The sequence below is a fragment of the Nyctereutes procyonoides genome, unplaced genomic scaffold, assembly GCF_905146905.1.
Source record: "Nyctereutes procyonoides isolate TBG_1078 unplaced genomic scaffold, NYPRO_anot_genome, whole genome shotgun sequence".
In the NCBI taxonomy this organism is placed as follows: Eukaryota; Metazoa; Chordata; class Mammalia; order Carnivora; family Canidae; genus Nyctereutes; species Nyctereutes procyonoides.
The window spans coordinates 1,278,674-1,350,762 of record NW_026575147.1 but is presented as its reverse complement, the minus strand read 5'-3'; the positions used below and the strand labels follow the sequence as shown (position 1 = coordinate 1,350,762).

The window sequence follows — 72,089 nt, the reverse complement described above, 5'->3', positions numbered from 1 at the left end:
CCAGTCAATAACCCTTACTCAAGGTGAACCATTTCTGGTTTTGCTACTGTTGACTTTCATGTAAGTGGAGTGATAAAAATGCTGGTTTGTTTTTGGGTTTGTGCCCACTATGTTACTGTATATAGCAGGACTGTGTTTTGATAACTCTGTAGGGTCCCACTAAATTTGCATATTTACCCTACTATACTGCTCCTGGACCCCTGGAATCTTTCTATTTTGGGGCTATTGTGAAAAAATTGTCATGGGCATTACTATACACATCTTTTGTCTAGTTTTATTTATTTTATTTTTGATTCATTTCTCTTTGATCTATGCTTAATAATAGAGCTGCTGAGCTATAGGTTATTCTTATATTTTTAGTATTACTAGATATCTACAGTTCTTCCTAAGTGATTATAGAAATTGATACACTCACCATGAATGTATGAATGTTTTAGCCACTAGAAACCATAGCTTATCCTTGATGCCATTAGTCTTTCCTGCCATTCTGAATGCTATCATTGTGGTTTTAATTAGTATTTCATGATAAATAATGCTTTTCACCCAGTTTTAAGCTTTTTACCCATTTTTTTTTATTTTAGAAAATGTATGTGCCTGTGAGTGACATTTTTTATGGATTTGTAGGAGTTATTTAAATATTATCTGTAAATGAGTCCTTATGCACATACTTGTATTGTGAATAATTATCCCTCACTCTGTGGGTTAACTTTTCACTTGCAATGGTGACTTTAAATCAATAGAAGTTCTTAATTTCAACTTAGTAAATTTATCAATCTTTTATGTGTTTTAAGAAAGTATTGTCTATCCTAAGTTTATTAAGATACTCTTCTATGTTTTCTTTTGAAGTTTTATTATTTTACATGTCATATTCAAGTCTATGACCTATCTCAAGCTAAGTTTTATATGTGGTATGAGGAAGGGCCAAGTTTTATTTGTTTCTCTTGTTTCATACTCATATTCAATATTTAAATAAAATTTGTTGAAAAAGACAGGTCTTGTCTTTTTTAAATGGAATTATTACTTTGGAAGCTATATCTGGCATATCCCTGCAGTGTGCAATCCCAGATGGATGTAACATTTTCTCCAGCTAATCATGGATAGCTAAGTCCTAGCATGGTGTTCATGTTTTTAACATGAAAGTAACACTTTCTTATATCATCCCAACTGAAAATTTCATGCTTCATGCTACATTCCTAATGGAAAAGACATTATTAAATTAAACTTTTTTAAACTTTTTTAAAAAATTAAAATAGGATGTATTCCAATAAAAGATATGTAGGAAGGTTAATGTTAGATGGTTCCTGTAGTCTGATGAATAGATGTTTTCATTCTCCTCAGAAAGAATTCTATTCCTGGAATACTGCACAGAATACTGCACAGTTGCCTTCTCTTCATCTCTCCTCTCATATCTCATAGTTGCAGTTGTCTCAAAGAAGTGACTAAATCTCTATTGATTAGCTGACACACTGATAAATACGTTATCTGTTAGCTACAAAAAAGTTTCTCTAAGATACAGTGTGTATTTCCATGATTTTGAGCTTCCCTTCCTCAGCTGGTTGCTATCTAGCATATACAGTAGATTTTATTATTTTTTTGGTACAACCAGGAACTGTATCATACAGAAGAGGACTATGATGATTTGAAACTCATGGCCCACATCAGAGGCAGAGACAAAGAAATTATATCTGAAGTGAAAATGAAAAGTAAAGTGACAAGGGATGGCTGTATGATGCCAAATGAATAAAAGCAACCAAATACCAAAATAGTGTCTTAAATCTATACTATTTCCTAAAAACTTTCTACCTAATAACTTCTTTGGGTAACAGTATGCTGGTTTTGATGGAACTGCCAAAACTCCAAAAGGTCATAGTGTTCTAAGCCACTATCAGCTGTTGATATTGGCCTAGAATAATTCTACCATTATTTCATCATTTATTTTATTATTACAATATTAAATTAATGACATTACATAACAAAGGTTCGGTAGAAGAAAATCAAAAACAACCTGAGGAAGAAGGTGTCAGTGAGATTAATCTAAAAACTTGAGTCCCATAATGGGCAAGATAAGCATGGTGAAAGCTAAGAGTACTGCTAAAGTACATTTTCCTAGTAAACACCTTTCCTATGGAAGGAAGCCCCTCACACACAGAAAAAGATAGAATATGCATTCTCCTGTGACTTCTATCTGAGCTATTGTGAAATTAATTGGAGAAGATGGAGAAAAACCCATCCACTTTCACCGTTTTTTGTTGTTGTTGTTGTTAAAGAACCACCTCTGGTTGTTTAATGGAGATAGGCATCCATTCTCTCTCTCTCTCTCTCTCTCTCCCTCTTTCTTTCAAAAAATATTTTTTAAATTTATATATTTATTTATTTGTTTGTTTGTTTGTTTAATAGTGAGACAGAGAGACCTCAAGCAGGAGAAGGGAGAGGGACAAGCAGACACACATACACATACACATACACACACACAAAAGAGGGCATTTATATTTCTATCACCAGTTATGTTCTTATCATGCTATTTTCTAGTAAGATAATTATGGTGCCACATATAGAAAAATGGTGTCAAGAGTTGCATTGTTGGCTTTGCTTGCTGAAGGTCAGTGTGCTAACTGCATAGAGGAAAGCCCTCTAGTGGGAGCACATAACTGCATCAGGAGCAAAGAAGATAATATTAGCTTCCCTCTCTAAGCTTTTGTGATTGTTCTCCTGTGCTGGAAGGGGATAATCAGAAGAGGACATCTTTGAGGAAGTTAAATCAGCTTTGTCTTGGTTCATTTGTATCAGCTTTCAGAATGAGATGGTATTGCCACTGATGAGTTTCTTTTAAATGACTGTTTTCTCTAGCAGTATTTTATAAATGGCTGTTGCATTAAAGAGTAAATGAAACTTCCCTGAAGAACACACTCCACCATGCTGTTAGTGTCTTTACTGACACATCTGTGAAGACAGATGAAGCCTAAAGAGCTAGCTGCAAACTAAGTGAGTCATATTTGTCTCCCAGGGATGTTTTATATGCTGCAAAATGTGACAAAGGCCATTACAGAGATTATATTTCCCAGCAATGAATCTGCTGTCCATCCTCCACTATTCCAAACATGCAGACAATTGCTATGGAATTACTCATGGTCCAGAAAGCAAGCAATCATTGACTGGCTGCCCCGATATTTTCCCTGAAGATAGGGCAATGACAGTAAATTTCTTAGGTTGAGAATGAATGTTGAAAAAGTATTTAAAAATGACTTTCTAACTCCTAGTTTTGAAAAAAAATGTGTTCCGAGTTTATGTTGACAAGCAAGTATATGTTACTGATGATTAATTATATGAAAATTTTCAATTCCACAAAATGTGTATTGTTAGTTTTCCTCTAAAATGGTCATCTCTGCAACCTGTTTACAGATGTTGAATTGGTCAAGTGAACTAAAATCCTCTTACTATTTATTGAGAATTTCTTTTTTTTTAATTTTTTTAATTGTTATTTATTTATGATAGTCACAGAGAGAGAGAGAGAGAGGCAGAGACACAGGCAGAGGGAGAAGCAGGCTCCATGCACCGGGAGCCTGACGTGGGATTCGATCCTGGGTCTCCAGGATCACACCCTGGGCCAAAGGCAGGCGCCAAACCACTGCGCCACCCAGGGATCCCTTATTGAGAATTTCTAAGCTAGGAATGGGTATTTGACCTTGAGATTATGGTAGCAAAATAAGATCACACATATGCAGAAGTGTACAATTAAGTAGTAGGATATTTGATTGTATATCTGAAACCAATTCTAGTAGCACATTTGCCTGATGTAATAATTCCTAATTTTTCCAGGAAGTAAGTACAATTCAAGGTGGTTGTTAAAAGATGAATTGATTATTTGACAAGTACAAAATTGGGCTGTGCTTTTAAGACACTTGGATGCAGAAAAATGCATATGCTGCTTATTTTTTTAAAAATATTTATTTATTTATTTATTTATTTATTTATTTATTTGGGAGGGAGGGAGAGAGAGGCAGAGAAAGCGGGAAAGTGCACACACAGAAGCAGGGGGAGGGGCAGAGGAACAGAGAATCTTGAGCAGATTCCCTGCTCAGCATGGAACACAACCCTGAGATCATGACACATGATTCTGAGATCATGCCCTGAGCCTAAAACCAAGAGTTGGATGCTTAGTCAGCTGAGCCACCCAGGCACCCCTATATGCTGCTTATTAAAGCCACATCAGATCCAGGCTATGAAAGGGGATGTTTGGTCCAACATGCTTACCAGTTCTGACTGTGGTTTCTTATATTGCTATTGGTTTACATCCCAGGTGCACCTGGATGTGCAAACCTGTCAGTTTCCATCAGTCTCTGAACCATGACTTTTTTTTTAAGATTTTATTTACTTATTCATGAGAGACACACAGAGAGAGAGGCAGAGACATAGGCAGAGGGAGAAGCAGGCTCCATTCAGGGCGACTGATGCAGGACTTGATCCTGGGACTCTGGAATTACACCCTGAGCCAAAAGTAGGCACTCAACCACTAAGCCACCCAGGTGTCCCTGAACCATGACTTTTAATGTCTCCATGATATTGTCCTTTGTATCTTCCATGGAGTTTGACTCTATATTTCTGTTTTTTTATATGTATATTTTTACTGCAGTTCGATTTGCCAACATATAACACCCAGTGCTCATCCCATCAAGTGCCCCCCTTAGTGCCGGTTACCCAGTCACCCCATCCAATCATGTAGAGAATCTCCCATTTTCTCTTCATTGGCCTTTGGTACAGCCTTGATATGCTCTTAGAATAGGGCCATGTTGTATTTAGTGAAAAAAACTGAGAAATGGAATGCTAGTCACCCAAAAGTAACAACAACAACAACAACAAAAACAATAACAACAATGCATGTTTCCTCCTTGTCCACTAATTCTCCTGAAATTAATTGTCTACATATACTAGAACGTAAAGCCACTTAAGCCAAGAGAAGCCATGGTGCTTAGGGCAGAACCTGATGCATCCCCACCAGCAAAATTACATGAAAACAATAAAAAGTTGTGAAAAAAAAAACATTTTCTATAATAAAAAATGCCAATTAACTGATTCTAGGTACACTCATATTTAAAGGCCTTTGGGATGGGCATGGCAGGCAAGGGACAATGTAAAATGACTGAAACTGAATATAATAGATAATTGATCTTGCATTTCTAGGAAACCTCTATCTTCTGCATATCCCTTTATTACTGGAACATTCCAAACCTTTTACTTCTATCTAGACCTCAAGACTTACAGCCTCTAGACCTCTAGACTTACTGCCATGCTGTGTAGCACTTAGCTACTTAGAAACAATTAATATAGTAGTTCTCCTTCACCCTTACAAAAGTGTGTGTGTGTGTGTTAGTGTGTGTATTAAAAGCATAATATGTAGATATCCACTTTCATTAAGTAATTTGGCCAGTTCTGAGAAGTTACTAAGAAATAATTAATAATCAGGGCTTGGTTTGGGTGACAAAAAAAATACTGGTTGCCTGAATTGATTTGGAACACAGCAGAAAACTAGCAGTGAAGTCAGCAGCCCAGGAGGGCAGAATCAACTTGACAATTCAAGATATTGAATATGTAAGGTTATTGTCAAAGAACACTGAAAACAGACAACCAAACAAAAAACAACTCATAACTAGAAGTTCTCCTATTAAAGAATGCAGCAGAGGAAAACAAAGTATTTTTCCAGATATAATTTTTCATGTTGGGGATCCCTGGATGGCGCAGCGGTTTGGTGCCTGCCTTTGGCCCAGAGCGCGATCCTGGAGACCCAGGATCGAATCCCACGTCGGGCTCCCGGTGCATGGAGCCTGCTTCTCTCTCTGCCTGTGTCTCTGCCTCTCTCTTTCTCTGTGTGACTATCATAAATAAATAAAAATTTTAAAAAATCCATATTTAATTTTTCATGTTATGCTTAGCAAATATAATATTCATGATTTATCCCTAAGTATATAAATATATGTAATATCAAAATATCTTCTCATGTTTCATAATTATTACTGTATATTAATAATCTGTCTAATCAGAGAGAGAGAGGAAGGAAAACTTGAAAAGTGAAGTTTGGGGAAGTCTGAGAAATTCTGAAAAGGTATTATATGGGAAATCTAAATAATAAGTATTTTTAAATGATTGAGTTACATTTGAAATGGATAAACAGGTGCATATCACAGTGGGTGTCCATATCTTTATGTAGGTTTGAGGAATTATCAGATATGCTTCTGAAGATTGTCTTCACCAGAATCTTCTGGTGGATGAAAAACCATTCCTATGTATTATGTTATGTTACCTACTATTATCTCAGCAAGTGATCACCTAATTGCTCTTTGATTTAAATCTGCTGTTCATCATCCTGCCAGACTTTATTCTTAGTATTACAGAAGTATTTTCAGTGCAGACTTGTTCTATAGTTTTTACCCCTTAATATGAATTTCTTTGTATTATATTAAAATGAGTGATGTGGAATCATCTAATATATAATGTCATTTTGTTCCCACTCTTTAAGTCATTTAATCTTACTTGGAACATACTATAGCTTATTACTCTTGAATGCATGTGCATATGGAATATGTGACCCTATAGGGTAAATCAAGTTTACATGAAGACATTCAATTCTATTTTCTTTCATGAGGATATTATTAGGAAATGTTTTTGAATAGACTGACAGTACACAGTCTCTAGTGTTCAATGATGAGGCCAGTTGGTGAAATAAGCATCCAGCTTCCATTAGCGCTTCCTGTATAGTATTATCACTTGGCGGTTTGTTTTAGGGTCCCCTGTAGCTCCCTATGAGAGAAGGCTCTTCACATTTTGTTTAGGGTGTCTTCAATGGAGAGGGGGGTAATCTCTCCTTTTTCTTGGGTCCCATATTGTATTTATAGTCGACCTAGTCTAATTCTGGAGTAGAAGTGATATGTTTTAGGGACCATAGTTATATAAGATTATTGATTTTAGGAGTGCCTAAAATGGTTAAATTGCTGGAGCCACACTTGATTCCTCTTTTGTGAAACTTTTTCTCCATTAGGAGTCCTTTGCTAAAGATGTTTTCTCTTTAATATTTAATTTTTTCCTAAAATCCCATCCTTCTAAAATCCTTCTAAAAAGGGTCCCATGGATTGAGTAACCATATAATTTTGTTACTTATACCAAATGATAAGTGAAGGGTATGGGAATTAGTATTTATATTAGGGTCAAGATATTCCTTGTTGTACTTATACCTTTTGTGGAAGAGAGGGAGAGACACCCATTACAACCTATACATTCAGTCAAAGAATAATACATTATACAAAGTTACTGTAAAAAGTATAAAGTAAATATCCATGTGAACTATTATGTACAAATGTAAGTAGTGTTCTATGAATTCAGCACATTAAACCCCAACTTCCAACTGACAAATCAATTTAAACAGTTAGAAAATGAGTGCACTCTAAGATATTGAAATAGAGCCACAGAAAGAATATGGCTTTCAGGTTTGACCAAAGTTATGTTGGAATCATAGCTACCACATGGCTTTGTTACTTTGAACATGTCACTTTAATCTCAGGTTCCTCCTCTTAATCCATAAAATGTGAGGGATGGTAGATAAGCCAAATGTAGCTACAATTATTTCTGTGTACTCTGTAGCATATGACAAGTGCTCAGTGAAAGATAATCATGTTGGAAGAGGTACAATAGTGAGAGCTCTGGAAACATATATTGGTAGACAAGCAGGGTACTACATACTGTTGCAATTCAGCCTATTAAATACAAACCATCCTCTATACATAAACCCCTGCATCTCCAAATTGCCAATTAGGAGACAAAAACTGGAATTTCTGTCTTTCTATAATTTCAATTAGGAAAACTACTCTATACCTAGAGAGGTTATATTACTGTTTCAGAGGAAGCAAGCAAAGAAACAGAATAGTCAACAATTTGAGAATCAAGACAAAAACCTAATTGCTAAAATTAGGATTTTTTTATTCCTTAGTCAGAAGAAACAGAAAACCTAGTATCATCTTTATTATTATTAGCTCATATTTTAGAAAATATATTCTATACTAGGCATTGTGTTAAGAACTCTTGACTCCCACAACAATAAAAGGTAAATATTAGGATCATCTCTGTTTTACAGATGTGACTGCTGAGGCACAGTTCTCAGAACAGAAATCCACTGGGTAATTTGGGTAATAAATGAGCAGTGAATGAATTTATTAAATGACCATCCTTGTCAAAAACATTACCCAATGATGCACAGTTTGACATTTGGAAGTAATTAAAACTAGGTTTCTATGTAGGACTGGAAACAGAATTAATCCTGACCTGACAGAATGTCAGTGCCATCTATGAAACTAAAACAGAATCGATCAGTGGACCTATGCCAGGCTTAGAACTATGTGTGTACAGTGAAGGGAAGGCCAAGGATTTGAAGACAAGCGCCATTGAGGACTTTGCATCCAAGTACATTTAGTTGCACAGAGATTAATGGTGTGATGAGGTGATACCAATGTTCTTCTGTCTCCACATTTGGAATATTTTAGAGATACTGATTCCTGGGCCTCGATCCAAAGCTACAAAAGGAATATGTGAGGAGGCTAGGCCATGCTTGATCACCCAGAACTAGGAATAGCTGAGATTCTTACCTGCCATGAGGATAAGGTGATTAATGCTCCCCTAATACCTGGTCCATGCCTAGAGGACAGAACTCTGTTGGATCTTGTGACTAAATAAATGAGTGTGTGAATTAATTAACTGAATATCCCTAACAGATTTCCTAAATTAACATTTACATTTTTCATGTATAAGGTTAAACATACTGACTTCCTTCAACCACTCTGACAGTTCTCCAGTATCTTTTCAGCTTGGCTCAACCTCACACCCCTCCGTGCTCACAGTCCCCTAACTCCTTTTCTCTAGTCAGTATCCAGTAGGCAAACAGTAAGGAAAGGTACCATTCACTGGTAATTGCAATTATTCAAGTCACTTTAGCAAATAGATGCTATATGCTTAGTCTCAGTCCTCCCTTATAGCTAGCATATCTACGGTCTACTAACACCAAAGTATTCACCCACAGACACAACTTCAGACCTTCTAACCCAAGGCTTTTCCTTATGCTGGTTCCTCTGTAGGCCTCCAGCTGTTAATGAGACAAGCTGAGGATCTCTTGTTCTATCTCCAAGGGGCCAATATATGAAAGCTAAAAGGTTTTGGACTAATTGTCTTTATCAGTTTCATCATAGTGATCTGTCAGAGATAGACCACCATTAACCACATGCTTTAAGAAAATGCTCTCTGCTTAGGAAAACCTTCATGCAGCATGGTTACCTCACTTAATCACATCAGTGAATAAACGATATTTAACAGATATTTATTCTGCTTTGCAGGTTACCTCTTATTCTAGTTAAGTGTATGATTTTAGAAACTTATTTTAAGAGGGGAATTAGGGCTTCAATTAAACTTTTAAAATGCATCATCTCCAGTAGCATTGCTGTATTTTGAGATACTAAATTGCTCCTTTTTCTTTAGTCTTTGATTATAAGAAACATGGTAAAGAATCTACACTTACAAGAAAGCAGAACAACTGAATTTAAAAAAAAAAAAGATTTATTTATTTATTTGAGAAAGAGAGTGTGTGTGTGTTAGCAGGAAGGAGGAGCAGAGGAAGAGGGACAAGCAGACTCCATGCTGAGCATGGAGCCCGACTGGGGGCTCGATCCTATGACCCTGAGATTTTGACCTGAGCTGAAATCAAGCCTGATACTCAACCAACTGAGCCATCCAGATGCCCCAGAACAACCGAAACTTCTTTATATCTAATTAGCAGGATAGATATCATATTGAGGATAACATGTAGAGCTAAATCAACTTGCCATGATGTCTGAATCTAGTCATGTTTCCCTATACAACCTGTATTAGTTTGTGGGATAAAAGCATTGATATTTAGTGATAGTTAATGACACTAGTTAGTGGAATAAAAGCATTGATAGTGATGATAATGATGATGATGTGGGTAAAAGCATTGAAACTTAGTAATGATGATGATGATGATATTAACTGCTATAACTTTTGGCTTCTTTACTACATTCTTTTACCTCAAACCTCAAAATAATCATATAAATTTCATAATATTTTATTGTTGAGTTGAAGACTTTACTAATGCAAGTTAGTTCACTTAACTAATATTGCTGAACTGCTCAACAATGGCTCCACAATTTGATTCAAATATGGGACACTACCCAAAATAACCTACCATTGTATTTAATGCTCCACTTCTCTGTGGATAGAAATAACAACAATGAAAAAAGATATAATAATAATGTTTTAGTCAGAAATTTGCATGGTTCCTATCATAAATAATTGGAAGTTTAGTGTCATTTGATAGTTAATTGATTCTAAAATCCAGTTAGGTTACTGAGAAATATTTCTAAAGACTGTAACAACTAAAAAAAAATTAGTATCAAATATTAAAAATAACAGCTAGGTAGAGATCCTTTGTAATGTCTTTGTGAGATTCTTTCTTTTTTGTTTTGGTTTAAATCTTTATTCAGGTGTTTAATTTAGACAAATTTCCTTCAGCTTCCTAAAAATAGTAGAAGATAAAATTTGAAGTTTATGAGGTTGGTCTCAAATAAAACAAATGTCTTTGAAGAAGAAACATGAATTAATTATGCTCTAATTAACTGATAAAAAAGAAAAAGAATCATACAGTTAGTGGATTCATCAAAATAAAGTGGGTGGAAAAGAATTTTGCATATTTTTCTTTGTTTAAACTTAGGTAGTATAAAATATAAAAATTTGAATGAAAATTCTTATGGCTTTGGACTCAGTGAAGAAGAGAAGAACAAAAATAGAACAGAGAAGAATCCTACCAGTTGGTCTCACAAAATAATTTAACCTGAACTAAGAAAAAAAAAAAACTAAAATATAAGCTTTGAGGGAGAGGAAAGTATTTTCAGCTTTGTTCTCTGCTACATCGCCAATCCTAAGAAGAATATCTGGCATGTTTTAAGCAATAAGCATGTCATAACCGAAGGAGTAAAATAAATAAACTTAATTATTATAACATATAAATAAAAGTTGAATGTATTATTAAAAATGACACAGGAAATGTAACTTAATGAAAAGAAAGTTAAAAATTCATATCACTTGGTTTTTTGTTGTTATTGTTTTGTTGCTTTTGTTCTGTAAGGTTGATTACACTTTCCTGAAGATCTATATTCATACACATTTGAAGGGAGAAAAAGAAAATCTGGACTGACATCATTGTGATTTAGAGGAATGAACTCATCGCTCAGATTGTTCCCTGTGATTATTAATGCATTCTGACGAATGAATTCGTTAAAATAGTACTTAAATTCCCTTTTTTGTTTCACCTTTGTTAGAATCAGCTATTTTCTCACTTTAGTGATTCAACCTACCTAATTCTAGCAGAAATTCTGAATATAAATACGTATTAACAGGTTTAGTAGCATAAGCAACTTTAGCAAAGATGCAAAACCTCTTATGTGCTCTCTATATCTTGAAGCTGAAAGCGTTCAGTGCATAAAAACATGAATTTTTACATTGAGCATATATAGGTCTGAGCTGATATTCTCCCACAATATGCCCTTAGTCAGATAACTTAAAAACACAAATATCAATATTCTCCAATATTAAAAATGTGAATAATATCACCTTAAGCATATTTTTTGTGAAAATTAAATGAGATTTGAATACTTGGCATATACTAAGAATGCCATAAATGGTGCATCATTAAAAGCATCATCATTAAAAATATAAAAGGATATTTGTTAAGCACTTACCATATACTCTTCTAGGTGTTACAGATACAGCTGTGAACAAAACAGATTAAAATTTCTGTTCTTGTAGAGGATTTGTCCCTGTCATAAAGATACACAAATAGAAATTAAGAAGAACAGTATGTAACATGTTAGATGCCGGTAAGTACTAAGATAAAAATAAAATAGGAACGGTAGACCAGATCTAAGGAGAGGAGGGGAATGATCACAATTTAATGAGACAGATAGTAAAACTTCACTAAGAATGTGATATATAAAAATATGTATCTTCCCAAATTTGTATGTGTGTCAAAACACAAAATTTCTGGTACATAGAATTTTATATTTTATTCTATTATTATATAATTATATATAATTATTTATTATTTTATGTTCCTTATTTATATTGTATTTTATTTTTTTTGGTATAGAAAAACATTTGTCCAGTGTGAATTATATATAGGAAAGCTTTTTATATGTTTTATGTATATGTGTTTCCACTTTTTATGTCTTTATATATAATTTCATACATCTATTTTTTACATGTGTTCAATATTTTTCATAGAATTTTCACAAACATTACCTAATGTTGCATTAGGAATGAACAACCTGATTTTACATTTTAGTTTACTTTTTGCTAGATATAATTGTTTTCTAAAAGTAAGTATCAGCATTTTCCCATTAGTATTAAGGAAGTTCTAGATGTATAATGGTGCATGTAGAGGTACAGTGAGGCCTACTACTGTTACCTTTGGAGAAGCAAAATTGCACTGGGCTTTGAGCACTGGAGAAATGGAAGAACGAGAATCTATCTGAATCAGTTAGTGGAGGTCTCTAGACACCGTCCTAGGAAGCTACCACTCACTACAACTCAACTAGTTCTATGCCTGAAAGATGGAGGTGGGAAAGCCTTGAAACTCATTGTCAAATGAGTTTGATAAAGTGTATTGGGTAATTGTTTTTATTTTGTGTTCAGTACAAGAGGAATAGCTTTCAAAGTGATGAAAATTGAAAAGAAAAAAAAAAGGAAAATCCAGATGCAGTACTTTGTCCACCAGAAAAAGGTAATCAGCATTTTGCATAGCAATGCGGCTTTAATTATGTTAGTTAATGTAGGAGGTGAAATAGGGGACTAAGGTCTTATGTTGAATTAAAATTGATTGACTCCAAGATATGTCCTTAAGTTGAAGAAAAGAAATAACTTGACCTTTGAAGCCATCAAAGTTATAAAGCTTCCTTTAAAAATACAATTTTCTCTTGGGGAAATTTGATTGATCACTTCTAAGCAGGCTGTCAGCAAATGTTATAATTTTCCAATAATTTGGACAGGCCTCATCTAAAGATGGAGATTGTTGTTCAGACACAAGTAGAGGAAACATTATTTGTGACCCCATGGAGGGGAAAAGAATAATTTCCAATTTATATGCAAATAACAAATATATATGTATTTTTACATATAAAATAAATAAATAATTATTTCTGGCTCAATTAATAAATAAAGGAGAGTGAGTAAGACAGACTGACTTAGCAACACAAGATTATGAGTATATTATTGATGTTTCCAGAGGGATCCAACTAATTGGTCATATCAGTACTTTGCCAGCCTAGCAAGTCACACGTGAACTGTGCCATTATCTCTGACTGAAAAGCAAACAAGCCAAAGCTCATGGAAGACAATGAGAGTGGAACATGGAAACATAATCCCGAACATGTTTTTTTTAATAAATTAATTTTTATTGGTGTTCAATTTACCAACATACAGAATAACACCCAGTGCTCATCCCGTCAAGTGTCCCCCTCAGTGCCCGACACCCATTCACCCCTACCCCCCGCCCTCCTCCCCTTCCACCACCCCTAGTTCGTTTCCCAGAGTTAGGAGTCTTTATGTTCTGTACTTGAGGTCTTATCAGACACAGGATTAATTCAGATATTGGGTTGGCAATAAAGGAAAATGTTGATTTCTAGTTACATTTTCTATTATATTTATTGGAAAAGAATAAATATCACCTCTTTAATTTTTAATTAAGTCTCAATGAAGCTTTATGTGCTCGAGTTCTTTATGCTTGTTCTCTGTCCCCCCATCTCTTGCTCTCAGTCCCCCTCTCTCCTTGTCCTCTTCCCTCTGTCACACACACACACACACACACACATACACAAAAACAAAAAAACAAAATAAACATTAAGTTTATGGTTAAACTTAACTTAAATGGAAGGAACCTGATGTGCTGGCATCCATATATTTGAAAGTTAGTAGTACAATGCACCTCATTTACTCTTATGCAAGCATCCTGCACTTAAAAGTATTGCAGAAACAGAGCATCTTTACATTTTAATGCACAGGTATATATCTAAGTATCCTGTGATCAACTGGAAGAAGAAAGTAAGAAAGCTACAGTTGGGAAAATGAAGGTCTCAGCTAAACAAGTATCTTGAAATATTCGGTGGCTCCAAAAGTCTGCCAATAAGTCCTCATAATTGTGTTTGATCAAACTGGCCTAGGTCAGTTCCAATACTCTGAAATTTAGCATATTTTTGGGGGGTGTCCATTGTTTTTCAGTATCTGTTCTCCCCTAGTAGAAAGGTACATACCACACGATGCCAAGCCTAGAACTTTTTCTGCATTTACTGTATATGTATGAATGTTTATATATGTGTGTGTGGGGGGAGCTGTGTGGAGTAGTTTGGTGGGGGGGTGCAGTGATAAAAAAATTTTATTGCACCAAACCTGGCTAACATTCAATGTCTGTACCTGGTAGCTGGCATATCCTAGTCTGTAGTTTTAGTTATCCATCTTGTATGTTATTAATATTTCTTACACTTGCCTATAAGCCCCCTATAATATTTCTGCCATTGGTTATGCTCTCAAAACCCCAGCTAAAAATCTAAGAAATACATTCCTTGCATAATGGAAATAATAATGAACTTTGAGTATTAATATCATTTAGTAGATGATACAGTTTAAGAAAATAAAGTTCATATAATCATATGAAATCTTTGGATTTCTTCTTTTGACAGCTATTTGATGTGGGGGAAATAATTTAACCTTTCTCATCTATAAAATGAAACATTTTGATTAATTGTTGAAGCAATTTAATTAAAATGTGTTAGCATGTAAAGAATGTGATATTAACTTCATTCATTACATGGAGGAAAGTTACAGAAATCATGCCCTTTCATTCAGCAAATTTTTAATCTCTTAGCAAATTCAGATATACAATAGTATTAAGATGCATTGTACTTGCAGTTATTAACCATTAGCAGGATCATATCCACAGTGCATTCAATAAGGAACAAGAAAAACTTAGAGCATTAAAAAGCCTTGTATATCTTGATGTTCGTCAGCAATAAAGCAAGATTTAGGAATTTTTTTCACTTAAAATCAATCTGTTGCCCTTGGAATTAAATGCATTGTATGATTAAGATCTTATAATATTATTCAATTATGCTTCTGTTATACCTTCTCCTGGGTTAGTCTGTAAGTTATCAGTTCTTGGAAGATAGCTGAAGGTTTGCAGGAAGCAGCGTGCATTCTGAATTGGAATCTTATTAAATACATTTGCATTTGCTTTATAGCAAATATAGTTTCAAGAGTTTGCCTATTTGGGGTATATTTCTAGGAGCAATATTATTATTTCCTCTTATCAATGTTAAATAAAATCGTTATAACTATAAACAATTATCCGAGGGCTACCATAAGCATCATACCACATAACCATCGGAAGTCAGTAGGGACTGTTCCCATTGAATGTGTGAAGAAAATAGTGTAGTTTCATTTGTGTAAATAATTATTTGCTAAATGTCTATTCTATGTAAGGCATTATAATAGGCCCTGGGAAAGATGAATGCAGTGGTAACAAAGCATCCCAGGCTTTTAAGAAGTTTAAAATCACCTGCGCTCCAATGTTTATGGCAGCAATGTCCACAATAGCCAAACTGTGGAAGGAGCCTCGGTGCCCATCGAAAGATGAACGGATAAAGAAGATGTGGTTTATGTATACAATGGAATATTACTCAGCCATTAGAAACGACAAATACCCACCATTTGCTTCAACGTGGATGGAACTGGAGGGTATTATGCTGAGTGAAGTAAGTCAATTGGAGAAGGACAAACATTATATGGTCTTATTCATTTGCGGAATATAAAAATTAGTGAAAGGGAATAGAGGGAAAGGAGAAATAATGAGTGAAAATATCAGTGAGGGTGACAAAACATGAGAGACACCTAAGTCTGGGAAATGAACAAGGGGTGGTGGAAAGGGAAGTGGGTGGGGGTTGGGGTGACTGGGTGACCAGCACTGAGGGAGGCACTTGGTGGGATGAGCACTGGGTGTTATGCTATATGTTGGCAAATCGAACTCCAATAAAAAAATTAAAAGAAGTTTAAAATCAAAATATAAATTATATTTCTATTAGAAAATAGAAAATATAGAAAATATATTTGCTCCTATATTAGGAGCAAATAAAGGCTACCTTCATCTAGACAACTTCATATGCTTAGTGTTTGGTCACATCAAAGCTTTCTTCATCTAATGCCTTTTTGCCAGAAAATTACCCTCACCTTCTCCTTGGGACTTGTTTCTATTTTTTTATTTTTTTCTGTTCTATTTTTCCTTTTACCCCTTTTTCTCTATTATTACCCTAGTTTTCACCCTTTCATTTCTTACCAAGATTCTCTCTCCTGCAACAGGGCATATTTTGAGTATTGTTATATTTTTCGTAATAGCATGCTTGCTTTAAAAATTCACGTGTATATATAACATACCATGATGTATATCTCTAATATTTGAGGGGCAGTTTGTATGCAAAATTTTCATATCACATATTAACATTGCAGAAACTGAATTCACCTTTTAAAATTCTTTATCTAAATGTACATTTGGTCCTTCAACAACATGGGTTTTAACTACACAGGTCCACTTACATGCAGATTTTTTATCAATATGGTACAGTACTGTAAATGTATTCTCTCTTCCTCATGATTTTCTTTTTTTAAGATTTATTTATTTATTCATGAGAGACACAGAGAAAGAGAGAGAGAGAGAGGCAGAGACACAGGCAGAGGGAGAAGCAGGCTCCATGCTGGGAGCCCTATGTGGGACTCCATCCCAGGCCTCCAGGACCACGCCCCAGACCAAAGGCAGGTGCCAAACCCCTGAGCCACCCAGGGATCCCCCTTCATGATTTTCTTAAAGTATTTTCTTTTCTCTAACTTACTTTTTTGTAATACAGTATATTATAGTAATAAAGTATATTAATAATATATAATAAAATAATAAAGTAATACAGTAATAAAGTATATACATACAAAATATGTGTTAAATGATTATGTAATCACTAAGGCTTCTGATCGACAATAGACTATTAGTAGTTAACCTTTGGGAGTACCAGACGTTTTATTCGGATTGTCAGATGGCCAGAAAATTGGCATCCCTAACAGTTGCTTATGTCATTCAATGGTGAACCGGATAACAGAATTTTTGTCAACTAACATAATTAATTTTTAAATTATGTGTGTGTGTGTGTGTGTGTATGTGTGTGTGAGTGAAATGGGCAATGCTCAAGGAGAGTGTTTGGTAGAAACATAGTAAGGACCCCACCACTTTTCATGAAGTAGGTATGAAAATCTTGCAAGCCCAGTAACTTCCTACCATTGGGCAGTCACACTAGCTCTTCAGTCTCAGAGGACACTTTTCGTTGATCTACATACAAAACTTGGCACTCCCATCATCAGAATATTGTTGTGTTTTCCTTGGAATGAGCCCTTAAAATTGTGTGCTATTTTCAATGTCTAAAGATGTATTCCCTGTACAGCAACAGGTAACATACTTTTTAGTGTGTCCACTCCCTCATTTGGTAGAGTTTGGTCTAAGAATTGTTTCCATTATTGTTTATCCATGATGACAATGAAAAAGAGGAGGAGATTTGTAATATTTAACTACCTACAAAGATATGTGCTACCAATATGGTAGATTTTTATAGATGGCTCACCAGTTTTTACATGAATGTTTTCTCAGATGTCATCCCTCAACTCCACCTTTTTCCTCCTAAGCCAAAGGGCTGTCCTTACATAGTATCTTGGTCTGGACTTAGCATTTCAGGACACCACTTGCCAGGTTGTGGAAAATGTATAAGTGTTATATAGAATTAACTATGCACAATGTACTTTTGAAGTGAAAATATAAGATAGATTAATGAGAAGCTATAAACAGCTTCACAGATGAGTTAACTTGTGATAGGCCTAAAATAATGAATATGATTATTATGTGAGTGACAGTAGAGATCATTCTGGGCAGAAAAGCCAGCCTGAAAGTACATGATTACTTCTAAACTGTGATTAATACAAGTTTGCATATATTTGAAGATATGTTTGGAGTCTTGTTACATTCAGTGGACAATTCCATCTCTTAAGCACTACTGGACCAATATTTTTCCTATCTTTATAAAATATATAGTAAAATTGAATTAGTATTTTTTCTTAGTTTTGTCTCACATAGGGAATTTGTGTATAGGATTTTGAGGAACTGAAGGTAGTAGAGAGAATTAATGGGGGTTTTAAATGGTAAGAAACACAAGAGAGGTGTCAGAGACCTATACACTGTTATTACATCGGAAGCCTACACACTCAATAATGGAGAATAGATTGAAGGAACCCACTCAGATGTGTTTCAAGCTGTTCTGCACATCACTAAGACCTAAAATCTCTCCTATTACCATTTAAATTTTACCTATCTCTCAAGGGCCCATCCAATCCTACTTTTTTCTAAGCATCTTGCACTTTCTAATATTCTCATCATTGTCTTTCAAATTAGTTTTAGTATCCCTGATGTATCTGTTTAATACAGAATACCATGTACTATCACTTGGTAATTTCAAAGAACCTTATTTCTGTAAACACACTCTAAACTAAGAAGGATATGGGCCATGGTTGCTTTAAGTATAACCTCATAGCATATTAAGACTTCATCAAATATTTGTTTAGTAATAATGATTACAGATAATCTAGAAAGTAATATTCTAGTTCCTAGCCTATTCATGTTTTTTACCATTTAAGTATGCTTTTCAGTAATTCTCCTATTCAGCCCTCTTTATCTGAAAATATTGCATGTAGAAATTTAGGAAGAAAAAGTAACTTGGCAAATTGTTATGCTTGTGATTATAAATCCTTAAATAAATTGCATACATGCAGTTTCTTCTATGTAGTAATAGTTCTAAAAATTAAAAAAAAATTGAGGGAGTTGATTGTGTGCATTAAAGTAGCTGTTGGTTGATCAAAGCATTAATCCTTGTAGTGTTATCAATTCAAAGCCACCTGAGAGTTCATGTAGTCCAAACCTCAATTTTACTATAAATTATTATCCAGAGACGTAAAGTGAATCATTAAACATCATAAACCAAATTATTTGTGGCTTAACCTGGACACTTTGATGCATTACAGTGGAATGCAGTGAAAATTAATTGCATGCATAATGTTTGAATGACACATGACGTCATTTTATATTCCTGCCATTATGTACCTTAACTCTGAAGTAGATAATACAGAATTTAGTATTATTTTTAAAAACTCATTTTTTAGCATTGATGACTTGACTTAGCAATTTGTGTGAAGCAATATTTATTTAAGTATTTAAAATTGATAACTAACATGTAATAAAAAGAAAAGAAAATTTATTTTTTAATTAGTTTGGATGTTTTAAACGCAGATTTTTACAAATTGTACACCAGCATATTCCTTAAAGAGAAAAGAAATTCAGCTCTTAAATGCACCCATTTTCCTAGTTTAACATTAAATAATATATTATTGTAATTTCTTGGTTCTGTATACTCTTGATTTTAAAGGAATGTGACCCTTCAATGAGCCTGCTGTGATATTGCTAAGAGGTTTCTATAATGGCAGATAAGAAGCATGCACACTGCTATTCTGCTGAACCATGTCAGAGATACTGGACTGATTATTGTTCTCTTCACAACTAAATTAATGCAAAGACTAAGACTTTTGCAATACAGTAGGCTTGGAAGCCAGTGTTTATCAGTTTAATGATAGTTTTAACAGAAAATTACTTGTTTTTCTCTTTAATTTTTCAGAATCTAGCACTTGTTTTTTTATGTACTTAAGTTTTCAATAATAATTTAATGGATTTCAATAGCAATTCAATAGTAATCACATGCCATTTTGGGGGCCACCATAGTGCAATATAATGTAGCAGTTTATGTACTAGGTTAATATAAAAACTCAAATAAACAGGTTTTTGTTGTTACTTAGTATCCGTCAATTATTGTGTCCCTTTATTAACATCAGAGATTAGATTCTGGGACCAATATATGAATACACATTGATTGAGACACTAAAATTAATTTTAAGGTATATAAATTTTGTAAAAGTTCTAAGATGGGAAAAACACTTTGGCTTTAGCAATTTCAAAGGCTTTACAGAAAATATGGCACTTATATTAGACTTGGGAAGGTTGATAAATTTTTAATTTTCTACAAAGGTGGTAGAAAAGGATTGATGGTTGAGAGAAGACTATGTTTTATTTAATGTAAAGTAACTAAAGTCTAAAACATGATTTTGGATATATATAAAATTCAATTTCTTCAAAACAAGAGGAAATATAAGAAGGCACTTATTTATTCCATCTTTACTTGGGATGATTATTGTTATCATCTAGGAAGTAGGGTTTACCTCATTCATAATAGTTTTAGAAATTCTTGAAAAATTGTAAATACTTTCTTGAGTATAAAGCAGTTTGTTCCTATGTTATACACTTCTTCCTAACCTATATGTACCCTGAAAATATGAATCTACATAAAACTAGATTAATATGAATGGTAGCTTTGAACAATGGAAATAAAAGCAAAATGTTTTTGAGCAATTACTCTTGGCCATATACTGTTAAGTAGGTTTCATGCACATATCCATCTTCACAGCAGATGAAAAATTTGAAAATTAGAGATTAAATGATATGATCAAAATTGCATACTTAGTAATTGCCAAACTTGGGCTGGTTTTAGTAATTGCAAAAGTATCATAGGGTAAGGTATTGAATTTACAATACAATACAAAATCTTGTTCGGGATTACATTAGTGTTAGATTAGTCTGAACTGTACAGCATAGTGATTTGACAACTCTGTATGTTATGCTATACACAGCACAACTGTGGCTACCATCTGTCACCATACAATGCTATCACACTACCATTGACTATATTCCCTATGCTGTTCCATAGAAGACATTAGTTTTTATAGAAATATCCCACTTTAGGGAAAATTAGTATCAAATCCATGTTTTCTGGTGGGAAATCTATGGTGTTTTTAAATTTCTGTTTCTAATGATTTTACTATAAGGTGGTTCTGACTTAATTATGCCCAAAGAGAGAAGAAATTAAAATTCATGGGGAAAAAAAAGTTATCTCATAGGATCAGAATAAGGAGAATCTCAATTAGGGAACTGGTTTCTAACAGTGTTGAGGAATATGTTGTACTGCTCTGCTTGGGTTCATTGATATTAGTCTCAAAATTAAGGAACAATCGCTATAGTTCATGTTTGGTTGTTGTTGTTGTTGTTTTCCCAGAATTCATTAAGAAAAAACTTTTGTCAACATGTATGAAAATGCTTGGTAAAAGTAATTTCTTAAATTTTGGACATCATTTCTAATTTGAAACTTTTAATATAATTTTGGCTCTTATCACTTCTTGGGATGATGAATTCAATAAAGCTATACCTCTTGGTATGTAAATGTTTTTTTAGTAGAATTTTCAATCTTCCAGGTGTTTGAGATAGAGATCTCTTTAAAATTTGTTGTGAAGGGACATGAAATCATGCTTAATTTGGTGAATGGCAGATGAATGGCAAAGATATGAAGAGGTATAAAATGTCCAATATTGCACATTAGCAAAAACTTTCATCTCAGTAATACACTATGCTAAATTAGGTCCAATTTACCAATTGTTTTTTTCCTGATGTCTATCTTTTAAATGAGGAGTCTTCATAACTTCAAAAGATAGATAATGGAGATGACCTAGATTAAATGATTTCTATATAAACCTAAACACTAATGTTGAGATTGATTAAATGAGTAATACATATCATAGCAAGATTATGGCCAAATGTAGACTCCAAAGATTCTATCTGAATTTCACACTTTCCTGGAAAACCAAATTCTTAATTATTCAGTCTGTGCTTAGATAGCAGCATATCTTTGCTCACTACTCAGGTCAATTCAGTTATTTAATTATGTAGGGGTGTGTGTGTGTACATGTGTATAATTATATTATACCTTTATTTTGCCTATAGAACTCTCTTAAGACCTGCTCACAAGAACTGAATAACATTCAAGATATGAAATCTCATGATGTATTCTCATCTGTAACATGCTGAATATAATCTATAGCATATAATAGATACTCAATAGGTGTATAATTATTTTAAAAGGGAGGACAGTTTATTTTGTTGTATTTTCCTTTGTTCCATTTGAAGATGTAAAAGGAACTAGAATGCAAGATTCCCTGTGAGCAGCCTGCTCAGAAAACAATATGCTTGTTTTATCCAGAAAGACATAAAGTAGACTACTTTAAGCTGATAGGATCCATGATCCTATAAAAAGAAATGTCTTTTTAAAACTCCAAGATTGATTTTATTTCTTCTAATTATAATTAAAAATAATCAATTTACAAGAGTGGCAGGTTTATTACATATTTTATTTGCTAGTCCTAGGCACTACTTAGTAAGCATTCCACTTTGTAGTGCCATTTAAAATCCTTAAGTCAGATATATACATAGTCGCTTTGTATTAAATGATGTTGGTATTTTCAATCCATAAATTTGAGTTAAGAATTAATCCATTCAAGTGATAGTGAAGAAAAATCCAATAGTAATTCTCTCAAAATAAAAACAGGAAAACAAACAAACTCAAGCATTTTATTTCATCTGTGTTGTGGGTTCTATAATAAAGTAATTATGCAATCAGTAATTAATCACTACTAGCCAACAATAAGAGCATTGTAATTCTGGAAAATAATGCATTCTGCTAAAATGGTTGGATAATAACCAACTGAGCTTAACACAAACATTGAGATAATAGAGAAGAGACAATGAAAATAAGTTGTGCTCCTCTGGGAAAACAAAGACAAAGTAAATTAATATGCAGACATGCAAATTAGACTATGTAATTCCTGGAGGTACATTAAAATGGAAGAAACTTTGCTAAAAAAATTTAACTTGGGTTTCCACAGGGATGGACTCTTCCTTTCCCTTCTTCTGTTATGGATTATTATCATTGCCTAATAATTAAATCTCTCAGAAATATTTTAGATGACAAAACACCATAAGTTAAAGAAAATACAACTATGTGGATAAAATTAAATGAATGTGTGTGACCTACAGTGATAATTATAACATAAAACATTACCCCGTATACAAAAATAATTGCCATTTTTCTACCTACCAGGAAAAGATAGCTTCATTTGATTTCTGCATATCCCCTTTTAGAAATAGCCAGAAAATAACAAAAGAATAAGAGAATCCTACCTCTAAAGAGAAATTAGTATTTATATATATATATGTATGCATATGATATTTATATATATTTATTTATACATATTTATTATCTACACAAATTTAATATATAAGCTTAAGTATATATTTATAATATATAAAATAAAATATGTATTCATATTTGTAGGAATTTGTGGGTCCTGGCTAAGCAGTCATGACTGTCCTCATGTGACTAATGCTATAATCCAGATCCATGACAGGTGGGAAGAGAAAACCAAGTGCAGCCTGGACTCCCATGAGCATGAGCAGACACTCTAACAAGAATGGACTCAAAACCATGTCAATTCCTGTTTCTTCTTACCTAACAAGGTATCCCACAGAAGCTGGTATCTCTGTCATGGAGCTGAACACATAGGTACACCTGACCCAAAAGACATAGAAACTGAAGAAAGTTACAGGGGGAAGATAGAGATCATATTCCAGCTGCTGCTTCATACCATTAAGGTGAACCAGATCAGCAAGCAATGAAGTGAATGTGAGGGTCCCAGAATGAAGAAATATTCTGCAGTTTCCTTTCTTCTCTGCATGTTATGTAGGGGGCATTAGTCCCTTTTTAAAGGTCTTCCACCTATTGAAGTCAGGAGCACCCATGATATTTTTTCCTTTTGATTAACTCAAAACCAACTAATAGAGGACTTTAATTACATTTACAGAGTACCTCTGCAGCAGCACATGTACTAGTAGTCTTTGAGTAACTAGGAGAGGTATGTGCATGCTACAAAATGTCTGCTGCCTTCCACTGCCCACCAGATCTAATAAGAGAATTCCCATTGTAGTTCACCCTACTAAAAATACCTGGAAGGGAATTCTGGGGAATATATTTTAGCCTAACCAAGTTGACATATCACAAAGCCATCATGCATGGCTTTTATGAATCAATAGAGTGTTCTAAACTTTTTGAATGTGGAAGAAATCTCTTGTTTAGATCCATAACTAAAAAAATAAATATATATGTATATATACATAAATGTGTGTGTATATATATTTATTTTTTTCTGTACACCAGAATACATAAAAGGTACTGCCAGTATTTGGAAGCATTTCTTCAAAGTTAGTGAGTGTTGCCCTTCTAAAGAGAAGCATCTCAGGTTGAAGCCTTATTTCTCTCTTATCCCTTGCTTTCTTGTTTCTGTTCTTTGTGTCTTTCAACTTTTTTACAGTTAATTAATAGAAGTACAGGGACTCTAAATGCCCCCTAGAGGGATCCCTGGGTGGCGCAGCGGTTTGGCGCCTGCCTTTGGCCCAGGGCGCGATCCTGGAGACCCGGGATCGAATCCCACGTCGGGCTCCCGGTGCATGGAGCCTGCTTCTCCCTCTGCCTGTGTCTCTGCCTCTCTCTCTCTCTCTCTCTGTGTGTGTGACTATCATAAATAAATAAAAATTAAAAAAATCTATAAATAGTTTAAAAAAATAAATGTCTAGTTTAATAAACTAGACTTAGTTTAGTTTTCTTTCCTTTATACTTCTGTCACTAGAATAAGGACATCAGAATGCTATTGATTTGTTAGAACATTTATACAGGTATCCCAGAACTCCTGTGCTGTGCTTAACTCCCCTGATATGAGAGATCTGGCTTTTTTGAAATACGGTCAATTTGCTCCTTGGATTGAATCAATTGTGCAATGATCTGTTCAATTGCTCATTCATTGACCTGAAAAGAATCAATCTAGTTAGTCATGTAGATATGCCTCTCACTCTTACTAACTACTTTAAATGAATCCAGTTTCTATTTAAGATAGTCATAAAGAGGAGGGTTCAGTAAAAAAGATAAGAGTAATTTGCAAGGAAATCACACATTCTCTCCCATTCGTATGGTAGCTTGAAATGCAATTACAACTGGCTAGTAAATGTGTTGTAAAGATAGGACTGCTTATATGTCCTCCAAGTGGACTGATCTTTTTTTTTAAAGATTTTTATTTATTTATTTATTTGACACAGAGAAACAGAGAGTGCACAAGCAGGGGGAGCAATAGGCACAGAGAGAGGAGAAGCAGGCCCTCCTCTGAGCAGGGAGCCTGATGCTATGCTTGATCCCAACCAGGCACCCAGAATGGACTGAGCCTAATGAAATTTATGTAATGGCCTTCTATTTTCCTTTAGTGCGTCCGATTCTAGATCTATCCTTTAGATAAACACTGGTTAAAAATAACAGTTCAGGGATCCCTGGCTCGGTGGTTTAGTGCCTGCCTTCCGCCCAGGGCGTGATCCTGGAGTCCCTGGATCGCGAGTCCCACCGCAGGCTTCCTGCGGGGAGCTTGCTTCTCCCTCTGCCTGTGTCTCTGCTTCTGTGTGTGTGTGTGTGTGTGTGTGTGTGTGTGTGTGTGTGTCTCATGAATAAATAAATAAAATCTTTTAAAAAATAACAGTTCAAATACATTCTGGTGGATAGTAGCTAACACCATTTTCTCTATTTTCAAATTGAAGTGTTTTAAATCTGATGTGAATGTTTCAACTCAGTTTGAGCACATTTAAAGCATCGTGTCCTAGAAGAAGGTGTTGTAAGGTGGACAAAATACCTACTAGGATAAATTAACAAAATTAAATTTTAGTAGTGGAATTTAAAGCATGATTACTAAGTAGAAATAAAAAAATTGCTAGGCAAAATACATTTAAACTTTACAAAGCAGGCATTTAGATACTGGCACTCTGTAGCTGCCTTGAATGTATTAAATTGTTGTAAAGGCTCATGTAATACTTGATAGGAGATATGTATCTTTAGATTTAGCAGACAAGGCTGTGGGAAATGTAAAACAATGAAAGAGTCATTAAATGTATTTAAATTTGGTCCCAGAGTTGTGTGACCTGAGATAATTTATCTTGAACTTAACTATTCACATCTGTGGACTTAGAGTATAATATTTTATTTTCCTTTTTTGGGGGAAGGAGAGATAGGGTCTATTTCATTGCATTTTTGTTAGCCTCAAAATATCTGGTATAGTTATACATTGGAAAGAACTATGGATGTCACATTACACAGTATTTTGATGTTTTAATGTCATGCTTTAAATGTCTTTACATTGTAAACACTCAGAAGTATAAAATCTTTGAAGAATGTGTACACAAAAAAATAAAAAAAAAGAAAAAAAGAAAAAAAAAGAATGTGTACACATATAGTGCATTATTTAGTTCATGCATTGCACTCTGCTAGGTCTTGCACAATCAGTAGGAAAGTCCTATTGATTATTCTCCTTAATTGTTGTAATGAGAATCTGTAAACTGGACACAGTTTAAGTTCCCCAGGCAGGTTCTGTCTGGTTTTGCAGTTTTAAAAGACAATGTAATTGGGTAGGACTACAGCTCGTGCAATACATGCAGCTTGGCACTCTTTCGTACAAAAGCCAGCTGCATTTAGATTATTTGAAGCTGTTATCTCTCCCCTAAAAAAGGGACATTTTAAAAGAATGAAAATAAACCTAACCTCAAAACCAAACAGAACACTGTGTTATAGTTATTGACACAATTACACGCTATCTCTTTTTCCTTCGAAGGCTATACTAAAATAATGTCAAAAAATTAAAGGATGTAAGTCCACAAAGATATGAAAACAAGATGGAGATTCAGTTACTAAGCAATTCAACAAATTTCCACATCAGGACAGAATAAATGGAGGCATATTTGATAAAAGGAGAAGAAGCAGTATCCTTGAGCATATGACATGATAGGTCAGAGCAAATGGGAGAAGCAATCAGCCCAACATATTTCCCCTGGAAAGATTCTGAAGTACCAGGTCCCAAAGTGAGGGTGGACATGAGACCTCGGATAGAAAGGAGGGGAATTACTTAAAGATCTAAGTATGAAATAGTTGGTCCTTAACCATTCCTTTTCTCCACCTGGAGTGGGCTTCATGGAAAGTATGGTGACACCTACCATTTAACAAGCTCTAGAGACTTCTGTTAACTTTCAATAGATTCATTTTGAAATATGCATAACACATAAAGGCACACAGATGGACACACACACACACTCATGTACATTCAATCAGGAAACAAAATATATTTTAGGAAATCATGAAGGATAAAAACTAAAGAGCAAGAAAAAAATATTATATGCCCTGGAGGAAACAAATAATTTGAGTGAATTTTAACTTCATAATTATCCCAGTAAATATATTCAAAGAGAATCATGAAAACACTGTATCCACTATTCCTTTTCTACACAAAAATAATTTTGTAGAAAAGGAATAACCTAAGAATTTTAGAAATTTAAGCTATGATGTCCAAAATGAAAGAAAATCAAAAGAGGCAAAATAAAGTTGGTACTTGAGATACAGATATTTGGAAGCTATGGGAGATGTGTAAGTGAAAAAAATAAAAATAATTTAGTAGGAAGTTTAAAGATATTACCTCCATGATTAAAATTAAGATAACATGGACATTATAGATATAAGAGCAATTACCAGAAGGAACAGCTATCAGCTAGAGGAGATATCTGAAACTGGAAGTGTTGCTTTTCATTAAAGCCCTTTTGCACTATTCAGTGTTTTATTTTTTTTTTATTTTTTTTATTTTTTTTTAAATTTATTTATGAGAGAGAGAGAGAGAGAGAGAGAGAGGCAGAGACACAGGCAGAGGGAGAAGCAGGCTCCATGCACCGGGAGACCGACGTGGGATTCGATCCCGGGTCTCCAGGATCGCGCCCTGGGCCAAAGGCAGGAGCCAAACCGCTGCGCCACCCAGGGATCCCTATTCAGTGTTTTAAATAAGCACATTTTTTTTTTCATTTTTAAAACAAAAGTCATGTATAAAACTTAGTAGCACTTATTTAGAAATCTATCTAGTACATCATACTTTAGGTTTTTGAGATAGGAATTAATTGAAACAGTGATTGGCTTCTATATGAGATCCAAATTTACATCAATTTTCATGTTTCTGGTGATTTGTTTGTTTCTTTTTTTTTAAGTACCTGGAAGTCATGGCCATGAAATTAAAACTATATGACTGAGGTGGTTAAAAGAGTTTTTATTAGTGTAATGTCACAAAAGCTATTATTATTGTAAAATTGTTGAATTCATTCTATTTCTTTCTTTTATCAACAATCTTTTTTAAAGTCATAGAATGGATCTATTTGCTGTCATTACAATGAGATCTAGAGCCCAAAGAGAGAGGGACATACATGGTTCGTGTTTCCCCCGTCTTTCTGAGAGATAGAAGGGAACATGCTATTCTACTGTATACCAGAATGAAGTAACTGAAGCATCATACAGCTCTCAGAAAACCCTGCTAAAGAAAAGAAATTGTCTTCCAATCATTTTCCAACAGCAAAGAAGATAGCTGCCAAGTATTGTTCCCTAAAACCAAGAACATGTCAGACTGGAATGAGAGTTTCTAGATCAAGCCCAGCTCTCTCTTTGCACTAAAAATTAAATTTCCAAACAGATTCTGTATACTGTTATTTTGCTTCACCAGTTTGCTGTTATATTTTAAAATATACTGATTGGAAGCATTCTTGTGCATCTAACATGTAGGCGATAATAGTAAAGAAGACAAAAACCAGAAAAAAATACATTTAAACAAATGACATTAAGTCCATCTAAAATATGTGTTTAATTTTACATTTAAAGTAATAATAAAAGTCAGTGAGGTGTATGGATATCCTTACCCAGAATTATTTGCAGGAAAACAAACCAAGTTGGGCAAAAAAAAGTAAAACCCTAAAAGAAGTACCCATTAAGATTATCAGAACCATTAGATCTGTATCAGATTAATTACACTAACTGGACATAGAATGGGAAATGTGTGATTTTATTATTTATGTGGTCCTTTTCCAGAAACACAAAAGTTTCCAGGTAAATAAAAAACGTGTAGAATACCTACCCCATAGCCAACATATTCTCTGATTTTGTAGAATTAAGAAAACAGCTAGCAGAGGCTTCTTGAGGGACTGTCTTACTGGATTTATTCCCTATTAACTCATTTATTTGACTGTTTAAACAACAAATAGTTATACAGGGCATCCTCCATGCCAGGAATTGTGCCAAGCAATAGGAAATCAGGAGAAGATGGATGTGCTTGGTTAACATTGATTGGGTTTCCTACACTGATTTTAGCATTGTGGGGAGGCAGAAAGAGAAGTATGAATGTTCTTTGTTCCCACTCAGGCAAGGCAGTCCAGACAGGCTTATAGTGGCCAGTTTGTATTGCAGGAATTCATATCAACTCGTTTAGAGATCACTGTATGTTTGAATTTGTGTCTGGGCCCATTAAGTACCAAAAGATGGTCAATGATCATCTCCAAGATGTCTTTCATCTTGTCTCATTCACAAAAGATGCTTACCAGGAAGATTTAAACATGTTCAAGTCCCTTTCAAATCAAACCAGTTTAAATGAGGAAAAAGATGAAACAACCAAAGAAACATACCACTTACTCAGCTCTTCCTTATTTTGGGGGGAGTAGGGTTGAGGCTGATAATGTTCTCTTTTCTTCTCTTGAAGCCAAACTTGTAAAAATATTTTTTTTCCCTAGACTTAGTCCATTTTTTTCTCCTCCTACCTTCTGTTCCTTACTCAGTCTACCATCATTCCCCTTTGTCCCCAGGCATGATGAACACACTCCTACTAAGGTCATCAGTAAACTATATGTGGCTGAATCCAGAGGGCGTATGTTGATCTTCTAACTTATCAAAAATGCCTGAAATATGTCTCATTATCTATTTCTTAAAATTTTCTTCCTTCATATTCCATGACAATGTAGCCTCCCTCCCACTCTTGAGGTTCTTTCTCATTCTTTGTTTCATTATTATTTACCATGATGTTGAATACTAAAATTTCTAAGTCTCCTTTCTGAAAAAAAAAAAAAAAGATTGCATCTTTTCCCCAACCCTTCAAGACTCCCTTGTCCATGTTATCTATGCCTGTGGTACAGATGATGCAGTGCTGATGACCTCTAAACTAATATTCCCTGCACAAACCTTTCTGACATAAAGAATCATATACATAACCTGATAAAATATTTTATTCAGACATTTTAAGAAAACTTCTAAAGGAAGAGTTCTCAAATTGAATTCATGCTTTCCTCTAAGCTTTTTTTCTGTCTGTCTTTGTAAGAGGCACCAATATTCATCTAATTGTACAGCCTGAAAATTTGAATTATCCTTGAAACTTCTTTTTCCCTCTCTGCCTGCACATAATCCATAACAAAGGCCTCTTGATTTTATCTCATAAAACTATTTTGAATGTGTCCATTTCTCTCCTTATCCATTGAGACCACTTTTATATGTGGTAATAACTATATTACTGGTTTCATCATCCAATTCCATCTTGTTAAAATTTATTGTCCATTTTGTAGCCATAAGGGACATATACATGTGGAAATTTTACTGTAATTTCCCTGCTTAAAATATTTAAATAATTTCTCAGGCTCCTAAACAAAGCCTACAACTTTGCTTTATGAATCTTGGTCATCATAAAAAGCTTGTTAAATATTCGTAAGATGCTTTATTTATCATCTGTTACTTCATGCATTCAATAAATAATTACTAAATTTTTGATAACCTGAAAGGCATTGTACTGTGCCCTAAAATGTTGTTGAAAGAGGCAACGTGTAAAAGCCCTCATGAAAATTGTGTTCTCAGGTAGGAAGTGGTAGTGTGCTGGTTAAGATGTCACTTTTGCAATCCTGATAGAGGACAATGTCATAGAAATGAAATCACTTTACTTGCTCTCATGAGACATCAGCTCCAAGTACAAGTGTGGTTCCTCAGAACTAAAAAAAATACAAAGCCAATTGTGAAATGAGAATTCCCATTAGACTTAGGCAAAGACCTACTTAAGTGGCCTCTGTAGATCCTCCATTTTTCAGGGGCCAGTTTAGCTTTTGCAAAATAAGATATACTTCCCAATGAAATTGAGGTTACACCAAGCCAGTCTTTTCCCATAGTTCTTAGAGAAAACAAATAAAACAACATAATTTTAGGGAGAGGGAGTTGAAGAATCAAAGTACGTATGTTCTAAAGTGCATATGTCCTTCAGACACAATGTTAATTCAATATTTTTTTTTCACACTCAAACTCTGCCCCATAATGCCCTAATCTTTTTTTTTTTTTTTTTTTTTTTTTTTTTATCTTGGAATCATGTCAGTGCTTCTCTTTGGCAGAGGTGAGATTATATGGAGGTGGATTGTGTGTGTGTGTGTGTGTGTGTGTGTGTGTGTGTGTGTGTGTGTGTGTGGAGAGAGATAGAGAGAGAGAGAAGGAGAATGAAGAGGAGGAAAGAAGAAGTAGGAGTAGGAGTAGTAAAATATTACATAAAAATGTAAAAAATGACAAGAACATCATCATCAATATGGAAGTAAGCTCACACATGGAAAACCAAGAGAAAAGGAAACCAGTATAATTGGGGTAGAGATGAAGAGATTTTGTTAGAAATATTGACTTGTTCTTAGGGAGCTTATTATTATTCTGAATGGCACATAGGAAATATGGATTTATTCAAAAGGCAATTATGAGGTTTATAGATTTTTTAAAAGAATGTAATAAGATAAAATCTAGGAAAACTGTTTAAAACTCAGAAAATTAATATTTATATTAAGAGAGCCAATTGAATATTTTATATTAAAAATTATTTGGTTCCATGAGGGAAGCCAAGAAGCAAAGTTCCAAATTAGAAGATGATTTTGTAAGTAGCAGAATTGGAAATACTAAAGCATTCTATCATGCTGCTCTTGTCATAATTTTTCAATTTTACTGCTGGCTGCACCAGCCTTCCTTCCCCAAGTGGATCTTGAAAAGGACTTCTCAGTTTCACCATTCTGACCTTACTTTGCTTCTCACACTCTGGAAATATCCTGAACACCTCTATATTTGTATTTTAATTAAGGAATTCGCCTCCTATTTTTAATCAGTGTGTTCCTTCAATTCCTGACTCAAGCCACATTTCCTCATGGTATATTGGCTACCTTCACTTTGAATATCACCCTTGAAGAGGTTTTGTGTCCTTGTTGTTTCTTATTTATTTATTTGTTTGCTTGTTTGTTTGTTTGTTTTAGAGACAGAGAGACAGAGAGAGAGAGAGAGCGGGGGAAAGACCAAAGGGAGAGAATATCCTAATAGATTTCCACTGAGCTTGGAGATGGATATAAAGCTTGATCCCACAACCTGTGATATCAGAATCCTAGCCTAAACCAAAAGTCAGATACTCAACCAGCCGAGCCACCCAGATGCCCCCTGTTATTTCTACTTTATTTTATATCTTCTTCTTATGTCTACTTCCCCGTAGCAACTCTTAAAATGCTGGGCATGGAAGAGTCAAATAGCCTCACAATAAATGATGCACCAGCTATCTTCCTTCCAAATTAACCATTTATTTCAACAGGTGTGGGAGACTGTATGGTATCCAAAAGAATAGATGTTGTCAAGATCTTTCAGCAAAGGAAAAATTGGGAAGTTCATTTCATTATGTAAATCTCTTCCTAGTGGTAAATTAGATAAGAAATGCTCCTGAAACTTTATGATCTATTTAGTACCATAAAGAAGTTACACAGATGTCTGTGGGTGTGACATGATGTTGTTTCCTTATGCACTTTATGATATCAAAAAAAGTTTAATTTCCAACCCAAGTTATTAAAAATGGCATTTTTCTTCATTCTGAGGAGCCTAATCCTCTTTTTGTCTGTTTTCATAGTGGTTAATTAATGCACTCACTTATATTTTTAAAATATACCCTTTCTTATACACTCTTGTAGAGACTAAAATAGTGCTAAATTACAGAACCAGACATGTCATTTAATAAGTAAATCTTGTTGTTTTTTAATATCTTCATTGATTAACAGCAGAAATAGAGTCAAATCCCATTTGTTATATTTATCTATCCATGCCCTTTAAGGCCCACTCTTCCCTATTCTTCTTCTGCCTCACATTTGGGCATGCTAAAAAAAAAAAAAAAAAAAAAAAAAAAAAAAAAAAGGCCGAATACTATAGAAGTTCAAAGCATACAAGACCCTGATTTCTTAGGAAAACCGGCACCCCAGCCCTACAACCCTAATTATCATCATTGGAGTGCATTTTTAATGCATTATTATAGTGAATAACATTATAAGTATTATAAGCCCCAACCAGATTTTGACTGGGGATTCATCTCATTTCTGTGGAGTGGCTATAATATGACCTTTCTCAATTCTTAAACCTTTTTCCCAGAATATTTTTTTTATTTTTTCTTAAGATAAACCTGAGATTTATAGTCACATTTTGTTAACTTTCTTTTAAAAAAGTCAAAAAAATGAAAAATAACTTCACAAGGTATATAATTATTATATGTCAATTATATCCCCTCAATAGCTGAGGATATTATTCTACTATTCTCTGATAGGCTTTCTTTCTGCTGAGCATTTAGCTTTCATATAATTACTGTTATTTTTAGATTATATTTTATCTGAGGCTATTTTTGTAATTATCTTGGTGTCTGATTTTCTATAGATACATTAACCTATGTCAGTGTGTGTGTGTGAGTGTGTTTAATTTGACTTTGGATGAATTAAACTTACTGAAATAGAAATTTGTCTATTTCATTCATTCAGAATTAATTTCTCAGCTATTGTTTCTCCAAATATTGCTTATGTTCATTTTTTATTGTCTCTCTTTTGGGAAACAAATTACATTTATGCTGGACCATCTTACTATGTACTCTATTTTTTAATGACTGCGTCTTTATTTTTGTCTATATCTATGTCCCTTTGCCTCATTCTGTGTAACTTCTTATTACAAATGTCCAGGTCACTAATTTCCTCAACTGTGACAAATCTGAAGCTTAAAATCACTGTCTTATTTTTATATAACTTCTTTAATTTTTCAACCCTAAAGTTTAATTAGTTTATTTTCAATTCTGTCAGATTTGTTAGTGTCTTATACCTTTATAATACTTTCATTTTTTAAAAAAAATTCTTAAATATATAAAACCCATTTGTTTTATACTTAGTAGCTCCAGTATTCAGTTTAGGGTTTGTGTGTCTGTATGATTATTTTGTTGCAGTTGTTTCATTAATGGCTTCTGTTTATGGCTGCAACTCCTCGGGTATTCAGTTGTTTTTGAATATGAGTCTCTATGCTTTGAATTGTCAGTTTTGAGAATTATTTAAAATTATGATTAAGGGTATCTTAATCTAAAGAGGACTTGCATTTATTGCTATCAAGTGCCTGTGGATTCTACTAACTCTGAGCTGTTTTAAATCTCAAAGTAGCTTGGCAGAGAGATGGGGGAAAGTAATACAAACAAATATAAATTAAAACTTATAAACCCATGTTAGTAGAGACTTATAAATTCTCTAAGGATAATTTTATTTTGACAAAGGAACAAGGCTTAATCACTCAGGCATCCTCCCCATTTCCATAAAATTGGATTTTCTTTCAACTTCACCTATTGAGAGAATTGCTTCCTGAATGATTTGATTTTGTGTGGGGTCCTTAAATCTGAACTTCCATCCTGTTGGGTTTCTCTCTTTGTCCCCCAATAACTTAGTCATATAACTACAAATTCTGGCTCTAAGTCATCAGGATTGATAAATAAGCTCATGGGAAAAGTTGACTTGACGTCCCTGCTTCTAGTCAGAACTCTCATTTTCTTGTGCTTTTTATTCTCTGAAGAGTTCCTTTATTTGCCGTTAGCTAAGCCAGGCATTAAGATTTTTTTAAAAAAATAAAAATTTATACTGAAAATTTACTTGTTACTTTATTTGGAAAAATTTATTTAAATAGTCAACTTGTTCTATGTCCAGAAATATGCTAAAGAAGAAAACTCGCACAATCTTATCAATGTAAAAAAAAATGTATTCAAGAAAATACAAAACCTATTCATGATAAAAGCTCTCAGTAAACTAGGCAGAGAGAGGAACTTCCTCAACTTAATAAAAAATATATAAAATAGTCTACAAATTACATAATAGTGAGAAATTGAAGCTTACCACTAAAATCAGGTACAAGACAGGGATGTCTTCTTTCACCATTCTTGTTACATTATCCTGGAAGTAATAGCCAATGCAATAACGTAAGAAAAGGAAATAAAAGGTATACAAATTGGAAGGAAGAAATACCCTGTTTAGGGTTCCTGGGTAGTTCAGTCAGTTAAGCTTCTGCCTTAATCATGATCTCAGGATTCTGGTATGTAGTCTCACATCAGGTTGCCTGCTTTTATCTCTCCCTCTATTCCTCCTCCCTGCTTGTGATCTCTTGATCTCTTTGACAGTTACATACATACATACATGCATACCTAGAAATACCTGTCTATATTTACAGGTGACATGATCATCTATGTGGGAAAAAAAAAACCTTCTTGGAAAAAATAAGCAATTGTGACAGGGCTGTACAATGCAAAATTAATATACAAAAGCCAAATTGTTTTTCTGTATACCAGCAAAGAATAAGTTGTACTTGAGGTCAAGAAGAATACCATTTACATTAGCACCAAAATTTGAAATCCTTAGGTATAAATCTAACAAAATCTGTAAAGATATATTTGAGGAAAACTACAAAAGTCTGATGAATGAAATCAGGAAAAACTAAATAAATGGAGAAAGAATTCATGTTCATGGAATAGAAATAATATTGTTAAGATATCAGTTCTTCTCACCTCAATCTACAGAGTAATTGCTATTCCAATAAAAATTGCACCAAATTATTTTGTCAATATCAACATGATTCTAAAGTTTATATGGATGCAAAAGACCAGAATAGCCAATACAATATAGAAGGAGAAGAATAAAGTTGAAGAACTAATACTACTCAATTTCAAGACATATGATAAGGCTGCAGAAATGAAGGCAGTTCAATTTTGACAAAGAATAGACAAATAAGAAAAAGTAGCTCAGAAATATGCGCACATTTATATAGTCAACTGATCTTTGACAAAGGAACAAAGGACATTTATGCAATGGAGCAGAGTTAGTATCTTCAACAGATGATGCTGGAAAAATTGGATATGTACATCCAAAAATTAAATCTAGACACAGACTTTATATCCCTACCAAAAATTAACTCAAAATAGATTGCAGACCTAAATGTAATTGCAAAACTATCAACGCCTCAAAGATAACATAAAAGAAGACTTAGATGAACTTTAAGTATGGTGGTACCGTTTTAGATAGGCACAATCCGTGAAATAAATAATGCATAAGCTGGACTTCATTAAAATTAAAAATTGCTCTATAAAAAGCAATGTCAAGAGAATAAAAAGACAAGCCATAGATTGAAAGGAATATTTTCAAGAGACATATCTGATAAAGGACTGTTATCCAGAATATACAAAGAACTCTGAAAACTCAACAATAAGAAAAGAAATACCTTGATAAAAATAAGAGACAAGAGCCTTAACACACATCTTACCAAAGAAAATATACAGATGCAAAGTAAGCATATGAAAAAATACTGCACACTTATGTCATTAGAAAAATGTAAATTAAAACAACAATAATAACCACTATATACCTATTAGAATAGCCAAAATCTTGAGCAATGACAATACCATATGCTAGCAGGGATGTGGAGTTACAGGAACTCTCATACAATGCTGGTAGGAATACAAAATGGTAAAACAATTTTGGAAGACGGTTGTTAGTATTTTATGAACTAGAGATATTTTTGTCATGTAATCAAGTAATTGTGCTCCTTGGTATTAAAGGAGTTAAAAGCTTGTGTTCACACAAAAAACTGCATGCACATTTTTATAGCAAATGTATTCATAACTGCTAAAACTTGGAAGCAAAAGATGCCCGTTGCTAGGTGAATGGACAAATTGTGGTACATCTAGACTATGGAATATTATTCAGCACTAAAACAAAATGAACTATCAAGCCATGAAAAAACATGGAGGAACCTTAAATGCACATTACTAAGTGAAGGACTGCAATCTGAAAAAGCTACAATAATGTATGATTCTAATATATTACATCCTGGAAAAACCATGGAGTGATCAATGATTGCTGGGCTGAGGAGGGAGGAAGATAAACAGGTGGAGCACAGAGGATTTTAAGACAGCAAAATGTATGATAGTATAATAATGGATATATGTCATCATATATTTGACCAAACCCATAGAATATACAATACCAAGAGTGAATCATTATATAGACTATGGGATGATTTTATGTCAGTGTAGTTCATCAGTTTTCACAAATTCCCCACCTTTTGTGGGGAATGTTGGTAATGCAGGAGGTTATGCATGTGTCAGGGGAGAGTGTATATTGAAAATCTCAATCTTTCCCTCAACTTTGCTGTGAACCTGAAACTGCTCTAAAAATAAAGTCTTACAAAAAAGATGAACTAAGATAAGAAAAACCTGTTCTAATCCATCCTTTACATCAGGACTTGAAAAAAATCTATTTTTAAATACTCTAACCTTGTCTTTTCACTTTGAAGATCTTCATCGACTTCTCATTGCCTTTATTTGAAGTTTAGACCTGTTAGTGTGCCCATGAAATCTGGTTAATAATCTCAATTCCCCTGATTCTTTATTTTCACTTCTATTTTTTCTCCTCAAAGATCGGTGTTCTAGTAACAGACTTTACTTGCAATTCTTAAATGTGTTATGGACTGTAAAGCCTTTGGTTGAATTATTCTGTTTAAAAGGCAAGATCATTCTTGTTTCTGCCATAATAAATCCCACTCATAATTAAGCTTTTGACCCACTAGGCACTTTAGAAGAGGGATATTCTCAGCATTCACTCCAACATTAGATGTTTCCTTTGATATGTGTGAAAAGCAAACTATGTAGGTCTCTAGTATAGCCTTTGCCAGATTACATTGTGGTTATTTCTGTATTAGTCAGTCTTCCACACCGTTAAGTCCTAATGGGAAGTCTCTGTTTGACAACCATCACTGAAGATCCTTAGCACATGCCTTGTACATGGCAGATAGTAAAAAAATATTTGCAGTAAAAAAATCAAAGATTCTCTTTTAATATAAGAATTATTTGGAAAGAATTTGTTTATCTTTCATACTAAAAACTTATATTTTAAGTGTTCTGTTAAAGACTGTCAGTGGAGGATTATCTGAATTGAAAATTAATCTTTTGGGGATCCCTGGGTGGCTCAGTGGTTTAGTGCCTCCTTTGACCCAGGGCATGATCCTGGAGTCCCAGGATCGAGTCCTGCATCGGGCTCCCTCCATGGAGCCTGCGTCTGTGTTTGCGTGTGTGTGTGTGTCTCTCTCATAAATAAAATATTTTTTTTAAAAAAGAATCTATTTAATATAAGGTTAACACAACATTTAGTAGGTTTTTTCCTCTGGAGTTACAAATGATTACATTGTCTTGATAACAATGTCTGAGGGGCTGAGGGTAGCCTCCAAGGACCATACCCTCCCTTCTTTGCAGAAAAAGAGTTGTAATAGAAGGTCTGACTGTCATTCCTTGAAAGACCCACTTAAAAGTTTGTGCCTTAGTGGTCATCTAAAAACTTACATATCAGGAGGATTCCCACCTTCCCTAGAACTGATAAGAGTGGCTTATTTACTATGTCTAAACTATTTGTATAAACAATATATTTTATACCGAACACTTGATTTACTCTGAATATCTAGAGGTTCTGTATGTGATAGGCACCAGCTGCCTGTATTACCAAACTACAAAAAAAAAAAAAAAAAAAAAAACCCGGATGCTGAATCTGTAATGAACTTCCCTAATTGACAGCATTTCACAAATGCAGTCACAACTCATTGCTGAGGAATTAAGTGCCATCCTGTATGATTCTCCCAGGAGAGAACCTTTGAAAATATGTATCTGGTTTCCCCAGGATTTCACCCCATATGCTTTCTCTCAGTAATTTTACTTTATATTCTTTCACCACAAAAAATCGTAGTCATGAATTAGACTATATGTTAAATCCATTTAATGAATCACCAAAACTAGAGTTGGTCTCGGTGATCCCCAACACTCCTTTATACCACTTCCTCCCAAATATTTACCCTCTTCCCTGTATAAGTCCACTTTATGCCTCCTTACCATTCTTGCCACTTTCTTTTCATTTCCCTTACTTTTTTTCTTCTCTGTAAAGAAGACAGAGTTTGCAAGCTCTATACTTCTTGCAACTTGAGCCGTTTACATATTCAATCTTATATTCAACTCTGAAAATGCATTCACTCATTCAGTAAGCATGTAAAAGTATTTCCCATATGCCAAGCTTCATGAAATAAACTCAGTAAGGGAGAATTCTATTCAGTCATCTAAATCTTACATTCAAATGGGAACAACAAATTAGCAATGAGGCAGTTATTTTGTTCTGGCTGTATGTCGCATTATGGCAAGCCACCCCAAAAGCTATTGGTTTGAAACAACAATTTCATTTTGTTCACATTTTATAGGTCAGAAATGTAGAAGGAGCTCAGGCGGGCAATTTGCCCGTGATCTATGTAGTATAAAGTAGAGCACTGGGGCTTGCAGATCTGCTTCCATAGTGGCTTCTCCATTCACGTGACTGGTGTCTCATTGCCCCTACACCCCTCTCTGTGTATATGACATCTCATTCACCATGGCTTCATCACATACTAGGCTTATTAGGTGATAGGCTAATTAACACTTGATGGATCCAGAATAATAACAGTTCTTACATGGGCACTGGCTTTGAAGTGGCAGGAGTCTCAAGCTGCCAGGCCTCATAAGAGATATTCTCATAGTTGTTACAGTGTCAATTTTGTCACAGTATATTATTCAAGTTACAAGTCCTGCCCAGATCCAGAGGATAGAGATCTATCATCCACCACTTAATAGGATGTGACAAGTCATAGTGCAGAGGAACATATTAGATGAAGATACTATGGTAGCCATTTAGTGAAGACCAAGTAAAGACTACCACACATTCCACTGAAGAACAAGTACTACACAGATTTAAAAATGACAGTTTACCAGAGAACCAAACTGTCACCTTCTTAGAGCGAGGAAGTTCTATAAAGTTTTCTGGAAGGTAAACTGAATTTGAGGGAAGAAAGGGCTTGTCCAATTATGAAGATAGCAGAAGTAAATATTACAGACTTAAAGAACACTGAGGTATGGCCCAAAGCTGAAAACAGAGCATTTTACTTTCCAAAAATTCAACAGTTTCCAGGATTGGCTTGGTTAGAAAGTTAAATGTTAATGGTGTAGTGAGAGAGAAGGTTGATAGAGTAAGAGTGTATGTAATGGGCTTTCCACAGGTTTCTAGCATGGTTGTCTACAATCTTGTTCTATAAAGAGCCAGTGAGTAAATATTTTAGGCTTTACAGGCACAAAGATATTGTTTAGGTAATTATATAATTACTTAAAATATAATCAATGTAAAGATCATTTTAGCTTGTCAAGCTTACGATAATAAGTAGTAAGTTGGATTTGTACCATAGGTCATATTGGTAACTGATGCAGTAGACATTTCGAACTTTATAGGCAATCATTTAAAAAAAAAGTTTTATTTAGGAAAAATACATATCAGACATGAAGCTTGGAAAGACCAATCTGATAGCACTGTGGGAATTGAGGCAAACTAGCGATAGTGAAACTTGTTAGGACATTCTTAACACAATCAGTGGATGTAATAATCCCTGAGCTAAAGAAGTACAATAAGCAGGACTTGGTATTTCTTTAGAAATACCATGAGTAGAGGTGCATGGATGGCTCCATCAATTAAGTGTCTGACTATTGATTTTGGTTCAGGTCATGATCTCAGGGTTTTGAGATTGAGCACCATGTCAGACTCAGTGCTGAGCACAGTCTTCATATGACACACTCTCTCCCTCTCTCTGCCCCTCCTCTCTCTCTCTCTCTCTCTCTCTCTCTCTCAAGTACTAAAATCTTAAAAATAAAAAAAAATACCATGAATACCTACTGGTGGAAAAAGAGGGGTGAAGGATAACTTTTTTATTTCCTTACAAAATCAGGCATTACTTATGAATCTGGTGATGCCATTTAAAAAGAAATACAAGGGGCACCTGAGTGGCTCAGTGGTTGAGCGTCTGCTTTCAGCTCAGGTCTTGATCCCCAGGTCCTGAGCTAAGAGTACCACATAAGGCTCCCCACAGGGAGCCTGCTTCTCCCTCTGCCTAAGTCTCTGCCTTTCTCTGTGGCTTTCATGAATAAATAAAATCTTTAAAAAGAAAAAGAAACACAAGAAGCAGAATCAGACCTTTAAATACAGAGAACAAGTTGATGATTGCCAGGGCCCCAGGGGGTTGAGGGGGTATAGGTAGGGGGAGCAGGGGGAATGGGCATATGGATGAAGGGGAGTGTGAGATACAGATTTCCCATTAAGGAATGAATAAGTCGTGAGAATGAAAGGCACAGCAAAAAGAATGTAGTCAATGATATTATAAGGTGACATTGTATAGTAAGGTAAACAGTGTATAGTGACAGATGGTAACTATGCTTCTGGTGAGCATAGTGTAATGTTTAAAATTGTCAAATCACTATGTTATACACCTGAAACTAATGTATATTGTGTGCCAACTGGATTCAAATGAAAAATTTGGGGAAAAAAACGCAGGAATTATACATATAGAAATAATAAATTATTTTATTTTTTAATGGAGTTAAATGGAATTAGTTTAATGTTATAACAGTATTTGAAACTACAAACCTGACTGGGCTTTACCAAATGTGAATATGCAAATTTGAAATGAAAGAGTCCATATCTTTCCTGACCTTGACGTTGTTAAACATGAATGTTTGTTTTGAATTTCTTAACACAGAATGTCCTTTTGTAGGCCACTTATATTTCCCCATGGTAGTAGCTTTATTCTTTAATAGCTCTGATTCTTAAACTTTAATTTTTCATACTTTCTTAAAAAACCTGTCTTTCGGTGATCAATTTAAACTCTTCCATTTAACACTATGCACTTAAAATTCGGTTAGTTGTCTGTGATTTTAAGATCTTATAGCCTAGATTAAGATTAATAAAGGACCTCATTTTGTTTCACATATCTTTAATCGTTGACTTCTTGGAGGTTTGTTTGCATATTTTTTTTATTGGAGTTCGGTTAGCCAACATATAGCATAATACCCAGTGCTCATCCCATCAAGTGTCCCCCTCAGTGCCTGTCACCCAGTCACCCCAAACCCCCACCCACCTCCCTTTCCACCACCCCTTGTTTGTTTCCCAGAGTTAGGAGTCTCTCATGTTCTGTCACCCTCACTGATATTTCCCACTCATTTTTTCTCCTTTCCCCTTTATTCCCTTTCACTACCTTTTATATTCCCCAAATGAACGAGCCCATATAATGTTTGTCTTTCTCCGATTGACTTACTTCACTCAGCATAATACCCTCCAGTTCCATCCACGTTGAAGCAAATGGTGGGTATTCATCATTTCTAATGGCTGAGTAATATTCCATTGTATACACAGACCACATCTTCTTTATCCATTCATCTTTCGATGGACACCGAGGCTCCTTCCACAGTTTGGCTATTGTGGACATTGCTGCCATAAACATTGGGGTGCAGGTGTCCTTCCGTTTCACTGCATCTGTATCTTTGGGGTAAATCCCCAGCAGTTCAATTGCTGGGTCTAGGGCAGATCTATTTTTATTTTTTTTTGGCAGATCTATTTTTAATTCTTTGAGGAACCTCCACACAGTTTTCCAGAGTGGCTGCACCAGTTCACATTCCCACCAAGAGTGCAAGAGGCTTCCCCTTTCTCCACATCCTCTCCAACATTTGTTGTTTCCTGTCTTGCTAATTTTTATCATTCTCACTGGTGGGAGGTGGTATCTCATTGTGGTTTTGATTTGTATTTCCCTGAGGGCAAGTGATGCGGAGCATTTTCTCATGTGCATGTTGGCCATGTCTATGTCTTCCTCTGTGAAATTTCTGTTCATGTCTTTTGCTCATTTCATGATTGGATTGTTTGTTTCTTTGCTGTTGAGTTTAAGAAGTTCTTTATAGATCTTGGATACTAGCTCTTTATCTTATACGTCATTTGCAAATATCTTCTCCCATTCTGTAGGTTGTCTTTTAGTTTTGTTGACTGTTTCTTTTGCTGTGCAGAAGATTTTTTATCTTGATGAAGTCCCAATAGTTCATTTTTGCTTTTGTTTCTCTTGCCTTCATAGATGTATCTTGCAAGAAGTTGCTGTGGCCAAGTTCAAAAAGGGTGCTGCCTGTGTTCTCCTCTAGGATTTTGATGGAATCTTGTCTCACATTTAGATATTTCTTCGATTTTGAGTTTATCTTTGTGTATGGTGCAAGAGAGTGGTCTAGTTTCATTCTTCTGCACGTGGCTGTCCAATATTCCCAGCACCATTTATTGAAGAGACTGTCTTTCTTCCAGTGGATAGTTTTTCCTGCTTTGTCAAATATTAGTTGACCATAGAGTTGAGGGTCCATTTCTGGATTCTCTATTCTGTACCATTGATCTATGTGTCTATTTTTTGTGCCAGTACCACACTGTCTTGATGACCACAGCTTTGTAGTACAACCTGAAATCCGGCATTGTGATGCCCCCAGCTCTGGTTTTCTTTTTCAATATTCCCCTGGTTATTCGGGATCTCTCTTTGACTTCTTGAAAATATATTTTAGCTAAATGGTTCAAACTATTATTAGTTCCACGTTGCAAACAATTGTCCCCAGCTATTTTCTAGAAGTTATCGTATGCTCTGTGTGACTGTGAATAGCAAAAATATCAGACTTTACAGTGGTTCTTTCTCTTAAAGACAAGAGTTAATTCAAAGAAATAAGTGCATCATTTGCTTAGTCAAAAACATCTCCTACCTGTTCACTGTGTCAGATCTCCTTAGTATCCCTATATAAGCTATATGGAGATCCTATCAAATTAATCTTCTTGTATGTATTCACTCTTTCAACAAATATTGGTCAAGAAACTTTTATATTAGTTTTACCACATCTTGAATAATTTCACCTCATATATTAAGTTTTTGGTTTGTTTATAGCTGTATTTTATAATGTAATGCACATTGTATATTATCCTCACAATATCCTTGAAAAAAAGCACAAAGTAGGTAGAAATTTATGGCACAGAAGCTACAAATATCTCACCAATCCTATAGGCCCAGGTTATTTTACCTTTAATCTTTAGACTTGCATATTGCACAAGTTGTAAACCAAATGGCATGGATTCCTTTCTTGGTACCAAAATATATTCAGGGTTTAAAAATGTATAACAGAGCTTACTCACATGGAAGAAAATTAGCCAAATATTAGAGTACAGGAAGTAAATTTGTATCTGTAGCCAAAGTGCAATTTTCATACAATTTTCCATTAAGAAATGATTCTTTCCCTTTTGCAAAATACTTGGAGCAATTATCTTCATTAATAGTTGTTGGGTAGAAGACCATGTATTGTCAGAACAGTTGATTGATGCAATGAAAAGTAGATTTGACCTATTTTTCCAATGAAACTAAGTGGTATCTTATAAGAGTTGAACAAATTAAATGACGATTTTAGAACTTTTGATAAAGTAGTAATTTATTTATTTTTATAGCCAGGACCAGACTAGTATGAAATTTGTTTTGTAGTAGTCATCATATTGATCTATTACATTTCTGTAGTCAGACATATTTAGATGTAAGACTTACAATGATCACATAATATAAGAAATAATGTTTCAGAATTATATTTATCTTTAAATATTTATTGGCTACTTATTATGTTACAGGGTATCACCAATATCAAAGTTTGATGTTTTCTTCTTGGATCATTACTAATTGATATTTCTTGCCTCCCTTCCATTTAATTTGGACAATGTAACGTGTTCTATTAACAAAATGATATTCTGGGATGAGGTGATTACAAGCAGGCCTACCCTTTTTTAATGTGCTATATGCATAGTATTAAGTGAAGGAACTCCATGTACTAGAAACTACTACATGAAAGGATATTAGTTCCTGAGTCACCCATAACAAATTGAGATTTGATTAAGAAACTAACTGAGCCACTGACATTTTGGGGAGTGCTTATTTCAGATGCTTCCATTATTTATGTAAACTAATGCAGCTTTTCACTTGTCATTATTAGAATAGAAGTTGAATAACCACCATACTTATTTTGAGATGTGTGAGATTTGCCTAGAAAATTCTTTTAAGAAAATGAATATCTGACCCAGTAAACTTAGGTTGATGGTGAAAGCATAGCAGGCATGTGTACTTCTCCAAAAAAAATTACATAATTCTGATGTTCACTTCTGGTTAAGAATCCTGTAAGACTCTTATCTTAGAAGTGATATGTTATCCTTCACAAAAACCAGTTTAAAAAAAAACAGTTTAAATCCATCCATTCAAATTCATTTTACATGTATCTATATCTATCACTGTAAGATTTGGAGATTTGGTATTTTACAGTTTTAAATAATTATGACTGACTTCTTCCAACTAAAAATTCTGAATAACATATTCCATGAGTACCAGATGCATAGTATCTATCAAAAGTAACCTCTGAATAAATATTTTAGATAAAAGGAAAACCTAAGCTAACATGGTCACATGGCTGATACTTTACTGAAAATTACTCAGTTTCCCAAGATGTGATTTAGACTATATATCCTTCATTTACTTTCAGTTTCTTTTTTAAAAAATGTTTATTTTCTAGAAATATATATTTAAAAATTCCCCACAACAAATGCTGTTCTCTCATTTCCCCATCTTTGTCCTCTTCTTCAACACCCTTGATCTAAAAGACATTATTACACCTTATTAAAAATTCAGCCAAATGCCTAATGTTCCATCTATGTATTCTTCTGTGTTTACCAGCTGTATGCTCATATAGCCATCTACAGATACCACATAGCCTTTGTAGTCCATTCCCCACTTAAGTTTCACCATTATTGTGTTCCCTGTTAATTCATCCAGGAAAGTTTTGGGATTGAGGGCCAAACTCATCAAAACGACAAGTAAACGCTGTAGGTCACTCACACACAACCAAACTGTTGTCTGACCTTTGTGACTGGAGTTAGCAACAGCTAGCACATTTTCTTTCAGTATGTATAAAAAAATAAGAAATTCAAACCCATTTGGTATGATTTAACTGAAGGCAGTTTTCTTAATCTCACGTTTCGTCTCAAAAACTGAGTATATTTGTTGGGGATACAAGAAGACAAGGATTTATTGAATGACAAGACTTTATGAAATATTTCAGGTGGATCTGCTGACTGAAGAAATACCTATATAATATATACAAATATGCTGATATATAACCCCAGAGTGTGAGCTGCTGACTAAATCATGAAAAACATCCTTTATTCATTTACTTGTGTATTCATTCATAATTCAACAAATATCTGTTGAGCAACTCCTCTGTTTGGAGCCTACACATTGAGAATAAAAATGACTATAGCATCTTTCCTTTATAATAACATAGAGCCTACAAAATTTTTACCATATGGTGTCAAAGAATAAGCATTATCTTAGCAGTAAAAACAGTAATCTAGTTTTAAATTTGGAGAAAACAAGTCATGAGTTCTGAGCCACATTGGCAATAGTCCCTTCCTTGTGTGAGAAAGACCATATCAAGAAAGCAAAGCAGGAAAAAGAAGAAAGAAAAAAAAAGAAAGAAAGTAAAGCAGGAACTCAAGCTAAGACAAATTGAACTAAAATTCATATCCAAATAACTTTTCTGTTATTTATATTACTATTCTATTTTACAAGTAATAAAAAGAAAATTCAGCATCAGAAAAGTAACAAAGAATTTGGGAAAAAAGTAGGAATTCATTTGTGTAGTTAGTTTAAGTGGCTCTAGCTTTGTGGGTTGAAGGGCTGTGGAAACAAGTCTCAATCAAACTACAGTTTGGATGCAAAAGGAAAATTGGATGAAATAGAGAAAAATACTTATTTGATTTGATTTGATATTTTTAAGAATAACATTAGTTAATTGCAGATTAGTTTTATTCAAAGACATATTAACCCTGAAATTATTTCATTGGTGAATTATACATGTCAATATTATCTGTAGAAACTTTATAATTTCAGAGTGCATGACAAAAGATAAAAGTGGTCAAAAAGGCCTTTAGACAAAAAATGTCAACAGTATATCCTGAAGATTGTGGTGGGTTCTTTACCTGACTCTATGCAAAACCAATAGGTTTCTGTAAACTTAATTATGGTAAGGAAAACCTTGAGCAGTAATGGCACACTGCTTTACATATTTTGGGACTCATCTGGAACATGGTCATGGACTCCACCTGCTTTTTCTCACAGTCTTTGTCAGTTTATCAGGACAGAATATGTGATGTTCTATGACATTAGATGAAATGGTATAATTCATGTAGAAACACTATGAAAATTGTAGACTGAGTATTAGTTTAGGGACTGCATTATTCATGAACAAGTGTGATGTTTCAGAGAAGACAAGCTGTGTAACAGATCACTCGTTATTTTGTTGGCACTGGGAATGAAACCCTACCTTAGTCACAAGTTGCAGTAGGAGCCTATAGTTTGGAGTTAAATATTATCCCTAAAGGGAAAACAAGCATCCTATTTGAAAATGGCATGCTTTTGGGGAAGCTGAAATACTGTTACTGATCATTTTCATATTAAAATAATATATTTTTCAAAAAAAATAAAAATAAAATAAAATAATATATTTTTCTTTCTGCTTTATATTTTACTTTGATAGCAAGACATTGGAAAAGTGTAGATCTTATAGGAAAAGAATTGAGTAAGACTGTAGTAGAATGGACTTCTCTAGAGAAAAAAAGTAGATAAATGCTCCAGGATAGCATGAGGAAAGTGGAATGTGTGAGTGCTGATTGAGGAGTCCAGAGAATCCTGTCTGTATTTTGGCTTTGCTATTGACTATTTTTATGACCTTGGGCATCTCTAATTTATTCTAACTATTCATATTTTAATAGCAATATTGTGAAGGTTTTAAATTTCTAGGCTGTTGATATATGAGAAAGTTTTAGGAGGCATTTACTTCTGTGCAAAAGATATGATCATAAAAAGATATAGGGTTCATTATTTCCCCTAAACTTTACCACTATACATCTATTATCTTGAATAGTATATGGATCTTTATATCTTTATTTCATCTTATTTTTTAAAAATTTATTATTCATTCAAAAAAATTCTGGTATATATTAGGCTTATTGTTTACATTTTATTGCATTTATGTTAAATGTAACCAAGCTTTATTAAATAATAATAAAATCTTATTTGTCAGGTAATTATAAAACAAGAAGACTCAAAAAAAAACTTAGTAAACATTGTTTCCATAATGAATTGTAAATGAGTAAGAAACATGACTTTAAAGAAAAGTATTGCAGACAAAACGCTTTCTGGATGGACAAAATGTGTGGAATTTAAGATGTAGCTAACACTAGATTTATTCAGGTTAACTTGTGTTTTGCACACTACTGTAAAGAATTTTTTTAGGGAGTATCCTCTATATGTATCTAGGGGTTAATTGTTTAGATTTACTATGAATTATTTACCTCTATTCATTTAAATTATCTATTGTATCTCCAGGGCTTAGTACAGTACTTAAAATCAATGATCTAGTAGTTAGAGGCAGAAAACAAGCAAAATTGATTTGAAAATAAAATGCAAAATTGAGAGAAATTTGCACTCAAAAGTAGCTTTTCCAGAAAAAAATTCAGCTTTGCTTTGTAATTTCATTTCTTCTTCAAGTCACTTCCTTGACCTCTGATGTCCTGCCACTCTCATATTTCAATATTTCCTGTCTTGCCTTCATGGATTATGTTTAAAAAGCAAAGACCAACTAGTCAAAGGGAGGAATGGAAACTTTGGTTTGGTTTTAGATCACTGAGTAACATGTCTACACATCCCACAAAATATAAATTTTAGTGCTCTGTATACTCTTTTTTTCCCCTTTTTGTTTGACTGAATTACTTTAAACTAGTGTGAATATAATCTCTGGCCTACTAAATCCCTTTTAGGTAGTTGGTCCACTAACACAGCATTCACTGAGCATTATGGGAAAAGGAAAATCTTGTTGCCTATTTCCTCATATTCTTAGTTTCTGAAGGGCTCTCAAAATCATACACACACCTTCATCATTTCTTCTATTGACCATGAAATCAGATCTCCTGATTAATCCTCACCTCATACTCTATAAGTTGGGAGACATTTTTTAGAGTTTTGAGTCTGCTCAGCTAGAATTTCATAGACTTCACTGGCAATACATAAAAAGAAATAAAGTCTCTGCAAAAATAATTTTTAAAAAGTCTCTAACTAGCCTTCAGTAACCTAAAAAGAGAGACAGAGAGAAGCCTTGAGTAAGAATGAGAACATGATTTCCAGAGTCAACACATTATAGTATTCAAATGTTCAATTTTACAACCAACAGTTGCAAAGCATTCAGACACAGGAAAATATAGCCCTTTCAAAGGACCAAAATAAATTGACAAACTCTTTCCAAGTGAATTCAGATATCAGAATTAATGGGAAAAGACTTCAAAATAACTGTCTTAAATATGAGAATGAAATAACATGGACAAAAAAAACACAGGAAATGAAGAAAACATTGTATGAACAAAATGGGAACACCAATAAAGAGATGGAAATTATATTGAGAAATAAAGCAAAAATTCTGTAACCAAAAAGCATAATGACTAAAATGAAAATTAATTAGCGGAGTTCAACAGCAGATACAAGCAGACAGAACATGGAATAAATAAAGTTGAATATAAGATAATTGAAATTATCCATTCTGAGGAAAAGAAAGAAGAAATAATCAAGAAAAGTGAAACCTGGGAGATACCATCAATGTACAAACGTACACATGATTAGATTCCCAGAATGGGAAGATAGGAAGGGCAGAAATAATATTTGAAAAAATAATGGCTAAAAGCTTCCCAAATTTGGTGAAAGATACAAATCCACACATTCAAGCTCAGTGAATGAATTCAAAGAGATCCTGTCTGAACACATTATAACCAAATTGTCAAAGGACAAAGACAGATTCCTGAAAGCAGCAGAAGTGACTCATTACATATCAGGAATCCTTGATGAGATTAACAGTTCACTTCTAATTGAAAGCCATGTATTTCAAACGATGATAAAACATCACAAAGTACTGAACAGAAGATTATTAACTAAGCAATAATATCCAGAAAAACTATTTGTTAAAACAAAGGAGAAATAAAGACATTTCCAGTTAAACAAAAACTGAAAATTTGTTGCCAACTGATCTGTCCTGCAAGAAATACTAAAGGGATGCTTTCAAGGTGAAACGAAAGGACATTAAGCAGTAATTTCAATCCACAAGACAAATAAATAACCTAGTAAAGTTGAATACACAGGTAAATACAAAGATAGGATAAGTGTATCTTTCTTTAGATTCATATTCTATCTCAGTTAAAAGGCAAATGCATAAAACAATAATCACAAATTATTTTTCTAGGCTTGTATGTAAAGATACAATTAGTCTGGTCGTAATTTTACAAAGGACGTGAAAATGTAGATAGGGTTATTTATTTGAGAGGGAGAGAGGGAGGGTGAATGGGCAAAGAGGGAGAGAAAAATCTAAGCAAACTCTGTGATGAGCACAGAGCCCAACATGGGGCTCAATCCCAGAAGCCTGAGATCATGACCTGAGCTGAAACCAAGAGTCAGATGCTTAACCAACTGTGTCACCCAGGCACCCCCTAAATTCACTTTTTAGTTCTAAATTTTTTTTTATTGAGCCTTTAAGATATTCTGCATATATGATCACATCATCAGCAAATGGAGATAATTTCACTTCCTCCTTTTTTACTTCTTTCCATATCTTTGAGTTCTATTTCCTTTTTGCTTAACAATTCAGCATTTAAGTAATTTTTCTTCTCTGGCTTTTACCATGAGTCATCAAAAGAAACCAGGATGCTCTATCAACACTTTGTTTAGAGATTGTCTTAGCCCTCTCGTCAGTTTTTTCACTCACAAATTCAGCCTTCCAAAAAAACACTAGGACACAAAAAGAGTTCCACCAAGGTTTTTGTCAGTTTATAACAAGAATAGATTTTTCTCCATTGTCTAATAACATATTGCTCAGTTCTATCTAAGGCTTCATCAGAATGACCTTTATCATCCATATTTTGACCCATATTCCATTCAGAATTATTTATGTGTTCTTTATGAATATTGAGACTTTCTCTGCATCTCTCCTCTTTTCTTTCTGAGATCTCACCAGAATTGTTTTTAATAGTCCACTTATAACAACATAGGCTTTTTCTAGTGTGCACCTCCAAACTCTTTAAGCTCTACCCATTTCTTAGTTCTGAAGTTGCTTCTGCATGTTTAAGTATCTGATAAAGCAGCACCTGTACCTCTCAGTATCATTTTCCTGTCTCAGTTTTCTGCTGAAACAAAAATGGCATACTCTGGGTTACTTATGAACAATGAGCATTTATTTCTCAGTTCTGGAGTCTCGGGAGTACAAAATCAAGGCGCCAACAGATTCAATGTCTAATGAGAGTCAGCTTCCAGGGTTCATAAACTGCAATCTCTTTGCTACGATCTCACATGGCAGAAAAAGCAAGAGAGCACCTTTGGGTCTCTTTTGTAAGGGCACTAATCCCAATCATGAGGGCTCTGTACTCAGGACCTAATCACCTCCCAAAGGCCCCACCTCCAAATGCCATCACATTGGTTTCAACATATGAGTTTGGGTGGGACACCAATATAGCATATTATAAATATAATAATAGTAATTTCTCAACGTGGCTTTTTAGGAGATGTTGAGACTTGGAGAAATCTAAACACTAGATTTCTATTTCTTTCCTTCTTAAAGCTTTTATTTCACAGTGCATTCCAGTATCATCATTACTATAGGCTGTTCGGATTTATTTGATATAATACAAGAAAATGAAATTCTTATCAATGTCCAAATTGGTTTTTACAATTTCTCTGCAAATATATTGCAGTTACAATATGAATTATATACTCTATTATCACATAAGACAAAGCTATTTCTAATCCTTGTGGTAGGAAGGCAGTTATCCTTAGAAAGAGTAGAGGGCCTGGGCTTGGACTAATTCAGATTAAGACAGTAGCGATGGAAACAGAAGAAATAAAATATGCAATAGAACTTTGAAAGAAGTGAAAATCTAGTTTATCTAATTGTGTATCAGTGTATCGGTCAGTGAAAGGATCTGCCCAAAATCATTTTAGGCAGCACCAGGACCTACATAATGCTTCTAAGTATGTGACTTTCTGACAGAAGATTCCTGCTTAAGGAGAGACACACTCTTAGGGCAAAAGTGATTGCAGAAGAGTATCTAGAAGACGAGATGGTACAGCAAGATGGCTCCCTTTTGACAGTCCATCAGAAATTTCAGAGAACATAGTACCTACAGAAATTTCCAGTTTCCCAAATGTATGATTCATAACTATAGAATGGAGAGTATTTGTAGTTACTTTATTTTATTTATTTTATTTTTTGAGAAAGAGAGAGACAGAGAGAGAGTGAGCAAGGGGCAATGAGGGACAGAAGGACACAGAATCTTAAGCAGGTTTCATGCCCAGTTTGGAGCCTTATGCGGGACTCCATCTCACAATCCTGAGATGGTGACCTGAGCTAAAATCAAGAGTCAGACACTTAACTGACTGAGCCACCCAGGCTCACTCCCCTCCTTGTATTTGTATTTATATTTATATTTGTATTTATTTTAAAACTTCTATTGACTCATTTGTTACAAAGTTCGAGCTGCATGAGTATATTCTCTCATGAGTAATATACACCAGACATGAGAGGAGGAATGGAAAGTGAAGGAGAAAGAAACAAGACATAGTCCCCAACATCAAAGTGCTTAGTGTCTAGAGGGTTTAACAGTAAGCCATCATAACGAAGCAGGATAACTGCTACAATAGAGGTGCATCCAGGGACATAAGCAGTAGGGTTTAGGTAAGTTAGTCTGACTAGATCTCTTGAGGAAGAGGACAGCTCGTAGATGATGTGATCCAAGAAGCAACAAGAACTGTGTCCAAATCTCCATGACCTGATCTATTTAGCAACTACAGATGGGAAAGGTAAAGTTGGTACCAGAGAGACTCTGGCAAAATCTGGCTTGCTTGGTGTACAATGCCAAGAATCTTCGGGCTCATCTTTTTTTTAGAATACCATATTAATGAGTTTATAAACATCAGAGATTTTATTAAACTTGATAATGCTTATTTTATTAATTAATTCTACCAACACATGTATTCTTTTTTTTAACCAATGAAGAAAAAAAATTAAGGAATTTGTGTGGATATACCAAACTATTATGAACATTCCACAAATGTTTAAAACCCGTCTCATTTTAAAGCCTGTCATTATATGCATAAATTTAATGATTTATTTGAAAACGATGGAATATTTCTAACAAATAATTTCATTAACTTCTAAAACACAAACTCTTCCTGTTAGATGCTAAAAGTCAAATACTTTTGTTCATATCATTAAAAAACAAATCACTAGAAAAGAAATCCCTGGGCTGCAGCAAACCTTACAGGCCATAGAGAAGCAAAACTGAGACTCAGAGAAGGAGAGTGACTTGGTAAAGGTCATATTGCTAATTGACAGGCATGACATTTAGAATTTGAGGTTTGCTTCACTGAGCCTCTTTATAAGGAAATGGATTTTTGCAGAAATCAAACAGCAATATCTGACAGCAATATTCTTTGGCCCCAGCCTCAGAAAGGACTCATCCGACAGGCAAATGAATACCTCTTATCATTCACAATAGAAGATTGTGTGATATTTTGATTTCTAAAAGTAGCAAGAATGTTCATTAAAAGCCTGATTTAGGAAGAGATGAATCCATTTATAGATGTAAAATAAAGATAGAGGAAGCTTTGAGGTAGAAATTTCCAAGGAGAACAGAACTGAACATATTAGAAGAAAAATGAATTTTAAGAAACATAAATACAGAGCTGCTTTGTGTATCGAGATGCCATTCTCATTACAAACAAGGAAACTAATCCAGAATGTGTATACCCCTCCTTTATGCTTTTCCTTTCCATGGGAGGCCACTTAACATTTGTTAGAGAATCAAGGGGTGAGCTTTACTTTCACATCTGCATAGCAACTTGTGTTATGATGAAACCCATGAGCAAATAAGTTTCTCAGCAGGAAGAAGACAAGGAGTCAGTGGTGACAAAGAGCAAGAATGCACCTGTGATTTTTTTTAACGTTTTGGGTTTTTTTTTAATTTATTTTTTATTGGTGTTCAATTTGCCAACATATAGAATAACACCCAGTGCCCATCCCATCCAGTGCCCCTCCTCTGTGCCCATCACCCAGTCAGCCCCACCCCCACCCACCTCCCTTTCCACCACCCCTTGTTCATTTCCCAGAGTTAGGAGTCTCTCATGTTCTGTCTCCCAGAGTTAGGAGTCTCTCATGTTCTGTCTCTCACCTGTGATTTATGACTCAGTGACTTTTAGAGTAGATTGTTTTCTGAATGTTTTATTTTTGTGTTTAGGTGAGTTGCTTCTTTTTTTTTTTTAAATCTCCCCTGGAGATTGAAGCATATTCATGGTATTTTTAATGACTTTTGTTCTGAGACTGCTTAGCTCAGAGTTAAAGCAAGGATAGAATCCTAATGGGATCAATTTAATTTGGTCAGGCCTCTGTTACTTAAATGGACTCTGTTAATTATACTATTCTCCCAGTTCTGCATTTCCTAAACAGTATTTCATGGTCAGGAAGATGTCACATGAACCAAGAAACATATACTAGAGTAGTGCTCGCTCTCTCTTTAATCTCCCTCTTTTTTTCTCTCCCTCTCTCCTTCCTTCTCTTTAAGAAACAAAATGGGCTTATGAGAGATATTATCTATAGCAGAAGCAATGTAGTGAATATTCTTAGCCCACTCTGATACTGAAAAGAAGCAATACATGTTCAACAATAAGTGTATTGCAATTGCTTTTACTGTGTTCTCAACTATCTCGTGCTTCTTCTTTAGTATCAAGTCATGGAAGTAAAAGGTACAGCACAAAGAATATGGTCAATGATACTGTAATAGTATTGATGGTGACAGGTGGTAGCTATACTTGTAGCGAGCATAGTATAACATACAGAGATGTTGAATCACTATATCCGAAACCTGAAACTAACATAACACTGTATATCAACTATACTGAAATAAAAAATTAAATTAAAAAAATTCACCCTTGATTGGCCTACCTACCACCAGAGGGAATGTTTTGATTTTATCCTCAGAGAATTCAATCATATCATAGAAAAAAAACAAACAACTTGAAAACTTAAACAAGATTACTGTGAAACTTCACAATGTAGACAAAGTTACAAATGTGGACTAGACCTCAAAATAACATGAGACTCCCAGCTATCAATACCTCATAATAGAGCATGCCTTCTACTTCTGTGAGAAAATTATTTGGACTTTAAATTCTCTATCCAGTGGAACAGTCAAATATGATGAGAAAGAAATGAATGAATATACATGCAAATTATAAAAAAGAAAAAAAAATTCTTGAAACTTTTCTTAGGAAAGTAGGATGTGGTCCTTCAAAATCAAGGAAATAAACCAATAGCAAAGAGCTTGAGCTCTCTGCAAAACAGGGACTGGAGGTAGAAGTGAAGTGTGCAGATTTCATATGTCCACAGCTCCATAGCTGGCCAAGGAAACAGTCCAAAATAGTGCCAGATAACTCAAGCTCCATCACCAAACAGTAACAAAAAGGGGATGATTAATGTATTTATGTTCATGGACAATTGATTTTGACTCCTATCAAAAAGCTTGTGCATGTAATAGTGATAAGCATAAAGAAATTTCAAAAAGAGAGTAAGTGGCAATTTTTACTTATATGTGAAAATTCTCAAGAAAAAAAAAACAATATATGGAGCTTGTAACTGACACCTGGGGACAATAGCTCACACTTATGGTAATTAATATAAAAAGAATACTCATTTAACAAAACACATGAAACACATTCAAGAATAGAAGAAAGGTCATGTGTATATATGTATTTTTTGGGTGAACTAAATTTGGGCTCAAAGTGAACTTTGGGAGGAAATTGCTGTTCTCCATACTAAACTGTATTCTAAGACTTAACTTTACAATTTATACATGTTCCACTTTGATTAAAATATAAAGTAAGATACTGTACATTTCTTCAGATGTTGGTAATTCACTCTGACTCTGCTCTCTGGTTAAGGGTTTGAGGGAGTTATATGTTGTCTCTCATGTTGCATAAAGTTACCAAAGACATCAGAGAAAACTTGTGGAAATAAGCAGTGATGAAAAAAGAGGAAAGAGAATGCTGATTGCTACTTCTGTCTTTATTAATCAGCCTCTGTGCCATTCTAGCTTGCATGCTACAAATTGCTCATCACTGATTCCAAAGTCTGTGCAGCCCAATTAGATCTTTTTTAAAAATTTTCTGTCTCTCCTCTCTCTTTTCCTCTCCCTTTTTACTGCTGCCCAGTGATCTCTCATATCACAAATAAGTGTTGGAAAACTCTTCATCTGTCCCCTTTTAAAAATTCAAAGGCCAATTTTGCTTTACTACGTAGTGATAACTTGTTTATTTTCTATATAATTTCATTTTTATTATAAGTATGCTGGTTATTTTTAAAGACAAGTTCCAAAAGCTTTGGCAGTGGCTTGGCATTTTCAGCTGAATTACTTGTGTTTATAGTAAAGAGGTTTCTTCTTGGGAAATAAATTATACTAGCAAAATTAGGATTAGCCATTTTTTAGGCTACTTCTGTCTTATACTTGGGCCTTTCAAGTTGCATAATTTTTTTCTTTAAGAAATAATAGTATTAAAAATGTAATAAGGGTTCTTTTTTGAAAATTAAAGACATCCAGACACACCAATTTATGACTTAACAATGGATTACTATAGACTGGTTTTAGAACTTCATTTTAAGCTTCTAGCATCAGTGATTCACTAGCTTTCTAGTTGTTGAACATATCAGTATGGTAACAATTCCTCTGATTTGTTAGGGAACTGTGTGACCCTCACTGTTATTAACTCAATTTGAGCTACACAGATTTGTGAGGATTCAATATACAAGAATTAATGCCTGTTACACAATCTATTGTGAGAAGATATGATGAACAACCCCATTTATAAGTGATATAGTAGAAGACATGCTCAGCTTACTTAAAGGAACAAAACAATCTATTGGCTCTAACATAGTTACTATCTCTATGCAGATAGATTCTGCTCCTAATGAGGCCAATCGATAGATTGAAAAGAGTGACTCCTTGGAAACAACTCCTGAGCAATATGTTCTGGTTATTATTTGATTTTGAAAGTAAAGTTGTCTTTTATTTACAGAGCCTTTCCCTGCAGCTAGAAATGATCTCTCCTTCTTTTATCCATCAAATTTCTAATGTATTTAATACAAATTTATTTGGTGTGGAGATTACAAAGATGAGTGAGTAATGTTCTTTTCTCAAAGTTCGTATTACTCATTAGAAAACAGATATGCAAAGGATTGGAACAATCTTTTATAAGTACAGTTGTTCTAATTAGTTAAGGTCTGATATGGCTCAAAGGAGAAAAGTGCTAAGATTTTTTTCCTAAAGGGATAGATGATGTAGTGTGCTCCAGATGGGCAGAAAGGCATCTACAAAGCCCAGCAGAACACACTTCTTAAGTGGAAAATATGTGATTTGTATCTCTGTACAATGAATAAAGAGGCTGGAGATAGGTTTGTATGCCATATCAAAAAAAATCTTATAATAAATTCTAAGACATCTAAAAATATAGACAAAACAAGATGGAGATCTATTAAAGGTTTCAAATAGATGATTAATATGAATAGAATTTCAGACAGCTGAGGGGAGTGGCTACAAAGCCTGGAGGCAAGGGAGTAAGCTGAGAAACTAAGTAAATCACACAAAAGAAAATGTAGAGCAAAAACAAAAACAAAAAACAAAACAAAACAAAACAAAAGAAAATGTAGAGCAGACCTAGGAAAGCAGAAATCTGATACGCAATTATGTTCAGACAATGCAGAAAGATTTATTGGCCTAGGATGTAGGTGTATATTTATGTGTGTTTGTGTATTTGTGTGGAAGTGTACATGGAGAGGGGGTAAAATGGGGAAGTAAAATGTCTTTGGTAATTACTATATATTGTGCATTATCTCACGTCTCCATATTTTCTTCTCAAATAGCAAATTCCTTCAAGTCAGTGATTCTCTACATTTTAAAAAATTCTGGTAAACTATATATAGCAAAACCACATTTAACTATTTTTAAAGTGCATTTCCAAAGCTTTTTTAACACCCCAAACAAAAACTCTATGATCATTTAGCAGTAACTCCCCATTGATCCCTTCCCTTCAGCCTCTGATAACTTTCTAATCTACTTTGCCTCAATCGATTTGCCTATTGAAGATATTTCATGTAAGTGGAATCATATAATGCAATTTGTTTTCTCTTATTTCACGTAGCATAAAGTTTTCAAGGTTCATTGATGTCCTAATGTGTATCAGAACTTCATTCCTTTTATAGCTGAATAATATTCCATCATATGTATATATCACATTTTATTTATCCATTTATCTGCTGATGGACACTCGGGTTGTTTCCGTCTTTTGACTATTGTGAACAAAGCTGCAGTGTTTGTATTGGCATGCAAACATCGGTCTGAGTCCATCTTTCCATTCTTTTGGGTAAACATCTAGGAGTAGAATTACTGGGGATAACTCTGGGTTTCTCTTTTTAAGAAACCACTAAACCTTTTTTCCCTGCATAAATCCTATATCTTTTTACATTCTCATCAGCAGTGTACAAAGGCTCCAATATGTCCACATTCTCATCACCGCTTGTTATTTTCCTTTTTTAAAAAAGAAATTATAGCCATCCTATAGTGTGTGAAATGTTATTTCATATAATTTTATGCTCAAGGTGTCTACCTTACATTCAGCATATTGAATATATATGGATATAAAATATACACATATATTCGTGTATAAAACTATATATGCATAATTACATACACATGTATATGTATATGAATTTAATTCAAATCAGAGCCAATTCTAATAGCCCAGAAATTCTTCCTCTAGGTGTATATTCAGAACAAATTTGTAGTATTTTTAATAACCAACAAAAACTTCGTGGCTGTTTAATGATAACTAAATTGTGGATACTCATGGAAGGAAATACTACACAACAATAAGAATGAACTAGCTGCTGCTACTACTTCAAAACAATGTTTGGAGCTCACAATACGCTGAAAGAAAGAAGCTACATGCAAAATACTACCTAAAATGTAATAATATTTACATTTCAAAACAGGCAAAACTGTATCACGCTAGAAGTGCTGCAGGTTGGAGTTCCTTTGGTTCGTGTCATGATCCCAGGGTCCTAGGATCAAGCCCCTCTTTGGGGTCTCTGTTCAGTGGGGAGTTTGATTCTCCCTCTCCCTTTGCTCCTTCTCCATCCCCACTTGTGCCCTCTCTCAAATAAATCAAATCTTTTTAAAAAAATGTCACAGGTTTGCAGGATTTTTGTCCCACAGAGTTGAAGAATGAATCTCACAGACACAAAAGGTTGAAGTAAAAATTTATTAAGTAAAGGTGAGAACAAAAAGGAAAGAAGAGAGCTCTCTAGAGTGGAAGGAGTCCTGAATGGGTTGCCACTGAGAGTCAATAACATGGTGGATTTGTAAATATCATGAGGCTATCCTGTCTATATTTAGAACCAACATGGTGGAGTTCCCTTCTCTTTTTGTAAGTATCATGGGAATACTTTGCCTATATTTAGAAGGAACAAAGTGTTCTTGTAAATATCATGAGCCCAAACATCTGTTCCCTTCTCTCTGGCTAATACGGCATCTATTTCTCCATATCTGGGATTTTGTGAACCTGGTTATATAGCCCCCTGAGTGAATTTATTTTTATTTTTTTTTAAATCTTTTTTTTTTTTATTTATGATAGTCATACAGAGAGAGAGAGAGGCAGAGACACAGGCAGAGGGAGAAGCAGGCTCCATGCACCGGGAGCCTGATGTGGGATTCGATCCCGGGTCTCCAGGATCGCGCCCTGGGCCAAAGGCAGGCGCCAAACCGCTGCGCCACCCAGGGATCCCCCCCTGAGTGATTTTAATCATCTCACTTCGACTTTCACTTATTCAGAAGTAGGGACAGAGAGGTTTTTTTTGTTTTGTTTTGTTTTGTTTGTTTTTTTGCCTTAGGTGGCTAATGCCTGGAAGATGCTATAAGGAGTGTTGGTTACTTGGATATGTTCACTTTATCAATATTCGTCAAGCTATACACTTAATGTTGGCGCTTTTCTTTATGTAGCTGTAATTAGTAAAATAAATAGACAAAAATGGTGTAATAGTTTTCTATTTAATAAAAGAAAATTTGGGGGCACCTGGGTGGCTCAGAGGTTGAGCATCTACCTTTAGCTCAGGTCATGCTCCTGGTGTCCTGGGATCAAGTCCCACATCAGGCTCCCTGTAGGGAGTCTGCTTCTTCCTCTGCCTATGTCTCTGCCTTTCTCTCTGTGTCTGTCATGAATATACAAATAAGATCTTAAAAAAAAAAAAGAAAATTGTCATGGGCATTTTAATAAATTGAACTAGATGAGTTCAAATCTTGGCCCAGCTGAATACTAGACGTGAGCATGTAATATATGTCAAATATCAGTGCCTCAGTTACCATAATTCTAATATTGGGGAATATATATTTCCATGTAGTGTTTTAATGATCAATATATAGTAGAGATATTATTTCTGCATTTCTGCTATTAATACACATTTACAAATGCTGCTTCCCTTTCTCTCCATCTTTGCAGTATTTGTGATACTGCAAAGTTTAGGTTATTATTGTGTTCAGTTAAACATATTGAAGTTTTAATATCATCTTGCATTCATGTAGAACATTTGTAATTTCTCTAACAGTCAATTCAGGGAGTTTTCATTTTCTCATTTCAAAATAGCTTAAATATGTACACATTTCTTGCTTATTTTTTAAAGACTTATTTATTTATTCATAAGAGAATATTTATTTATTCATAAGAGACACAGAGAGAGAGGTAGAGACACAGGCAGAAGAAGAAGCAGGCTTCTCACAGGGAGCCCAGTGCGGGACTCAATCCCCAGATCTAGGATCATGCCCTGAACAAAAGGCAGATCTCAAACTGCTGAGCCACCCAGGCATCCCCATATTCTTTTTCTAAGTGAAAAACAGTTTGTTATTTCATGAATTATCATTAACTTGTGGAAAGAGAAGAAATATATTGGCAATTTGACATAGCATAGTGCACATATGGATAATAGGTGTCAGAAATACATCAAAGAGGGCAACCCTGGTGGCTCAGCGGTTTAGCGCCGCCTGCAGCCCAGGGCATGATCTGGAGACCCTGGATTGAGTCCCATGTCAGGCTCTCTGCATGGAGCCTGCTTCTCCCTCTGCCTGTGTCTCTGCCTCTCTCTCTCTCTCTCTCTCTCTCTGCATCTCTATGAATAAATAAATAAAATTTAAAAAAAAATACATCAAAGAGAAAGTATAAATTGGGTTTGAACTGAAAAATACTAACAATATTATTTTTTGCACAACTCTTATTGTGCAAAAAAGTATTTGGTATATTACATAAAATGTAAGTTTTAAGGTCCAAGAAAAATCATGGTTATAGAACCAAAAGATGCCCAGTATATAAAGCTGACCATACAGTATTGGCCCAGGGAACTGTATAAGTTGCTTATCAGAATTGGATTTAGTTTTGTTATTGTAGATGATTGGACTTCTGAAAGCATGTTTAATATTATAATTTCTAACATTCCACATTATCTCATTTAACTCACACACCAGACTTTTACAATATATATGATAGGTCATAGCGTTCCTATATTTAGATATAAAAAAATGAGACTGGACAGTTTAATTAAACTTTCAAAGATCCCACAGTCAGTAAAGCAAACTTTAAGCCAAGGTCATCTGATTCCTCAGCAATTTCTAGTCAGCTGTAATTCTGGAGTTTTCCCATTTGGAGCTCAAAAAACTTTTTAGCTCCCTTATATGCAGGTTTTTTAATCACAACCAACTCCTGGGGATTCTGAATAATTAATTCAGATTTCAGTCTCACAGATCTGTATTTTCAACAATTGTTGATTCTATAATGGTTATGGCTATTCTTTGGATCACATTTTGAGAAACACTGTTTCTCTGATCTTCATCTTTTTTGTTTTACCTCAATTCCTTGCTGTGCTGCCCAGTGCTGCAGACACTGGCATAGATTACATCTCAAGAGGAAGACAAAATTCATTACCTTGTTCCCCCCACCTCAGGCTGAATGTCTAACAGTCCTGGAATATATTGTAGGTAAGGTATTCACAACTCCAACTCCCACCTGAGACCTACATGTTGTTTCCATCTTCCATCAGTTGACTCTTGGGTCTTGGGCTCTAGGAACATTTTCCTTTTGTCCCTCTCTTCTTAAGAGTAAAGGTTTCCCTTGCTTTTGTTAATGTTTGGGTTGTCACACCCTTCTTTTTTTTTTTTTTTTTTTTTTTTTTACTTCTTTGCTGTTCCCTCAGGATTTTTGCTTTGCTGTTTCCTCTGCTAAATCTCATCTATCTTAAATATTGAGTCAGTTTCTCTTTTTCCATTTTGGACCCTGACAGATACAACTGCCATAGTGTTATGTCCAAAGTTAATTCATGATTCCAATGTCACATAAGTCAATTAATGCTACACACTAGTCCAAATCCAGGCTATACCTATGGCCTGCCAACTGGAGCATAGGAATCTAATGAGTAGCATGGAATGAATATAGAAAAATAACGGTTAAACTAGGAAATACTCCTAGGACTGATCCTACTGAATTAACAACTATGGATTTCAGTTGTTAATTTATGTATATATTTATTAAAGCACAAAAGCTAGTACTATGATGAATAAAAGATAAAAAAAATACGGTGAAATTTCTGGTTGATTCTTTTTGCTTACTAAGGTTCTTACACCATTGCAAGCTAATAAAATAAGGTTCAAAAACTAGAGGAACTGGGTTCATTAAATCTGTTAGGAGCCCACCATGGTAGTTTATCTTGAGACTCCAAGGAGGAGACATAAATCCAAAACTCCAAGCCTTTAAAAAAAAATCCTATTTAATGCTGCAGAGAAGATATGGGCCTGGGAAAGTGAAGTTCTGGGTTCTTGTCTTAATTTTGCTACCAACTTAGTGAGTGACTTTGAGCCTCACTATGCTCATATAAAATGAGTAAAGACCAAGGAGATCTTTTCTTATAACTTAATATGATCCTTGTTCATTATTTTTTCCTCCTTGGGCAACAAAGAGGTATTTCCATACTTGACATAAGATCTGTCAATGATTGTGAATTACGAGACTGTTGAAATTGCCAACAGAAACTAACTAATTAGCTAAATATCCAGTAGCAGATATTCTCTTTACATTCAGAGATTTCTTTCTATATAGCAATCAGCCCTTTACCTACCAAATTATCCAGACAACTTGAATTGAGTGGATTGATACAAAACTGCTCAAATTATTAAAGAGATTATTATATTTGCACCCAAGATGTTTTATTCTATAATAAAAAGATTGAGCTTTATACATGTTCCTCATCTTTGAAATGTGTTTTTATAAAATATATTCAAAGCAAAGCTTTGAGGAATTATAAAGCTCCCTTTAAAGAACATTTATTAGTCATGATGCACAAAATGTATATAAATGTAGAATAGTGGGTTTTCCCATTTATCATTTTGATTCACATATCAATTTTAATTTTTTAAAAATGAACTCCCAAAATTAATAGTGAAGAAAGGGCTGAAGTACAAGTAAAACATTCTTCTGTGTAGGGAGAAATCTTATATACTGTCAACTATTCCTATAATTTCCCTAATCTGATATTTTGCATAGTTTAGGTTGCTGGAATTTTCAAAGGGTCTGATCCATTCAACATCACTGTTCATTTTTCTTATTCAACTATCAATTTCCTTTAGCTTCTCTGGAGCTTCCTTTCTGAGATTAATTCCCTAATCTATTTTTGTTCTACATAGTTTTACATTATTATTTTTACACTTACCATCTTGCTTTTCATGTTCTTTAAATCTCTGTTATTTTCTTCTTCTTAACATTGTAAAGGGAGACCACATTACACTATTTTCCCATGTGCTCCACCATTCTGCTCTTTAGAGCTGCATCTTCTAGGTAGCAAAACTATACATACTCCACTTGGAGTCAACAATTATTAACATTTTGCCATATTTGCTTTGAGTGTCATGTGTGTATCACATCTTATAGGCCATCTATTACTACTTAATTATTAAATTTCAAAACCTAATTTCACTGTTCATTAAACCTATTTGTGTGTGTGTGTGTTGTTACTTTTGAATGAATCTTACTCCTTGTAACTTTTCTTCCTCATCTCTAATTCTCTTGCCCTCCCTTGATGCTGACTTCCAGGAAAAGCTCACTATTCTACTCAATTAAACTCTAAACTGTTTTTAAAATCTGCATAGGTCACTTCAAGATTAGCTGTTACTCTTCTGTGGAGACACTTTGATGAGCTAACTAGAAAAGATTTGTTGTACACCTTTGGGGAAAACCTCTTGTTCTCCTTTGTTTTCCCTGGTTTACATTTTTTTTTTCTGTATTCTCCTTTCTTCATCATTGAATTAGTAAAATCTGTAGGGTCTAAGTTAAGGTACAGGTCTAAGAAAATATACCAAGAAGGATATGTGACACACAGTTACATTTCTAATACCTACATTTACCTGGAGAAAAGACAGAAGGAATTCTTATAACTCCATATGATTCAGCATTGTTACCTAAAGAGTAGATTGTGACCTAGGAACAATGTTTTATGGCAAAAATTTTAAAGTAATTTTGTTTGTAGGAACCTTTCAGCATATCTCCCTCATAAACCTAACACATGGGTAAGTACATACGTATTCACTTTTCTCACTGTCAAGGGTTATCCTATCAGGCAAACATATTTTGACTAGTGTGCTCACCTCTTTTTTTATTTGGTGTGTTCATTTTCCTTGTTTTCTCCTGTTTAATTCTTAATAGTAAGAATAATATCATCTTCAAAATTCTGAACTTTTTTTTTGTCTTTGTTCCATACACATCTTATTTCTTTCCAGTTCCTCAGCTACTATCTCCAGGTCATTAAGTTCAGAATCTATGATTGTAATCTGATAGCCTGCCCATGAGATACATTCATTTCATAGTGCCTATGGGACATTTCATTTGCAGATCTAGTAACAATATTTCTGCAAGAGAATTTAGTCTCTTACAAATCAGGTACCATTCTCCACCCAATTCTTGTATTTCTCTATCTCTATTAATGATAATACAGTATAATAATTACCTTAGAGCTACAAACAACAAAAAAATAACAAGAAAAAAACGATGTGCAATATATCTCCCAACCCTATGTAAATAGTCACATATTTGGTCAATTGTAATTTAGATGTATCTCTAAATCTGAATTTTTTTTCTTTCTACACATGTAACTACTCATTCACCAGGGGTCCTCATTATCTTGTACTTGAACCTCTTAACTGCTCTCCATATAAACAGATTTATGCCCATTCTAATCCATCTGTCATATTGCTGCCATTTTTTTCTAGGTCAAAGGTATATCATATCTTCTGCTTAGAAAGAAATAAAGAAATAAATGAATATTTATTTTTTGGCTTTCCACTTTCCATAGCCATGGGATAGAACCTTTATTCCTATTCCTGTCTACATTTATATTCTCATTTCTTACTATTAGTATAGCAGTGAATTTCTATTCATCACATTGTATAAATCAGACCAAATTTCAGGTCAATAACTTTGCATTTGCAGTGACTTTTGTCCTAAATGTCATTACTCCCTTATGTATATAACATACATTCATTTTCCAGGATTTAGAAAAAAGTGGATCTTCAAAGAATTCTTTAGCAAATAGAGAATAAATTAGTAGCTCACATATCACATTCAACTGATATCATGCTAATGACACATCATATTTATTTAAAGATATTTGGAAATTCAGATGTATAGACATTGTATCTTTCTTAACTCATTTACCCATCCTGAATTGTATCAAAAGTCTGTTACATAGCCTGTAGAATTTTCTATTACACAGGAAACACACACACACACACACACACACACACACACACACACACTGAGGTAGAGAAAAACTTATTCTATGACCAAAAGGAATTCTCTTCAGGGCTCCCTGGGTGGTGCAGTGGTTTGGCGCCTGCCTTTGGCCCAGGGCACAATCCTGGAGACCCGGGATCGAATCCCACGTCGGGCTCCCGGTGCATGGAGCCTGCTTCTCCCTCTGCCTGTGTCTCTGCCTCTCTCTCTCTCTCTCTCTCTCTCTGTGACTATCATAAATAAATAAAAATTTAAAAAAATAATTCTCTTCAATCATCAAAGAGAAGACACGTTTAAACAAACTTTAAAACTACACACACGCACATGTTTTTATATATATAACACAAAATCATACAGATGGTATAGAGATAGCTCAGAGAAGAGAGTAATTATATCTGTTTGGGGTAGGATACCTGTCAGAAGAGATGTCTGATGATAAATTTAAAAGATTAGTGAGCATGGACCAGGTGTAGGGGACAGCAGATAGGAAGGACATCCCAGGATTAGAGGATGACATGTACAAAAACATTATCTACCTGTTGAGTTAATTATCATTTTCTTTTCAGTCATTTAACCAACATTTTTAATACTATAATATGCAAAGAACATATGATATTAAGGATTTAGACATGCTCCTGAATTCAGAATTCACTGTTTAATGTTATCACTTGGTACCTAAAAGATATATATGTATAATTCAGTAATGCCCAAATGGTAGGGAACAGCTTTCTTCCCTCTTAATGCTGGGCATGATTTAACAATGAGGCATTAACACACTGCAAGTAATTCATTATATGACTGTGTCCCACATGGTCTAGCCCGAAATCATCAGAGAAAGCTCTGAAACCACCCAAAGTACACTAAACTACCTAAACAAGAAAATGATGTCCTACTGGTTGAAATCCCCCAAAGATTTAGTTTCCTCTGGAAGCATGAAGAAGAATGGGCTTTCTGATTTTTATTCCAGCACCTGTTCATTCCATTCACCAAGCTGCTTAATCATGTGCTTCTGCCAAAAGAATGACAGGCCATATTTCTTAATATGTTTTAATAGTTAAAATTACAAAATAGTAGATGTGATTTATTTGACATAGCAACTATAGCTTGGGACATTCCCAAATGTTCCTCTGGGTTATTTTAGGCAAAAATTATCCTCTAGAAAAATGTCTTATATGAGTCCAGTCAATTCTTGATTGGGTGCACTAAAGTCTAGGAAAGAGAAATAGTTGTTAATAAAAGAATAGTTTCTCTTTTTTACCATATGCATGTTTTTACTGTGTTTAACAGTGCATTTCTTCATATATTTTTTCATTGAATACTTAAACTAGTATTTCATTGAATACTTAAATGTTTGAGGCAGGCAGTTTGGCCCTATAGGAATTAGAACCCATGTTCAGTCTTATACATTTCAAATGTCTGGTGAAGCTCCTATTGTATGTAGAGTTTCTCTTGAAGTACATGAGAATCTCTCTATAAGAGCTGATACCACTTAACAGAATACTAGAGGTCACAGGCAAGATTCTGCTTATGGCTGGCAAGTACTTTCTCTCTTTGAGAATAGCATGTCCATTGTATTTAATGAGTGAGAAGTAGACACATCAATAAGCACAAAGATATTCAGTCAGGTTGGTGTGCTCTGATGATTTAGCCCCGCTCTAATTTTTCCAACATAGTTGAGCCAAACATATCAAAATGTCTAAGCACAATGAACAAAATATCCCTTTGTCTTATCAGATGAGTTATAATTCAGTAGTAAACCTACTATCTTGAGCACATACAAAAAATTTTTTTAACTCCCATTTTTTTTGTACCATCTTTCTTGCCATATTACAACCCTGTGTTCATTGTACTTTCCAGGTGACCTCCTATAAATCAGTCATAGTTTGTCTAACTCCTCGACCTCATTAAAATCCTGAAAGCTTTGGTCTAACCAAATTTTGATAATGCCACACAGATGGAGGTAGGAGTTAGAGGCAATTTTGAGTATTATTTTATGAGGAGCAGTTAAGAATAAATGTCACAGACTTACCAAATCATTGCATGTTGCAAGTATACTTAGCAGCTAAAAATTCACTTACACACACACACACACACACACACACTGGAGTGGCTGTTATTTTTTAGTTACTTTGTTTTGTCAGATGAGAAAATGCCAACAAATTAGAATATATTATACAACTATGCATTATGAGTGTCCCAAACTTAACAATAACATTCAACTGATAAATAACACATCAGATTTGATTATCTTATAAAGGGTAGTGATTCCTAGGAGGCTAATCTGAAAGCTGTCTTCTCATTATTCTGAAGGATAAAGGCAATAGACAGTGCTGTGTTTTGTCCTCTCAGGTGATGAAGGGAAAGCTGCCATTGCAGTTCCTCCTTTTCCAGGATTACGATTTGGCCTGCCATTTCAAACAGGGCAATCAATGAACTCTTCAGTGGTTTCACAGCATGCATGAAGGGTTTCTGGTCAACCTTTGCAACAAAGAGGTTTTAATTACCTCCCTATCTAAATAGATCAGTTTATTTGTATATTCTTTATAATTCCCAATTTAGAATCTTGGCCCAGGAAATAGTTGCTTATCCATAGTTAATCTAGGAAATTTTATGGAAAAAACAATATGTGATTTTTGAAATCTGAGCCTGGTGCCTATATTCTTTATCCCCACCAAAGACCAAGTGATCTTTCGATTATTAACTTTCTCATATAAAGAAGTAGGTATGGAAGAGAGATTTGAGGAAGGATGAATTGATAGTGATATCTCTCTCCAGGTCCTTAAAAATGCATTATATTTCCTAGCTAAAGATGAGATTGGCATTGACCTTCAACAAGTAGTGTTTAAGTTCACAAAATATAAGTTCCTTCCTCCTTAACAAAACCTGTTCATGAAGAACTGACCAATGCTGGAAAGAGGACTGAGTGCAGAACTGGATATTCTCAATCTGATCCAATTTGTTAAAGTAATGACCTTGGAAACATCATTACATCTTTCTGAGACTCGTTTTCTACATTAGTGGAATCTGAATATTGCTCTAGCTCACTTCTACCTTCAACTCACTATGGCTATGTAATCATATGAATAAATTTTTAGATGGGCTTTCAATTGATATGCTTCCATTATCATACATTAATCCTTAAATAATGGAATGTGATAAATTATATTATCTGTTAACAAAAAAACTAAGCATTTAAGGATCTTGCCCACCCTCCCTTCAAAGAATGCTTAAATTCACCCACCAATAGTGACCCTGGGCTTGGTCACATGACTTTCTTTAGCTGGTGAAATGTTCCTAAGGATAACATTATGCTTGTAATCTTTAGAAGCCAGCATATAGTTTGGCATGTCCCTTTTTTCTCTGCCAAGAGACCAGCCATGTTCCATGTTCCAAACTGAGTATGCTCTGTTGTCCTGGGACTGGAGTGAAAGCAGCCTGGAGCAAAGCTGCATCTGACAGGCAGTGGGCAGGATTAAAACAGGAAAATAAGCCTTATAAACCACTGAGATTTTGATGTTATTTGTTTCCATTGCATAATGTAATATAATTTAACTAATCTACAGAGGTATATTTGTAAGTACTCTTCTGCATTTTCTATTTGTCTCAATTCACATAGACATATCACTATATAAATATATTACTCATATGTCAGTTAATCATTATATTAAATATTTTATAGTGCTTTTATAGTGCACTATTTTATAGTGTTTCATGCTGCAAATATGTAATATTATTTAAAATAAAATGTTCTTTTACATAAATATTATTTTAAGTAATATTAAATATTTTAAATAAACATTTTAAATAAATAAAATAACATTTATTTTTGTTTGTATTACTCACATATCAGAGTTAAACATTATATTTATTATATTTATTATTATCTGTGGTTTCTGTTTAAGATATTTTTTATTTTTCCCCTCTCCCATCCATGTTTTTTGGCCTGACCCACTCACTCCTGCCCTGTGATTGGTTTGGGCAATGGGTAGTAGCAACAAGAGCCAGAAATGCAGAAAGAGAAAGAGGACAGGTAGTTGTCCTTTCCCCTAGTCCTCTCCCTCACCATTCTGACCTAGGCTGCATTCCACAGTTTGACGGGACAAATCCTGTCAGGTAGCCATCCCTATTCCAAGGCAATGAGCTCCAGTGACCCACTTGCCTCTCTTGTCCTTTCGGATCAATGGCTTCCATTGTTGCCTGTCTCTGGGGTGTTCACTACCCCATGTCTGTCCCCTTAACCTTGCTCAGACCTCTTGACTATCTTCTTTATTATTTCTATTAAGTCTGATATTCAAGCCTGGAATCTGTTTCCTGTAAGATACTCAGCACTACAGTGTCCTGTGTATACTCTCTAGATAGTTCTTTTTAATGTATGTAAATGAAATATATTATTTTTGTCCTATTTAAAATGAAATTAGTTTTAACTATCATTATATTTTAGTAATCATAAATCTTCAAATGGATACATTTGAGGAAAGCCATATTTGAACTTTTTTGGTGGGGGAGGGGTGGAGGGAGATGGGGAGAGAGAATCCTAAGCAGGGTCCATAGGCTCCTAGCCCAGTTCCTGGCTGGATCTCATGACTCTGAGTTCAGGATCCCAGCCAAAATCAAGAGTACAAAGCCTAACAGACGGAGCCACTCGGGCACCCCCATATTTAAATTTTTTTATTAACCCATTCAAATATATAACACCATTATGTTTCTCCTTTAGTCAGATATACATATTATCTCTGAAAATTTTCTGCCTACTTTTTTCTGGGAATATGATTTAGATATTTCTATAATTATATCTATTTTTAAATTCTATTGTAGTGGATAGGATTTCATTAAATTTTATTTTCTAATTGTGATTTCTGGCATAAAGACACTACTTTGTGTAATTCTACTGTTCCCAGTCACTTCTAAACACGTCATTAAATCATTGTATATAAAATAATTATGGCTTTATTTCTATTCTTATTTCCACATCATATTTACATGAGCTAGAACTCTAATAAGAATAATGATACTGGGATCCCTGGGTGGCGCAGCGGTTTGGCGCCTGCCTTTGGCCCAGGGCGCGATCCTGGAGACCGGGATCGAATCCCACGACGGGCTCCCGGTGCATGGAGCCTGCTTCTCCCTCTGCCTATGTCTCTGCCTCTCTCTCTCTCTCTCTCTCTCTGTGACTATCATAAAGAAATAAAAAATTAAAAAAAAAGAATGATGATAGTTACTATAGATACTTCACAATGATTAAAAGAAAAACCCAAATCTTGCCATACTAGTGCTTTCCTAGAAGTGGGAACTTCTGTTTTCCTGAAAAATCAAGGTTCCTCTGTACTCTTCTAATTGCTTTTATAGAGATTAATAACTTACCAATTGTGTAAAGATAGTAAGGCCTTCACATTCATTGGGCTGTGTTTCCCAGCTGACGGAGTCACTGCATTGAGAAGACATTGTGGGACCTATCTTCCTAGAACACAGGTCTGTAAAATAGACAATGATCTCTGGGCACCTGGTTGGTAAATATTTTAACACTGCATTATGACCTGGACTTCCCCATATGTAGGTGCTAAAATATTATTTCAAGAATAGATAATAAGATGTCTTACTTTGGCACTGGGCTTACGTATATTCTCCAATCGAGTTTAAATTTGGTGACCTTGGGGATCCCTGGGTGGCGCAGTGCTTTGGCACCTGCCTTTGGCCCGGGGCGCGATCCTGGAAACCCGGGATCGAGTCCCACACCGGCTCCCGGTGCATGGAGCCTGCTTCTCCCTCTGCCTGTGTCTCTGCCTCTCTCTCTCTCTCTGTGACTGTCATAAATAAATAAATAAATAAATAAATAAATAAATAAATAAATAAATA

The 72,089-nt window shown here is 34.5% G+C and overlaps 1 pseudogene; it reads right to left on the bottom strand.

The window, feature by feature from the left end:
- Positions 1 to 26,579: 26,579 nt before the first annotated feature.
- LOC129501203 (small nuclear ribonucleoprotein F-like) lies at positions 26,580 to 46,085 on the bottom strand (annotated as a pseudogene).
- Positions 46,086 to 72,089: the final 26,004 nt, after the last annotated feature.